Raw genomic sequence first — 72,089 nt, 5'->3', positions numbered from 1 at the left:
CACTGCTAGTAGGCATGACATTATGTTTGGTGTGTGTATGTGTTCTTGGTTTCAAGCTACCCCTATGGAATCCCATCTAAAAACTGTTAAATGAATCCTTAGCTATCTAGTTGGAACTATAGAGTTAGGCTTATGGTACCTTAAGCATACCACTTTTGAAATTGTTAGTTATACTGATGCTGACTTTGCCGGTAGTAAGGTTGATAGAAAAAGTACCAGCGACACTTGCACTATTTAGGACAATCTTTTGTTTCTTGGTTCTCCAAGAAACAAAACTCAGTTACCTTATCCATAGCCGAAGCAGAATATATTGCGGCTGTGAAACAACAACTTATGGATTTTGGATTGCATTATGATACAATACTGATTAAATGTGATAATACTAGTGCAATCAACATCTCTAAAAATCCTATCTCACAGTCACGAACTAAACACATTGAGATTAGGCATCACTTCCTTCGTGATCATGTGCAGAAATGAGATGTTGCACTTGAGTTTGTATGCATCAATGAACAGTGGATGGACATATTCACTAAACCACTTCCCAAAGATAGGTTCATATAGATTAGACATGAGTTAGGTCTAATGCACTGTAGAGAGGCTTCTTAGATATTTCATAGCTTGCATAAATTTAAGGGGAGCTCTCTAGTGATATTTACAAGTCTTAGCAACTAATATTATTTTTGATATGTCTTATTGTCTTAGACTTTGTGAATATTGATTATTGCTTGTGTATATAATTCTAAGTATCTGCAACATGATAATAATGGGCTTTATGTTTTATTGTATGATTATACTGAAACTTTTTAAGTAGTTATGGATAATCTGTTAGGATTTATAAACTCAAACAGGTCATTATTTATACAGGATCTGTTTTGAAAATTCCTGTTTTCAAACGGCACTCTATCAAAAATTTTCTAAAACTTTCCAAAACTTATAATGTATAAATATTATACTCACCCATTGCCTTGAGTTCTTAACTTTTATGGCCCCTTTTGCTGTTGCCAAAAGGGGGAGATGTAGAGAGGCAAAAATATTTTGGGTTAAAAATTGATTGAGTTTTCTTTAATGCATATTGATAGGGTGAGCCTTCTTAGGCTTATACCCATATTTTTCCTGGGTGTATTTGTCATCATCAAAAATGGGAGAATGTCGACCTTATAGGTCACGTCTGTTTTGATATTGACAAATACTCATTATATCTAATGGGTGTTTGAGGTTATGTGCAGGAACTAAAATTGACAGATCTTAATGCACATAGAAGAAAGTGAAGAGTGAAGACGCAATTTTTTATGTTGTAATATATTTCATTTATGTAAAGGGTCTGTAATAGTAATCAGAGCTTTTGATTTGTAATAATCTCACACACATCACATGCATGGTCTAATAAGTAAGTTCAAATCGAAACATAACTGAAACAGGACTTAGAAAAGACCCCAGGACACTCACACACTCACTTGTATGTGTCATACTTTTGAATAGGGTGTTTGTTGGATGATTCAGGACAGAAATGCATAAAATGTGCACCTTCGGTTGACCAACAATTCATGTTTATTTTGCCCCCGGTCAATCAAACCTGGACCCGTTCAACGGTTGACCACGGCCCAATCGACCGAACTCCTACAGTTCAATTGGCCCTAGTCGACCAAACTTCTAAAGAATTCAATAGTTTGACTTCCTAGTCAACTGAGTGATTTTTGTATACCACTAACCTGGTTGATCGAGTTCCCATGAGTGGGAACCCAATGGTTTGGTCGACCTACTAGTCTAGTTCAAATTGACCCTGGTTAACCGAACCTCACAAATATTGAAAAATCGCCCTTGGACATACATGTTCGGTCGACCAAACGGGCAGTTCATTTTTGGCCCGGTCGACCAAACCACAAGAACTTGGGTCAACTAAACTTGTCCTGGTCGACTGGTGCTCTTGGGTTGGACTTATTTTTTGACCGTGGTTAACTCGGTAATACAAGTTCAAAATAATTAAATAATTTTAAAACTTTCATAATTATTCCAACCATATCCCTAACGGTTATAATTCAGGGGAAGTCTATATATACCCCTTCACTTGGAATGATTAGTAAGCCAACTTGATTAAAAATTCTCTCTCAAGCTCAAAATTCCTACTACTCATTTTTACACTCCATTCGCTCACTCTTACCCTCTCTTATTGCAAAAACTCTTCGTAAGTTTAGTTTGAGTGATTGTTTGAAAGGCTTGCTCTCCTTATTTTGCTTGTGTGATACAATTTTCTTGAGAGCCAAACCTAAGTGTTCTTAGGAGACTTTGTTGATAAGTCTCTTCTAAGAAGACTTGCATTAAACTTCTGAGTATTGCATATTCATTGCAATATCTTGAGAAGTTTGTATTTGTTTTTGGATTGCAAAAACTATTTCAAAACATTTTCATATATCTTAAGTGATTTATCTTGACATAGCTTTGAAAAGATATTTGTTTATGTGATATAAATGTTTGTTGCAATATTCATTGACTTACATATCATTTGCTGAATACAAAGATTAAATATCTGTTGCAAACCAAGCATATACATTATTTGATATTTGCACGATTGAGATATTCTACTGATTGGAATATTTAAGACTTGATTGACATCTTTGTTTGAGCATGTTGATTGAATTTCTTGTGATACAAAGACTACACTTGTTTGCACTCTCACACACTAATTACATCGATAGCAAATATTTATTTGAGAGCATATATTAAACCACATTGAGCTTACATATTAAATCATTTTGTGGTGTATGTGATTGAGCATAACTGGGTACATTTCTGCTTTACATGAAAGCACAATCACTGTACCAATATTCTTTGATTCTAAAATCTGATTGTTTCCAAGCGTGGCTTGAGGGGGCGGTAATCTAGTCCGGTAAGGATTGGTTGTAAAGGTTGAGGTCAGCCCTGTGCTAATTGACCTGGTTTGTTTATGTGCCACTCCACCCGTTTAAGTGAGCAATTATAGTGGTAATGCTTTTGCTTGTTAACCAAGGTGGGAACGTAGGCAATTGGCCAAACCTCGATAACATTTCTGTGTGCCACTCTTACTTTACTACATTCTAGTGCATGTTAGCTTAATTAAATTGTTTTATTTAATTTTGGGTATATATTTACATTACTTGTACTAGATTGACGACAGGGTTGTGAATATACTGTTGCTAAGATATTTCCCTATGGACTAAATTTTAAAAATACCAATTCACCCCCCCTCTTGGGATCACTGTAAAGCTAACATCTACATCTCTATGCCACATTCAGATTGATTGGTGAGGCCGAGCGGTGGTGGACAACTATGAAATTATTGGAGGAGTATTGACCAGTACCTGTAGTCATGACTTGGAGCCGATTCAAGGAGATGTTCTTCGATCGATATTTCCCCACCACCGCTAAAGAAGCTAAAGTGGAGGAGTTCCTGGATTTGACCTAATGGCACCTTATGGTTCAGCAGTACGCGGCAAAATTTGTTGAACTGTCCCGCTTTGCCTCGTACATAGTCCCAGATGAGATGAAGAAGACAATAAAATTTAAGAGAGGATTGAGGCAAGAAATTTATGCAAGATTTCTTAGAACTGGTAGATAAGGCCACCATTGTAGAGACGAGTAAGCAGAGGGGTGCCGAGGTGCAGAGTCAGAGGAAGAGGCCCACACCTCTTGGATTTCAGGTGGGTACTAGTCGGGGCCCATGGAGAAAAGGTAGATATAGCGGGGGATAGAGACAGGAGATAGGAAGTCGTGAGTTTCAAGGTGAGCATACTTACCCTATTTACCCTAGATGTGGCAGAAGGAACATGGGAGAGTGTCGAGCGGGAAGGAATGTTTGCTATCAGTATGGTAGACCCGGTCACTTGGCATGAGATTGTCGTGCGTAGCCAAGCGGTGCTCTTGCTCTCAGACAATTTCGGGGGAACATCCAGGCACCCCATGGTAGCTAGCAGAGGAATACCGTGCAGGCGCAGGTCTATGCACAAACATTAGGAGATGCTAAGGTGGCTGGCGATGTGGTGACAGGTACTATTACTATGCTTTCAATTAAAGCTATTATTTTATTTGATTCAGGGGCCACACACTCTTTTGTATCTATTGGGTATATCAAGTTATGTGGGGTAGAAACTCAGTTGCTAGACACTGAGTTATTAGTAGTCACACAGATAGGATCAGTAGTGAGGTGTCGAATGGTACTTAAAGGGTATCTAGTGGATATTCAGGGGAGAGTGCTACCAACTAACCTCGTAGTGTTAGATATGCATGGGTTTGATATGATTTTGGGAATGGACTGGCGAGCCACTAATAACCCCAGCATCTATTGTCATTAGAAAGAGGTGGTATTCATAACTCCTAGAGGGGAGGAGTTCGAATTTGTTGGGTCGCGTGTGCGCTCCTCACCACAACTAGTGTCAGTAAATCAAGTGAGGAGGATACTCCTAGACGGATGTCAGGGGTACATAGCTCGTGTGAAAAAAATGCCAAAGAAAAAATTGAAACTTACTGATATTCCAGTAGTGAAAAAATTTTCAGATGTCTTTCTAGAGGAGCTACCTGGATTACCTCCTGACTGTGAGATTGAATTTGTCATTGATTTATTTCTAGGGGCGACACCGATTTCTAAAGCTCCCTACAGAATGGTTTAAGTAGAGTTGAGATAATTAAAAGAACTGTTGCAGGAATTATTAGATAAAGGATTTATCATACCTATTATATCGCCCTGGGGAGTGCTAGTTCTATTTGTAAAGAAGAAAGACGGGACAATAAGGATGTGTATCGACTACAGAGAGATAAATAAAATCACAGTTAAGAATAAGTATCCTCTTCCCCATATTGATGACTTGTTCGATCAGCTCTAGGGAACACAGGTTTACTCAAAGATTGATCTTCGCTCTAAGTACCATCAAGTGAGGGTCAAGAAAGAGGATGTTTCCAAGATAGCATTCCGAACTCGATATGGCCACTATGAGTTTTTGGTTATGCCATTCGGACTAACGAGCTCCTACTGCATTCATGGACCTAATGAACGGAGTTTTCCATCAGTACTTGGACCAGTTTGTAGTGGTTTTCATTGATGATATACTGGTCTATTCGAGGAGTCTCGAGGAGCATGAGACATATTTGAGACTAGTACTTCAGGTACTTAGAGAAGGAAATTGTTTGCCAAATTCAAGAAGTGTGAATTCTGGTTAGAGAAAGTTACATTCCTTGGGTATGTGGTATCTAGGGATGGTATCTTTGTAGATCCAACCAAGATAGAAGCGGTGGTAAATTGGGTGAAACCGAGGAATATTCAAGAGATTAGAAGTTTCTTGGGACTGGAGGGATATTATCAACAATTCGTAGAGGGATTTTCTAGACTATCACGGCCTCTGACACGACTAACAAGGAAGAATGCTAAGTTTGAATGGAATGATGATTGTGAGCAGAGCTTCCATGAATTGAAGTAGCAGCTTGTTACTGCACCGGTTTTGACTATTCCATCAGGAGATGGTGGGTTCATAATCTACAGTGATGCATCTCAGAAGGAGCTTGGATGTGTGCTAATGCAACATGGGAAAGTTGTAGCCTATGCTTCTCGTCAACTTAAAGAGTATGAGAAGAACTACCCTATGCATGATTTATAGTTGGCTGCAGTGGAGTACGCATTAAAGATTTGGAGACATTATCTGTATGGTGGAAGGTGTGAAATATTTACAGATCATAAGAGTTTGAAGTATTTCTTCACGCAGAAGGAGTTGAATATAAGGCAGAGGAGATGGTTGGAATTGATAAAGGATTAAGATTGCACCATCAATTACCACCTAAGAAAGGCTAATGTGGTAGCTGATGCCTTGAGCCGGAAGTTAATACCTCGGTATCAACAATGGTAGTGGCATATAAGATCAGAATGGATTTAGAAAGACTTGGTGTAAAGCTAGCAAAGGGTAATCACCAAGCATTAATTGCTCATCTGGTACTTTAGCCGACTCTGCTGGAGAGAATTAAGATTGCGCAAAAGCAAGACGCAGAGTTAGTAAAGATCAGAGATAGACTATAGAGTGGACATGGAGCTAATTTTAATATTTCAGATGACGAAGCTCTGAGGTTTCGTTGTAGGTTGTGTGTACCCAATGACGCCGTAATTAAAAAGACCATTTTGGAAGAGATGCACCGTTCCCTGTATACAGTACATCCAGGAAGTACGAAAATATACGGGGATTTATGGATATCCTTTTGGTGGAGCAATATGAAGAGAGAAATTGTTGAATATGTAGAGCAATGTTTGACATGCCAGTAGGTGAAGGCTGAGCATCAGAGACCGGTAGGACCATTGCAACCGATTCACATTCCCGAATGGAAGTGGGAGCATAATTCTATGGACTTCATTTCGAGGTTATTGCCGGCACTTCATGGACAGGACACCATCTAGGTAGTTGTTGATAGGTTGACGAAGACTGCCCATTTTCTTCCCATCAGAGTTAACTACTCCATGGGTAGATTAGCAAAGTTGTATATATAGGAAATAGTCAGACTGCATAGAGTGCCTGTGTCCATCGTTTCTAACTAGGATCCACATTTCACGTCTTAGTTCTAGAAAAGCTTACAGAGAGCCTTGGGATCCTAGTTGACTTTTAGTACGAACTTTCATCCTCAGACCGATGGATAGACAGAGAGGACTATACAGATATTGGAGGATATGCTGCGTGCCTATGTGCTAAATTTTGGAGGCAGTTGGATTCAGTACCTGCCACTAATGGAGTTTGCTTACAACAACAACTACCAGGCCAGTATTGGGATGGCCCTGTATGAGGCATTGTATGGTCAGAGATGTCGATCTCCGTTATATTGGGATGAAATTGGTGAAAAGCAGATATTGGGGCCAGAGATGGTACAACGGGCTTTTGAGAAAATCAAGCCTGTTCAGGAAAAGATTAAAACAGCTTAGAGCCGATAGAAAAGCTATGCAGATACCCATCAACGAACGCTGAAATTTGATGTAGGTGATAATGTGTTCTTAAAAATTGCACCAATGAAAGGAGTAATAAGATTTGGGAAGAAGGGTAAATTTAGCCCTAGGTACATTGGGCCATTTGAGATATTGAAAAGAATTTGCCCAATTGCCTACAATAGTAACCCAAAAAAAATTTAATTATTAATCAATTAATTAATTAAATATTATTAAATAAATAAATAAATAAATAATATAATGGATATATTGGTATACATATATATATATATATATATATATAAATATATATAATATTAATATAATATAATTGTTAATGGAATGCATTAAATGCATTTATAACATTTCGAAATGAACCAAAATTTCATTCCTTCTCCATGCTTCTGGTTGCCCCTCCCAGAAATAAGCCACTCTCTCTCTTTCTCTCATCATCTCTCCTCACGCTCTCCACTCTCTCTTTCTCTCCTCATTTTCTTGGCAAATATTCGACCGATTGAAAAATGAAAATTACCACTGGGTTCCATTCTTCGCCATCGTTAATTTAACTGGAGTGAATTTTTCGTAAGAGCGTTGTAGGCATCACTCCTGGGGTATGGTAAACTCACGTTTTCTCCTCAATTTCTCTCAAATTTTCAGCTTAATTGACGATCAGTCGCCATTTCTAGGGCCTAGCGTCAATCCTCGTCAATTTGACTGGAGCGAAATTTTGAATTGGACTTTTTAGGTACCACTCCGAGGCTAAGGTGAGGAGTACAAATTATGTGGGTTGTTTTAAAAATTTAACCAATTAAATTGTAGTATTTAGTTATTAAATTGTAGTATTTAATTATATCATATTTTTTGGAGTGTTTTGGGAATAAGTTAAATTGTAAGGAATGGATTATATTGGATTTTTGGAGATATTCATGGGATTAAATTAAATTGTAGGAATTTAATTAAATAGAATTTTTGGGGAACATTTTGGAATTAAGTTAAATTGCAGGGATTTGATTCAATTAGAATTCTGGGAATATTTTGGAATTCGATTAAATTGTTGGGATTTGGCCATATTGGTATTTTTTTAATATGTTAAAGATTAAATTTAAATATGGGAAGTGGCTCATACTCTGTTTGTAGAATTAACTGATCAACAGAGTGTGTGAGCCTAAGGATATTAAAATAATTATTATTCTAGGATTTAACTGATTATACTGAAATATGTGGTTATAGGGTTTGTGCTTTGAACGCCGTAGGCGTCGGTTTAGGAATCTTACAGGCACAGTCTCCGTGATTAAGGTAAGGGGAATAGATTAAGCCAGTAATTTTGTAATTCAACCGGTTAAAATGGAAATTGTGTGTGTGTGTGTGTGTGTGTGTATGATTATCATGTGGGTTTTGAAAAGCCAACTGTTTGAACTGTGATTTTGAACCTAGCGCTATGGTATTGGTTATAATTTTCGAAAATGGAATGATTAAAGTAATGAATTTTCTGGATAAATTGTGGAGATAATTTAACGTGTATATTTAGTAAAACAGATGATGAACTTGGGTTGACTTATTATTTCAAATGATATAATTATGCGTATTATTCAATCATGTGGCATGAGTAAAGTGAATATACTGTGTTGAATTATGATATATTTATGAGATGTTGAAAATACTAAAATGCGTTGAGAATATATATTGTGTGTGATTGTTTAAAATAGAGCTAAATGTGAATGTTAAATTGCAAGTTATGGTTTGAGAACTCCGGTGGACCATAGTAGGCACAGTATTGTTGTGCGTGATTTCTGAAGAGTTAGTGCACCCACATGTCTTAGAGAGATTGTGGAGACGAGATGGTTAATTGTGCTGAGAAGGGTAGAGTCCCCCTAGAGTCTAGACTAGTATGGGAACAACCAATCTGACTTACATACTGAAGAGGTTGTTATTGATTTAACTCCAATGGGTCGACGAGGGTTAAGTCCAGCTTACGGGCTACACAACCCGTCATGCTACACAACCCGTCATCTGGTAGTGAGTTCTAAAAGAATAATTGTAAATTTAGCCAATGTATAACATGAGAACAATGTATGTGAATACAAATTATGTGATTTGAAATGTAGGAACAGATTATGCGATACAAGATATTATGCGATGCAACATATTATGTGATGCGAAATATTATGTGATGAGAAATACTGAGAAATGTGAAAACTGAGATTATTAAAAGATAAGTATTACAGAGATAACAGGGGGTAGAGTAATGTAACAAAGTAATAAGTGTATTACATATTGTAATATTATATGTATTTGGGGCGAGGCAAACTCTCCGCCTGAAGACTTGCTGAGAAAGGCAAGTGTCCTGATAGGTTTCAGATGTAGCCATACGGGGTTGCATAACGTATTAGGGCAGAGGGAAGCTACTTGTATGGGCGGGTAATCTTCCTTATACTCGGAAACCTTCACTGATAAATAATTGTGTGAATGTGTGTAAATACAAGACAAACTATCTAGCTGGGGGTTTACTGAGTAAGGTAAGTGCCCTAATGAGCATCAGTTGTAGCCATACCTGGTTGTATAAGGTATCAGAGCAGAGGGGCGCTACTTGTATGGGAAGATAATCACCCCAATCCTTGGAAAACTCTCGTTAATAAAATACGCTGCATGTGTATGAGTAGGGCTAGAGAATGATTTCATAATTGTGGATTAATTTGTAAATGATAATTATATATTGTACACAAACCTCATGATAGCCACACACTGGTATTAATCTATTTCGTTTTATTGAGATGTGTCTCACCTGTTATACAATTCATCTTTTTCAAGACCTCCGCGTGATCGAGCTTAGCAAGCTTGGGGCTGGGTTTGTTGGCATAGCATTTTTGTGAGAGGGTATAGATCTTGGAAGTATTTTTGGGTTTATGTTTTTAGTTTCTAAGATGTATATATGGATACTAGTTGTTGGGAAAATTTTGGGATGTTTATATAGAACTCTGGTATATTAATTGAGGATGTTTATTTATTTTTCCGCTGCGTGATTGAGGTTATGGTATCAGACACAGGTGATTAGATAACATCACACCTTGGGCCACACTTGGTGGGTTCGGGGCGTGACAGAGTGGTACCAGAGCTTTAGGTTGTTAGGTTCTGTAAACTCTAGGATGGATTAATATTAGAGTATATGATCGAGTTAGGATGAGGATATGAATGGGTAGATTAAAATATTGTTAGGAATTCTTAGTTGTTTTTCATGGCTTAGAGACAGAAATCCCTTGACGGACTTGTGTGATTTTCTCATTCAATCGCGAGTTTTAGAAAACTACGGTAAATCCATCGACGGTGATGTTTATGAGCACTGACTCCGATTTTTTATGTTTATTGATTTTTCAGTTTAATATTTGTATCCCGACTAGTGCAAACATTGCCCGTGACGCGGGAGCAGGTAATAAATTTATATTATAAGATAAGTAATAGTTATTTCTAGTTTTAGATTAATGTAGTTATTTGTAGTTATAAATTATATTGGAATATGTGGTATGGGGTGGTTCGTTAATAATAGAATCTAAATTGAATTATCGGTTCACAAATTTTGAGGACGAAATTCTTTTAAGGAGGGAAGAATGTACTAACTCGGAAAAAAATTAATTATTAATCAATCAATTAATTAAACATTATTAAATTAAAGTAAATAAATAAATGATATAATGGATATATGGGTATACATACATATATGTAATATTAATATAATATAATTGTTAAGGATAAACACTACTACGTATCAGTCAGAGGGAAATAGTTAGCTACGGAATTGCGGAGGTGTTTGTTATCGTTGAGACAAGGTATACTCCGGTTCCCGACCGTGCTCCGGACGTTTGGTGCACCCTTGCTATCCCGTGCCCTCGATCGCCCCTTTCCTGCTTTGGCCCGATTGGGTTAGTACTTCTATCGAAGTTTGAAGGAGTGTAGTTAAAGGCATGAGATCCAATGTCTGATTCAACATTACTTTGTAGGAGTAGGGTAACATAGATTTATTTGCTTTCATTTAAATTACTTTCGAGTAGATTGTTATAATACATCCATTGCAAAATACCATCCTTAACTTCTCTTTTATACAAGGCTCTAGCAAACTAATTTGGAAGTAGCTTAATAACTACGCTTTAAGTCTCCGTAGATCGACACCCGACTTACTCATTTTCTACTAAACTTTAGATTAGTTAGGTTATATAAATTTTATTTTTGATAGTTAAGGACTCAAACTTTGGTGAGCCTACCAATCTATCAAAAGAAATGGTTTATAATCGCATAAATTGACGAAAAATGATCTATATAACCGATCCCACCCATTGAGACTTACGATTTGGCTTTATTATTGCTGTTGTATCTCTATGATCTCTCAGTTCTGATTGGTCTTTCGCAGTCATTTTAACTTCTCTCTCTCTCTCTCTCTCTCTCTCTCTCTATCCATAGTAGTCTTTTAAAAAAAATTAAAAAATCAAACTAAATTAATTTAAATCAAGAAAATTTTGATTAATTGATATCTCAATTTAGTTTGGTTTATTTTATTTTATTTTTTATCATTAGTTTAGTTTTGATTTTTAACGCTAATAAATAAATATATTATTTATATTATGAAATTATATATCTAAAAGTTATAAAATAATGTGTACAAACATTTGTGAGTAATTTTAAATAGAATGTGATTGTACTGACTAAATCAAAATCAAAGCCAACATAATCGATTCATATTAAATAACCAAATAGAACCATTGGTTAACCAAATTGTTAATTAATTGATGAACAGTTCAGTTTTTAGTATTTTGGTTCGGTTACCAAACCACATACAACTTAAGTGTCAATCCAAATGGTAACTAAGGTTATGTTTGGTATGCGAAATGTATATTTTCAGGAAATAAATTAGTTTTAGTAAGTTAGTTACAATTAGTTACACAAAAAATTATATTGTTATTTTAAAACAAATAAAAATATGAAACATTTTATAAATCCATAATAATAAATAAATAAGAAATAATTATTTCTAAATTTTATTATGCGAATGTTTATTTATTTCTTATTATATATTAAATGAAATAATTAAGAATATACAAGAAATAAATATTTCATTAATTTTCAAAATTTAAACTATATTTCATCTTATCTCACCTACTTCACAAGCCTCTTAGGCTTGTTTTTAGAGGGAATATGTATATATAACAATTTTTAAATTTATAATAGATATATTAAATTTAGTTATTAAAATTTTATATTAGTATACATAATTTTTAATGTGTAATCTTAAAATAAAAAATGTACATAAATTATGAATATCAAATTTTAATGTCAAAATTTCAAAAAGTTAAAATTTTTTACTGCCTTTTCAGTCTTTTCTTCAGCTTGGTCTTTAAAATTTCAACTTTTTAATCCATAGAAAAGTTGAAAATTTTACATTTGACCTTTTTCTTTAAAAAAGAAAAAATCTTAAACTTTATAATCCAGATATCATGGTATTTATATGTACACACCAAAATGTATTCATATTTTTTAATAAAAAATTAAAACAAATATTTATCAATAGATACATGTATTGTACGTACACATATCTTTTGAAATAATGTCATCCATAAATGGTGGAAAAATTGATACATGTATCTGTACTCGTCAATTAAAATTGACCATTTTTAGGTGATCATTTTGCATTATCATCAGATTTTATAAAAATAAATTTAAAAATTTTAAAATAAGTGTGAAAATTGATTATGTTCTTGAATTAAAATAATTGAAAATTTAATTGAAGGCATGTTCATTTTTTTTTTCTTTAATTATATGACTAGGTATAAGAACACGATGATATTATGTGTGCATTTGAACACAGAAAGATAAATTAAGGAATGAACATATTAGCGATAAGTTAATGTAACTCTTATAGAAGACAAGATAAGAGAGAGACAACTCACATGGTTTAGACACTTGCAACGTAGGCCACATAGTACACCAGTGAGGAAGAGCGAGTTAGTTATTGTGGGAGATAGTAATTTGGAATGAGATGGTGAATAAAGATTTAATAACCCTAAATTTGTCAAAAGAAATGATTCATGATAGCATAAATTGGGGAAAATGATTTATATAATTGATCCCACCTAGTGGGGCTTAAAGCTTGATTTTGTTGTTGTCGTAGAATATAAGGAGGAGATGCGAACGGTTTAAAAATAAAAATAAATAAATTAATAAATTTACTAGCTACCATTAATTATTTGATAATTTTATTTTAATTTTGAATTTTTAGAAAATAACTCTTTCTTTCCTTAATTAATGGCGTATCTTTTGCGTGCTAAAACATCAATTCTCCTTTCTTTTTTTTGGCAATTTTAAATTAAAAATTTTAGTAAAACCTATATGACTAAATAGACGTCCTATTTTTAAATTATATCAAATTTTTTATATGAAAAAACCCACATAATTTAAATAATCATTTGTCTGTATTTTGATTTGAAAATATATATATTTTTTAAGGGGAGGAATCACATTTTGATATTAGGGACCATAGGTCTATAATTATTGCTGTTGGTCAATAAAATATGGACCATTGATGACTAGAACATTGTAAAATGTAACACATAATTTGTGTTTTTCTTATTTCAAACAATTGAAAAAAGACCCAACTAATTATTTTTAGAGTATTAATCAAAATATTAACTTGGATGAACTCCTCGAACTCTTTAGGGCAGCACTAGACCGAATAGTATGTAATAGGTTTCAAAATTCTCTACTTATAAGCCAAAAAGCAATTTTTATCTGGGAATCAAACCGACATCTCCACGTTAAACCAAAACCCTAATACCATCAGCATTCAAAAACAAATTGTATGGAAATATTATCTCACACACACATTTTCGAAGGCATATAGAACATTTTTAGCCTCCAAAATATCAATATTAGCTCTTGACAGTTTTAAATTTTAAAAAATGATTAAATTTGTGTGAATGAAAATAAATTTTCTTTTGACATAAATAGAGCACATATTTCTATTAAATGTTTATCTTTATTTTGATTAATTTAATTATTATTATTATTATTATTATTATTATTATAAAATCAGTATTTTTTATTTTATATATATATTTATATATATATATATATATATATATTAATTGAGTCTATTCTTTGTAATCAAGTTTGGCATTACTATAGGTTAAGAGTAAAATTCATAGGAAAAAATAGATTATTTGATTCAAGAAAACAAGCTATCTATTAAAATTAATACAAACTTTATTAATCTTTTTGTACTAATAAAACTGTACAATGTCATCCTTTTATATGGGAAGGAGGCAGACTACAAGGGAGATATACAAATATACATGGGTATTTTGGGGAGATATGCTAACATCCCCCCTCAAACTCAAGGTGGTATCGAAGATGTCATCTGGAGTTTGCAGACTAAAGTACGATGATGACCAGGTGGATAAGCTTTCGTGAAGATATCACCCAACTGATCAGTCGAAGGAACAGACAAGAGGCGAAGTGTCCCATCCTGAAGATGATGACGCACAAAATGACAGTCGATCTCGATATGCTTGGTGCGTTCATGGAAGACATTGTTGTGAGTGATCTGGATAGCACCTGATTGTCACAATAAAGCGGAGTGCTCGAGGGCTGAGAAACTCCCATATCTTAGAGAAGCCAACGAAACCAAAGAAGCTCAGAAATAGTATCAACGAGGGCCCGATACTTAGCCTCAGTGCTAGAGCGAGCAACAATAGTCTGTTTTTTGCTTCGCCAAGAGATAAAAGAGTCACCAAGTAAAAAAAGAAAACTAGTGGTAGACCGACGATCAGTAGGGTCCCTTACCCAATCAACATCTGAATAAACTTGTAACGTCAAGGATGAGTGAGAGGAAAAAAAGGCCATAAAATAAGGTGCCCTTCACATATCGTAAGATGCGAAGAACAGCTGCATAGTGAACGGAACGAGGAGCCGACATAAATTGGCTAACAAGGTGCACCTCATACTGGTCTAGTAACAGTGAGATAAATCAAACTCGCAACAAGCTGTTGGTAATGAGTGGCATTGAGAAGGAGCTCCCCATCAGTAGGACGAAGTTTGATATTGGGCTCCAGCAGACTATTAGTTATCTTACAATTGGTGAGACCAGCACGTGTGAGAAGATCAGAGGCATATTTGGCTTGGGTAAAGGAGTAGCCATCAGAGGTAGGGGACACTTCTAAGCCAAGGAAGTAGCGAAGAGAACTGAGGTCTTTCATCTCAAACTGTTGACATAGAAATCGCTTAAGTTCATGAATACCATAAGTATCATCACCAGTAATGATCATATCGTCAACATAAAGTAGTAGAAGAGTGATGCCAATAGCAGTGTGATGATGCTTACGTTCGACACGACCATTCTTCTAGGAGGTGGAGGGACAGGATTGATGGGATAAGGTGCCGACCTCTCGAAGTTCTTCAATGAAAGGGATAAAAGTATATTCCAGGGCATTATCGGACTGAAAGATTTTAATGGTGCGAGCAAACTGAGTTTTAATCATCTGCATAAAGTCACAAAAAGTAGTAAGTAGCCCAGTGCGATCATGCAAAAGATAAATCCATGTATACCAAGAGTAATCATCGAAAAAAATGACAAAGTAACAAGACTCGCCCTTAGTAAGGATAGGAGCAGGTCCCCAAATATCAGAATGAACCAAATCAAAAGGTGCAGAAGACAAAGAATTACTTTCATTAAAAGGTAAAACTTTCTGTTTCCCAAGTTGACAAGGCATACAATCAAAATGTTCAATTGTAACATTTCCTAAGCAACCAATAGAAGCTAAAGACTGAACACGAGACAACGAGGCATGACTGAGACAAGAATGCCAAACATTGGAAGACACTGCAGTAGAAAGAGACGGAGGAGAACATGAACGAGGCAAATGCAGAGATGTGAGCTCGAAAAGGCGACCAAATTTACGCTCGGTCCCAACAAGCTGGCCGGTCTTCGGATCCTGCACATCACAACCTTTGTGAGAAAAGGTTAAGATCAAACCACATTCAACAAGTTGACCATCAGAAAGGAGATTAAAAGACAAGTTAGACACAACATATGTGTCAGGCACGGAAAAAGTAGGAGTAGAAATATGACCAAGATGACTAACAAACATATGTGAACCATCAACAGTATAAATTAAGGGAACATGATTTAAAGACTGCTTATATGTCACTAAAGAGGAATCAGAGGTCATATGATTGCAATAGGAAGAATCAATAAAACAAGGTGTCAAGGTACCTGTGGAGACTGATAAGGCAGTAGAAGTGCGGGATAAAACCTGGGTGATAATTGCCTCAAGGTCAGCTGCAGAAAGAGACGACAAAGGGGGTGCCAAAGATGGAGCAGAAATTGAGGAGCTTGTGGAGACAATAGCAACAGGCTTGGAAGAGTAAAAGGCCTTTGCCTCGAGAGCATCCCTAGCATCCTTGGCCTTTTTCTTAGGACAATTAGAAATACAGTGACCGTCTTCCTTACAATAGTGGCACTGACCATGGAAACGACACAGTTTAGAAGGTGCAACAGCTGCAGCAGGATTAGTCGGAGTAGAGGAACTAGACAAAGTAGTAGCTAAAACCATATCTGTAGAATGAACCCGATGAGTTTGTTAGCATGTCTCCTTAGAAATGAGCTTTGCAAGAGCAACCTCAAGTGTAGGAAGAGGAGAGCGATGTAACAAAAAAGCTCGAGTATTCTCAAATTCATCTTGGATATGCATCATAAAGTATATAACTAATGACGATCCCGATATGCAGCAAAAATTTTAATCAACTGCTCATCAGAAAAGGCAAAGTCAGCTTGAGAAAGCTGATCCCAAAGGCCACTAACTTGAGCATGAAAGTTGGCAATAGATTGTCCAGGTTCTTGACGCATCTGAGAAAGCCTAGTTTCCAATTGAAACTCGAGAGCAACATCACTACCATAGTTGTATCGTTTGTCCAAAAGATCCCAAGCAAGTTTGGCATTACAAAATTTAGGAAGTAGGCTCTGAATAGTAGGAACAGGTGTATTAATAAACCAGGAAAGGATCTTACAGTGTGTATTTTCCCCTTCATCAAGAGCCTTATCAAACTCTTATGTGGATTGCATGTCAGTTTTCGTGGGTTTTTGTTTTGTTCCAGTGACAAAACGCTATAATCTCTGACCAATCAAAAAAACTGACATTTGTTGGGCCCAAGCATTGTAGTTGGAGTCATTCAAAATAATCTCTATAGGGCGGGCAACATCAGTGAAAGACACCATAAAAAAAAAAAGGAATAATACTGACTGATGTATAGCAATTGAACGGAATCAGAGAGATGAAAACTGGTGCTTCACCGAGGGAAAGAACACGACCAAAGAAGACTATCTATATCCTGCACATGGTGGCCCAAAAAATATGCATGGACAATAGTCAAAGAATTGAAGCACAAAAAATAAAATAATCAAGTCTCAAAAGTTAAGAACTCATTCCCGCACGCTTCTATCAATACAATCTGAAATCAAATCCTATCGTTGGATGAGGACTCTCTGTTTGCTTCCTGAGAAAAACAAAGTCCTAAATATAATCAGATCCAAAACAGACAAAGCAACGATGGCAGTGCAGTACAAGTCGTTTCTAAGCTCTCTCGCCGTGGATTCTACGAGCGAGCTGGATGTCCTTGGGCATGATAGTGACTCGCTTGGCATGAATCGCGTAGAGATTGGTGTCCTTGAATACTCCGACAAGGTACGCCTCTGCGGCCTCCTGGAGAGCCGCGATAGCGCTGCTTCCAGAGAATAAAGTCTCCTTCGTTTTCTTATACCCCCCAACCTTCGTGTTGGCACAGCAACTCAAGCAAGTCATCTGCTTTGGGCGATTCTAGAAGATTGAGTGACAACAGAGAGTCTGAAGTAGATCTCCGGTGATGATGGTGGCCGTGGATGACAGCAAGCAGGAAATTATGCCGGACAAAGACTGTGACTCTCTTATGCATTGGAGGTGATGACGACAACTAGAGGGAGACGAGACCAGAGGGATTTCGACCGGCAACGGTTGGGTGAGATGACGACGATGTCTTCCGGAATGGCTACCAACGATGACAATGATGTCCTCCGGAACGGTAGCCGAGCAGAGGGGGATACGATGACAACGACGTTGTCCAGAATGGTGACCGAGCAGAGGAAGGACATTCAGAAACAGTGGGCGGAAGCAAGGAGGCTTAGGAGAAAAAAATTAGGTTTAACTTGGCTCTGATACCATGTTAAAATTAATACAAACTTTATTTATTTTTTTGTACTAATAAAACTATACAAGGTCATCCTTTTATATGGGAAGGAGGCAGACTACAAGGGAGATATACAAAAATATACAAGAATATTTTGGGGAGATATGCTAACACTATCTATAGCATGAATATTAATAATTTATAAAGCTTCTAAAGTAAGAACCTATTTCAATCTTCTCACTTGCCTTGTTAAAATCTTCTTTTATGAATTTGATTTCCTTTCAATAATACAAATAGAGAACCATGATGCATAACATATTTCATGATTTAGTTTTTTTTTTAAATATTCCATTAATTCCCAAAATTTAAACTATATTTCATCTTATCTCACCTACTTCACAAGCCTCTTAGGCTTGTTTTTAGAGGGGATATGTATATATAACAATTTTTAAATTTATAATAGATATATTAATTTAGTTATTAAAACTTTATATTAATATACATAATTTTTAATGTGTAATCTTAAAATAAAAAAGGTACATAAATTATGAATATCAAATTTTAATCCCTTTTTCAGTCTTTTCTTCAGCTTGGTCTTTAAAATTTCAACTTTTTACTCCATTAAAAAATTGAAAATTTTACATTTGACCTTTTTCTTTTAAAAAAAAAAAACTTAAACTTTATAATCTAGATATCATGGTATCTATATGTACACACCAAAATGTATTCATATTTTTTTTAATAAAAAATTAAAATAAATAAATAATTATGAATAGATACATGTATTTGTACGTACGACGTATCTTTTGAAATAATGCCATTCATAAATGGTGGAATAATTGATACATGTATTTGTACTCGTCAATTAAAATTGACCATTTTTAGGTGATCATTTTGCATTATCATCAAATTTTATATAAAAAAAAAATTTTAATTAAAAAAATAAAATTTAAAAATAAGTATGAAAATTGATTATATTCTTGAATTAAAATAATTGAAAATTTAATTGAAGGCATGTTCATTTTTTTTTCTTTAATTATATGACTAGGTATAAGAACACGCTGATACTACGTGTGCATTTGAACACTGAAAATAAATTAAGGAATGAACATATTCGCGATAAGTTAGATGTAACTCCAATAGAAGACAAGATAAGGGAGAGACAACTCACATGGTTTAGACACTTGCAACATAAGTCACATAGTGCGCCAGTGAGAAAGAACAAGTTAATTACTGTGGGGAATAGTATAAGAGGTAGGGGTAGACCTAAAATAATTTGGAATGAGATTGTGAATAAAGATTTAATAGCCCTAAATATCTCACACACACATTTTCGAAGGCATATATAGAACATTTTTAGCCTCCAAAATATCAATATTAGCTCTTGGTAGTTTTAAATTTTAAAAAAGGATTAAATTAGTGTAAATGAACCAAATGCCCTACTTTGAATTAAAATAAATTTTCTTTTAACATAAATAGTGCGCATACTTCTATTAAATGTTTATCTTTATTTTGATTAATTTAATTATTAGTATTATTATTATAAAATCAGTAATTTTTATTATTATTATATATATATATATATATATATATATTAATTGAGTGGTTATAAGTAAAATTCTTAGGAAAAAATAGATTATTTGATTCAAGAAAACAACATGAATATTAATAATTTATAAAGCTTCTAAAGTAAGAACCTATTTCAATCTTCTCACTTGCCTTGTTAAAATCTTCTTTTACGAATTTGATTACCTTTCAATAATACAAATAGAGAACCATGATGCATAAGATATTTCATGATTTAGTTTTTTAAAAATGCAAACTTTTATAATTTTATCAGTAATTTTTTTTTATGGCTCGAAATTTCTACCTGGGCAAGTCCTTTGAACACACGCAAGTAGCACCAAACTTAATACTATTTTATTAATAAATTATTATAAATTTATAACCTTAAACATAATAAAAATAAATTGTTAACTTATTTTTTAGGAATTAATTGCTAATTTCAACTTGACTAATTAATCTTTGAACAAATTTCTAAAAATATTTTTTATCACATTGTCGACTAATAACGTGTGCTTTAAACAAATGGATTTGTGAATTAAAATAAAGGATTAAATGGATAAATTTTGGATATTTTTTTAGCAAAGCATGCAATTAATCTATTTGTTAGCCCAAACAATTAATCCAATAAATACTTATATTAAATTGTTTGAACTATTATAATAAATAAATTATTTATTTATTTATTAGTAAAAAGGTTTAGATTCTTTTTTTCTAATTTCAAAATCACTAGAAATTAGTATCACAATTTAAAAACCAAACAAAGCTTCTTGTTTTACCTATATATATATATATATATATATATATATATATATATATATATATATATATATATGTGTGTGTGTGTGTGTGTGCGTGTGTATGTATGTATATAATTCATACATTGACTCTAACAAAGAGAACAATAAGATAAGAAACACAAGAGGTGTATTTTTAAAAATAGAAAATAAAGATATTTTTGATTGATAAACAAGACCTAAGATATTCAAGATGACCCATATCCATGTTTTTGGTAAAAAAAAAAAGTTTGCATTAGATGAGGTATGTGTTTTTGGTTTGGTCATCTACTCTTTTTAAAGAAAAAAGATAACCCCGACATAAAATCACGGGTTTCAATCTCACGCATATAGATTCATATGTGGTAGAAATAAACTACCATAGTTTTAACATCAAAATCCCGAGATATCCTCTAAAAATACAAATGATAGTTTTTAAAGTTTATAAATTAGACCATTTTATATGTCAAAATTTTTCCTTACCCTAAATCTCTTACAATAGAGTCTAATAAGAAAAATAATATAGATTACAAAAATGATGCGACAATTTTGCAATTTTAAAAAATTAAAAGTAAAAAATAAATATTTTAAAATTAAATGTGCCCTAATTAAGCTACAAAAAAAGAAATCCCATATTTTAATATTACTTTTTAGCAGTTTAGCTTAATTATTCACTCTAGAAAAATGAAAGTCTCGGCCTAAAATGTTAGGCATACGCTATCATGTTTGGAGCACAAAGGCTCTTATGTGCTTGCAAATTTGAAATAGGCTGCCCTTAAATTTCGGTTTGCAATTAAAAAACCATCCTCCTCTCTAAAATTGATGATCATTAAAACACATTTAACAAAGGAAATTTAAATTTATTAATTACTTAATAATTTAATTCTTCACAAACAATTTATCGAATGCTTTTGTCGGGTTAGAAATAAAAAAAAGAACGATAGAAATAGCAATTAAAATTATCTTTGGTTTGAAACTATCATTCCGATACACCTTTGTTTCTTAATCGATCTTTGTTTAGAGACTTTATAATATTATATGCAAGCACACATTATTCTAGAAAATTGTTTTTTTGTTTGGTGCAGTTTTATTGTGGCCTAATTATCATTCCGATGTTTCTTCTTTTCTTAAACTTAGCTTTGTTTTGTGACAATATAATGTTATAGTATCACATGCATACATACATAATGCTAGAAAATAGTTCGGCACAGTTCGATTATGGTCTATCAAGACTAATCTTGATCTAAACTTTGTGACTTTACTATGTCCATAATCAAAAACGAAATTTTAGAAATTTATCAAATTGATTTTGGATGGTTTGGTCTTCATCTAATTGATTCTAAACTAATTATTGTAAGTAAATTGTCAAAATAATCACTCTTTGAGATGATTCAATGAAGTTCTCTTTTTTGGAATAGAATGTTGAATATTTCTTACTCAGTTATTGTTTCTCTTTTGTGAAGAAAAAAATGGCTTATTAGGGTGAATGGTTCCTCAACTATTAAATGTTAAAGTAATCACATTTTTCTTAAGAAAGAGAGAGAGAGAGAGAGAGAGAGAGAGAGAGAGAGAGAGAGAGAGAGAGAGAGAGAGAGAGAGAGAGAGAGAGAGAGCTGAACCCGGGAATTAAATAAGAAAGAAAGGAAATTTCCAACAGGGAACAGCAGGCTTCGTCGACGAAGCCAATGTTCTTGTCGACGAAGGCCCTTCTGTGCTTCGCCGCCGAAATTCAGAGTCTCGTCGACGAAAAGATCTAGAATGTCCAGAAAATATCAGACTTAGGGTTCATAGACGAGGTCTTTCCTTCGTCGATGAACGGTCTTGTGTGGCTCGTCGACGAAGGCATCATTTCATCGACGAATTTGACCGGGTCAAGGGGCTATAAATAGGATTTTTGTTTGCTTCCTTATTAAGAAATCTAAATCTCTCTCTCTCTCTCTCTCTCTAGAACCCACGCCCACTCTCTCTCTTTCTCTCTCTCTTCAATCGTTCGCCGTTCGTCACCCATTTCGACGATCGGAAGATACCACGAGGATCAGGGGACAAATCTCTACTAGTCTAGCAGAGAAGATTCTAGAACTTAATGAAAAAGTTCGGGTTCGATTTTCGAGCGTCTTGGATTATTTCTAGGAATCAAGTAAGGGGATTATATTATGTCGGTTATGTTTAAGAGTTTTAACCAAATGGAATGTTAAAATATTTTTTAAATATTTAGTTATGGCTTTTCGAGAGTTTCTGGGCCTAGAGTTTGGTTAACCAACTTTATTTTCGAAACCAACCGTTTAAATTTAAGTATGATATTTTTAAAGTATATTACATCCTTATGAACATTTTTTCTAGTTGGAAAATCATTATTTTGAACCGTAAGCTTATTTTAAAATTAACTAAAGTGGTAGAGTTGATTTTCTCCATTTTTTCCCACATTTAGCTATATATCTATATTTAATAAAATAACAACTAGGAGATATTCATACCCCAGTTTTAGCAGAAAAAATTACTTTATCAAGTAGATGTTTTATTTATGAATTAACTTATGAAAATTGTGTGGCATGAGTATACTTTTTAATTGACATGAAATGAGCAGGTTTTGTGAAATACTGAAATGTAACGGTTATATGCCGAGATATGAGATATGAGAAATAATATGATATGATATGTCGGTTTTTATTGAGACATTATCCAGCAGATATGTAGTAGAGATATGTACGATTTTATAAAATGAATTATGAATACAATTTTATACGATGTAAATTGCCATATATGATAGTAGAGCCTTGTTATTATGTTCTCATGTTAAAGCTCAGTACCGTAGCTAAATGTATGTAGAGGTGCAATCCACACACCAAGAGTGTGGATGGGAAAGGCGATTGGTGACCTCGGTAAAGTACTCCTCAAAGGTTTTTTGGGGCTCCATCCGATGTAGTAATTCTGGATGACTCAACTTTTGTGCGACCTTCGGGTAAAGATCGAGTAGGCACCATCGTACTACTTTATGTTTGACTTAGCATTAGTCGGTCGACTATTTGTTAGGTCCAACATTCGGGCCGCACATGTAACACCCCAACCTAGGTCTGCTAGGGAGCACTGCGTCTCTCCTCCTCCACCTGGACCAGACAACAGGGGGCGGGCCTTATCGGATCAATGACTGGCCCCACATACCAACAGGTGTCCTTTTCAGTGTGTTTTGTCCTCACTCACACACTTCTTGAGAAAACTTCCCAAGAGGTCACCCATCCCAATATTGCTCCAAGTTAAGCACGCTTAACTATGGAGTTTTTGTGGGAAAGCTCCCGAAAAGAAATATGCACCTTGTTGATATGGGTAGTAACATCTAATCTTTTAAGTCTTTCATCCATGGGGTATTACATTCTCCCCCACTTATAGAACGCAACGTCCTTGTTGCGAACCCACATTTCCAAACCCAGGTGATGTGAATCTCATCACACTTCCGGCTGGGTGTTGGCTTTGATACCATTTGTAACGCCCTAACCTGGGTCTGTCAGGGAGCACTGCGTCTCTCCTCCTCCACCTAGACCAAACAACAGGGGGGCGGGCGTTATCGAACCAATAACTGGCCCCACAAACTAACACGTGTCCTTTTCAGTGTGTTTTGTCCTCACTCACACACTTCCTGACAAAACTTCCCAAGTGGTCACCTATCCCAAGATTGCTCCAAGCCAAGCACGCTTAACTATGGAGTTCTTATGGGAAAGCTCCCGAAAAGAAAGGTGCACCTTATTGATATGGGTAGTAACATCTAATCTTTTAAGTCTTTCATCCATGGGGTATCACATTATCAGAACCAACACCCAACCGGAAGTGTGATGAGATTCACATCGCCTAGGTTTGGAAATGTGGGTTCGCAACGAGGATGTTGCGTTCTATAAGTGGGGGAGAATATGATACCCCATGGATGAAAGGCTTAAAAGACTAGATGTTACTACCCATATCAATAAGGTGCACCTTTCTTTTCGGGAGCCTTCCTATAAGAACTCCATAGTTAAGCGTGCTTGTCTTGGAGCAATCTTGGGATGGGTGACCACCTGAGAAGTTCTCTCAGGAAGTGTGTGAGTGAGGACAAAACACACTGAAAAGGACACGTGTTGGTTTGTGGGGCCAGTCATTAGTTTGATAAGGCCTGCCCCTATTATCTGGTCTAGGTGAAGGAGGAGAGACAGTGCTTCCTGGCAGACCCAGGTTAGGGCATTACAACACAACCCGTCATGGGGGCATGTCATACGTGCATGTGATGGCGTTACGAAGCTAGTCCTACAGACAAGACAGTATCTTCTAGGCATATATAGGCACATTTACTATTGAAAGGGCTATATTGAGCCAACAGTATGTTATTATAAAAGCATGTATTTTCAGATATACATTTTAGTACAGTTTTAAATTCCAGTTAAATGATTAAAGAAGAAGCAAATTTGGATCCTTTTTATAAACAATGTTGCCACATAGTTTTGTCGACTGCCACATAGTTTCGTCGACGAGAGGATGCATTCGTCAACGAAACTTAAATTTTGAAATACACTCACTCAGGATCTCTTCGTCGACAAGGAACTGAACTTCGCCAATGATCTATAGAAGAACACTTGTCGACGAAGACAAGAAATTCGTTGACGAGGTCTGCTATTCTCCTTTCAAAATTTCCTTTTTCTCCCTTATTCTTTATTTATTTATTTCATCTATTATCTTCCTAATTATTTAATCATTATAATTTTTCCGGGTCTTTACAAAACACACCTAAATTTGCACAAAGCATACTTACAAACCATCGATTTCTTACCTGGACTATTATGAAATCTGTGTAACTCTGAGTTCCACTGAACAAATGTGGGAACCTCCAGTGCATTTCCTCCTCTAGCTCCCACGAGACTTCCGCAACTGCATGGTTTCTCCAAAGCACTTTTGCTAGTGGACTTTTCTTAGTGTGTAATTCTTGTTCTTTATGATCTAAGATATGAACTAACACTTCTTCATATGATAGAGTATCCCCAAGCTTCAGTGCCTCATAACTTATTATGTGTGATGAATTTGGGACGTATTTCTTTAACATAGACATATGAAATACGTCATGGATTCTGGATAATGCTGGGGGTAACGTTAACCTGTAGGCAACTGAACCAATTCTTTCCATTATCTTAAACGGCCCAATGTACCTGGGGTTTAGCTTACCCTTCTTCCTAATTCTCATCACTCCTTTATTGGTGTAATTTTCAAAAACACATTATCTCCTACACCAAAATTCTAGCGCTCGTTGGCAGGTGTCTGCGTAACTTTTCTGTCGACTCTAAGCTGTCTTAATTCTTTCTTGGATAAGCTTGATATTCTCAGAAGTCTGCTATACAATCTTCGGCCCCAAAATTTTTCTTTCACGCACTTCATTCCAATATAGTGGAGTTCGGCACCTCCAACCATATAGTACTTCATACAGTGCCATTTCAATACTGGACTGATAGCTATTATTAGAAGGAAACTCCACTAGTGGCGGATACTAAATCCAGATGCCTCTGAAATCGAATACACAAGCCCACAACATATCTTCCAGTATCTGTATGGTCCTCTCTATCTATCCATCAGCCTAAGGATGAAACTTTGTACTGAACGTCAACCAAGACTCCGCGACTCCTTGTAAACTCTTCTATAATTAAGATGTGAACCGTGGGTCCTAGGCAGAAACGATGGACACTGGCATGCCATGCAGTCTGACTATCTCTTGTATATGCAGCTCTGTCAATCTACCTATGGAATAGTTAACTTTGAAGGAAAGAAAATGGGCAATCTTCGTCAACCGGTCAACGACTACCTATATGGCATTTTGCCCATGCTGTGCTGGTGACAAACTTGTAACGAAGTCCATGGAGATATGCTCCCACTTCCATTCTGGAAAATGAAGTGGTTGCAACGATCCCGCCGATTTGTGATACGCATTCTTTACCTACTAACAAGTCAAACATTGCTCTACATATCGGGTAATTTCTCTTTTCATATTACTCCACTAGAAGGATACCCACAAATCCCTATACATTTTCGTGCTTCCTGGATGTACCTTATACAAGGAACAATGAACCTCTTCCAAAATAGTCTTTTTAATTCCAGTGTCATTAGGTACACACAACTTCCTACGAAATCTCAAGGCTCCATTGTCTGAAATATTAAAATCGGCTCCCTATCCACTCTGCACTTTATCCCTGATCCTTACCAATTTTACATCTTGCATCTATGCAATCTTAATTCTCTCCAGCAAAGTCGGCTGAAGAACTAGATCGACAATAAATACCTAGTGATTTCCCTCTACCAGCTCCACACTAAGCATTTCTAAATCCATTCTGATCTGATGTTGCACAACCACTGCTAATAATGAGACACTTCTTAACTTTTGGCTCAAAGCATCAGTTACAGCATTAGCCTTTCTTGGGTGGTAACTGATGGTGCAATCATAATCCTTTATCAATTCCAGTCATCCTCTCCGCCTCATATTTAACTCCTTCTATGTGAAGAAATATTTCAAACTCTTATGATCTGTAATATTTCACACTTCCCACCATACAGATAATGCCTCCAGATTTTCAATGTATACACCATTGTAACCAACTCCAAATCATGCTTTGGGTAGTTCTTTTCATATTCTTTAAGTTGCTGAGAAGCGTATGCAATGACTTTCTCCTGTCCCATCAAGACACACCCGAGCCCCTTCTGAGACGCGTCACTGTATATCACAAGTCCACCATCTCCTGATGGAATGGACAAAATCGGTGCAGTGATGAGTTGCTGCTTCAATTCCTGAAAGCTTTACTCATAATCATCGATCCACTCGAACTTCACATTTTTTCTCGTTAACCGTGTCAGAGGACTCGATAATTTGGAAAAAAAACCCTGCACAAACCGTCGATAGTAACCTGCCAGACCTAAGAAACTCTTGATCTCCTAAATATTCTTCGGTCTCGCTCAATCAACTACTGCCTTCATATTGTTTAAATCTACAGAGATACCATTTCCAGATATCACATGTCTAAGGAATGTAACTTCCTTAAGCCAGAATTCGCATTTCTTGAATTTAGAGTACAACTTTCTTTCTCTCAACACCTGTAGCACCATCCTCAAATGATCTTCGTGCTCCTCAGAACTCTTCGAATAGAACAAAATATCATCAATGAAAACCACTTCAAGCTGGACTAGATACTGATGGAAGATCACATTCATCAAATCCATAAATGTCGTAGGAGCATTCGTCAGTCTGAATTGCATGACCAAAAACTCATAATGGCTATACCGAGTTTGGAATACTATCTTTGAAACATCCTCTACCTTGACTGTCACTTGATGGTACCCGGATCGAAGACCAATCTTTGAGTAAACTCATGTTCCTTGGAGTTGATTGAACAAATTATTAATACGGGGGAGAGGATACTTGTTCTTAACTGTCACTTTATTTATTTTTCTTTAGTCGATACACATCCTTATCATCCCGTCTTTCTTCTTTACAAACAAAACTGGTGCTCCCTAGGACGATACACTAGGTCTTATAAACCCTTTATCTAGTAATTCTTGCAACTATTCTTTTAACTTTCTTAACTCTGTTGGAGTCAATCTATAGGGAGCTTTAGATATCGGCACCGTCCTTAGAAGTAGATCAATAACAAATTCAATCTCATGGTCGGGAGGCAATCCAGGTAAATCTTCTGGGAAGACATCTAAGAACTCTCTTACTACTAGAATATCTGTAAGTTTCAATTCTCCTTTCAGCACCTCCTTAATACAAGCTATGTACCCCTAACATCCCTTCAGGAGTAGCCTCCTCGCTTGAATAGTTGATACTAGCTGTGGTGAAGAATGCACGTATGACCCCACAAATATATACAACTACTCCCCAGGAGATCTGAATACTACTTCTTTCATATGATAGTCGATGCTGGCATAGTTAGTGGCTATCCAGTCCATTCCCAAAATCATGTCAAACCCATACATATCTAATACCACTAGATTGGCTGGTAGCATTTTTCCTTGAATATCCACTAGACAGTCTTTAAGTACCCTTCTACACATCACTATTGATCCTGTCGGTGTGGCTACTGATAGTTCGGTGTCTAACATTTGAGTTTCTATCCCACATAACTTGATGTATCCCAAAGATATAAAAGAGTGGGTGGCACCTGAATCAAACAAAACAACAGCTTTATTTGAAGATATAGAAATGATACCTGTCACCACATCACCGGCCGCCTCTGCATCTCCCGATGTCAAGGCATAAACCCTCGCCTGCGCGGTATTCCTGCTGGCCACCTTAGGGTGCTTGATTGTTTCCCCAATAATGATTACGAGCAGGTGCATTAGCTACTGGCGCCTGAAAGTCTCTTATAATATGGGCTAGGCCGACCACACCGATAGTAGGCATTCGACCCAATTCGGCAATCCCCCCAATGCCTCCAACCGTACCTAATACAAATAGGGGGTGCTAGATCACCCTAAGGGGCTCAGCGTCCCACTACCTGCCGCTGGCTCCCATCATATCTCCTCCGCTGACCCTGACTAGTGCTTGCTCAAAAATCAGAGGGCATAGGTCTCTTCCTCTGACACTGTACTCTAGCACCTCTCTGTAGGCTGGTCTCTATCACAGTGGCTTTATCCACTATCTTTGAAAAAGTCTAGACCTAGAATGCCACCACTTGCTTATGGATACTCTGTCTTAGGTTCTCTTTAAATCTCCTTGCCTTCTTTTCCTCATCTGGCACCATATATGGAGCAAATTGAGATAGCTCTACAAATCTGACTGTGTACTGCTGGACTGTCAGGTGCCCTTGAGTCAAATTCAGAAATTTCGCTGCTTTAGCATTTCTGGTAGTAGCGGGGAAATACTACTTGAAGAATATCTCCTTGAAGCAGCTCTAGGTCAAAGTTATAGGCACCGACCTTTGCTCCTCCAGCAATTTCACTAACCTCCACCAGTGCAAGGGAGAACTGACAATGTCTCCTTAATCTCCTAAACCGAGTCCTTTGCCACGAGTAGGTTGGCTCCTCCTGAGAATGATGGGGGATTCATTTGATTAAACTGCTCGATCGTACAACCTCGGTGAGCTAGTGGGCAGCCCTACTCTCTGAATTTCTTGCTATCTTTGCCATTACTTGCTAAGCGACACTGCGCAATACCACATTAGAATCACCGCCACCCATACTGGAAGGTCGTGCATCATTATCGCCACCAGCATTTGTATTGTCATTCCCAAGGCCAATCCTAAAAATAGAACAACATAGTCTAAGAATCCTAACTTCATAACACAACTAATACATTAATCTAACTATAAATCTTAAAATATCCTTTCACCACCAATCAACTTAATATCCTTATCTCTAATTTAAGGTTTTGTCTTACTACTCAGAAACAAAGACCGACGATAGTTTACCATTGCTTTCCTGAAATCATCATTCCAAGAAAATCACATAAACCGTCACGGAAGTCCTGCCTCTAGGTTGTGAGACAAAACCCTAATTCCTCATCTTAACCTCCAACAATGACTTACTAAAAATCTGATCTACCCATTTCTTGTCCTTATCAAGATCCATTCCTATACTCTGGTATTGCTTTTCACTGTGCACTAAAGTCTACAAAACCTAACAACCTAAGTTCTGATACCAAACTGTAACGACCCAAAAATTCTGTTATATATTTTTTTCACATAATATACTTTAATACTACAAAATATCAACAAAGTCAACCCGGACCCAAAGTGAGGTACCGCGGATATACCTGTCTATAAATACATACTATCTATGCAGTTAGAAAACGTAAAGTACCTGAATCTCTTATATAATAACTGAGTTCTAATCATCCATCAAAACATAACTATACATATATCCCCAAAAGTCATCATAAGTCCTAGGGATTATAAAAAACATATCTCCTAACTCAAATACTTACCCTGAATCTAAGACTGTACCAATATCTCCTTCTCTACCTTGGAGCTCGCTCCACTCATCTGTGTGGATCTCCTGAAATGTTTGAATTCTTAGGGTAAGACACCTCTCAATAAGTGGGAATAGGTTATTATCAATTTGTGGCAATATGAGTTTTAGTGTTCCAGATATACAACCATAATTTACTTTTCCTTTCACTATGAAATCATGTAAAACTGTAAACACATATATACAAATATATTTCAAAATTACATACTTTCCTTTCTCATTATACTCTGTATAAAACAATAACTCTATATAAGTAAATACGCATATATGCATAGAAGAACTGTCTTGGATAGATAAACAATAACATCATGTATTAACCCCGTATGATCTAGGTTGTGCGGCCCCGTAGGCTGGACCTAGCCAAGATTGGCCTAACCAAGCTAAGTCAACTATATATGTATTTGTATCTGTATCTGTATCTGTATTGTAACTATGAGTATGATTAGCCTACCCAGCTGGTCCGAACTTTAGAGGGTAACTCTACACTTCTATGGCACAATCGACTATATACCACCAACACTCTATCTGAGAAGTATGGTTGCACTAGTATCTATGAAGGTACGGTACCATGCTTAGCTATGGTTCATCAGGGTTCTTAAACCATATAATGCGATTTATAAAACAATATAATATGATGATTTCATTCACAAATCATTGTAAACTATCATACTATAAATCTATATAAAATCAATGAAATATTATAATTTTGTATAAAATATTATCATACTGTAGTTCTATATAGAACACTATCATTATGTAATTCTGTATCAGATGTTGTACTGTTGTTCTATATAGAACGTTGTAGTCCTTTATAGGACGCTATAACTTTGTATAAAAATTGTACTATAATTCTATATAGAAAGTTGTAGTCCTTATAAGACACTATAACTTTGTATAAAAACTATACTGTAGTTCTATATAGAACGTTGTCATTCTGTATAAATCCGTACTGTATAAAATCATATATATACCTAAAACTAGGGTTCGGAGTGTTATACGAAATATATCTTTGATATATCTCACATGTATCTGATATCATAATACTTGGCTCTATATCAATTACGCACCGGAAATAACAACATATCCTTAACAAAATATACCAAAGTTTCTATACCTATATAAATATATTACAACCCAAAAACATAATCAAAGTTTATACCCTCTCTCTCTACAAAAATGCTACAACAGCCCAAACTTTCTAAGCTCGATCCCGTGGAGGTCCTAAAAAAGATGAAATTCAACTATCGGATGAGACACATCTCAGTAAGGATGGAATACATTAAAGCAATGTGTGGCCAACATAAGATTTATGTATAATATACATACATATTCATTATTTTCAAATGAAACCATAATTATAAAACCATTTTTTGTTCCTACTCAAACACATGCAAGGTATTTTACCAACGAGAGTTCCCAAAGATTTGGGTGATTACCCGCCCATATAAGTAGTGACCATCTACTCTGATACTTTAAGCAACCTACGGTTACTACTGAAGCATATCAAGACACTTACCTTACTTAATAAGCTCTCAGGTGATTAGTTTATCTCGTACTCACACATTCATACAAAAGTTTACCAACGGAAGTTCTCGAGAATAGGGAAGATTACCCGTCCATACAAGTAACTTCCCCCTGCCTTAACACATTATGTAGCCTACAGCTACATCTGATACCTATGAGGGCACTCGCCTTTCTCAGCAAGCCCTCAGACGAAGAGTATACCCCACCCCAAATACATATAATAATACCATATATAATACATTTCTTTCTTTACTCTATATCTATTATTTCCGTATCATTCATTACATTCATATTCATATTCCATATTTGTTATAATCTGTTTCCATATCATTCTTGTCCATATCATTTCCATTTTCCAGTTTCCATATACATTGTTCTTATATCTGTCATTTTCCGTATTAACCATGGTTAAAATAACAATTTAGCATTTAGAACTCTCTATACGATCAAAGATCGTAGTCATGCTTCCGCCCCATGACGGGTTATGCAGCTCGAAGGATGGACTTAACTCTAGTTGGCCTACCAGAGCTAAATCAACCATATTCTACTATTTGTAGGTCCGATTGGCTGCTCCCACAATGGTCTAGACTCCAGGGGGACACTACCCTTCCTAGCATAATCAACCATCCCATCTCCACACTTTATCTAAGATGTGTGGGTGCACTAGCTCCGCCAAATATATCTGCAATAGTACTGTACCCATTTTCCAGTTTCCAATTTACTAGAGTTCTCAAACCATACAATATCATTTAACATTCCCAAATACATGCATAATAAACTATATCCCATTTTGATTATCAATACATTTCTAGTATTTCCTACATCGGATACATATATCATAATTCAGTACAGAAATTTCCTTTTACTCATGCCACACAATTTAATAACATATAATCATACGTTTACTGAAAATAAGCCAACTATAATCATCGTTAATACACTAAAAATATACATTTAATTTCTTACACAATTAACTAGAAAATATGTCATTTTATCTTTCCTTTTTTGCAAATATAACTAATAACACAATTCTAGGCTTAGAAATTTACCATTTAAATTGTTGGCTTTCCAGAACTCATATGAAACTTATATACATATATACATAAATTTTCCATTTTTACCGGTTAATTTCATAAAAACCCGAATTTAATATAGTCCCCTTACTTGCTTTCTTGAACTACACCAATAGGAACCCCAAAATGATGTCTGTGACGCTCACTCGAACCCTGGATAAAAAACCTAATTTAATCAAATAAACCCCAAATAACCTACTATTTCAGCATATTCTCAACCTATAAACCTCAAATAAACATTTAAATCTCAAAAACTAAGAATCTTAACCCTTACCTCAACTTTGAAGCGTTTCCTAAAAAATCCAGTTTAGAAATCTACTTACCTAGATGTGTAGAGAATCTCTCATAGAACACCGTAGCGGTCTCCGTTTATCGATTCAGACTAAATCTGAGTCGGATTTGAAGAGAGAAAGCAAAGAAAACGTTCTAGAGAGAGAAAAAACGGAGAAAAGAAGATTTCTTCGCGAAGAAGCAACTTTGGATCTATTTATACTTGATGTTGCCACATGGCTTTGTCGAAGAGAAGACAGGATTCGTTGACGAGTCACGAAAGGGACTTCGTCGATGAGAGGATGTGTTCATCGACGAAACTTAAAATCTGAAATTCACTCATTCGAGATCTCTTTGTCGACGAGGAACTGAACTTCGTCGACGATCTCTAGAAGAACACTTGTCGACGAAGACGAGATTTTCATCGACGAGGTCTATTGTTCTTCCTCTTTTAAATCTTCTCTTTTTCCCTTATTCTTTATTTATCTTTTCCATTTATCATCTTCCTAATTATTTAATCATTATAATTTTTCGAGTCTTTACAACTATTCTGCTGAAAATATTTCTGTGACTATCTTTATGGTTTTACTCAACCCAATAACCCAACTTTCTCAAAACATATATATATATATATATATATATATATATATATATATATATATATCATTTCTCAAAATTCCTATTTCCAATCTGTATACCCAGGCAACTCATATATCATTTCCGAAGTCACACTATAATTTAATCAGTTAACTTAATAAAAATGTCTGACATAATCTATTCACCTTACCTATTTCCTAGAGCCTGCAGGGATCCCAAAACTATGTCTACGGCGCTCGCACAAACCCTCTATCCATACATCCTAACTCAATCAGCTCAACCCCAGAATATTTACCATTCTAATACTCCTAAGCCCATACTCTTTCAATAACTAATTAAACATAAAAAATGACTTCCTTACCCCAATTTTGGAATGGTGTCTGGAATCCTCAACCAACTAATTTGTCCCGATTAAAATGCAGAGAAACGTCGCCAGGTTCCCGAAATGATTTTCCCTCTTCAATTCGGGCTAAAACTGGGCCAAAAATTGAAGAGAGAGAGAGGATTTGATTTTTTTTTTTCCAAACTAAATGACTTGATCCCCTTTTATAGGTTTCTCACCCATAGCAAAACCGTCGACGATTTGGTTTTTAAGCAAACATTTTTTTAAATGTTTTACCTTTACTGAGCCACAGTAACTCAAAATCGTCGATGATTTTCTGAGCTCACCCAAAACCGCCGACGATTTGGCCTGTGCCAAACCAATTTTCTCTTTTCCTTTATTATTTCATTACTTACTATTTTCCAAGTCTCTACATGTATAGACTCCCCAAAGATTATGACTGTTAGGGACATGGCCGATATTTTTATAAATTTTTAATGAAAAATATAAATGAGTTTGGAACATAAAACATTTGGCGACCCAAGAGGGTCCGTCGACTTACTAAAGGTCAGTCGATTGACCATGCATAAAACCATGCGAACTTGAGGGGTTTGGTTGACCGAGCAAAAGGCCGGTCGCTTGAGGCCTCTATGAATTTCAAGAATATACGAGGCTCAGTTGACTGAAACAAGGGTCGTTCGACTGAGCCATGAGCGATTTCCAAACCTTCATAGGTTTGGTCGACCGGAGCTATTCTTAGGTCATTTGGTTGGTCGACTGAGTACACTGAAAATAGGAAAGCTAATGGATAGTTGATTGAGGCCGATATGTTACACTTTAGGTTCGGTCGCCTGAGGCTTCATATTCAGCCTAGTCGATAGGGTCGGTCAATTGAGGCGTTTATAACGCTGTCAGGTCAGTCAACCGAGGCCTTTGAAGAAATAAGATATGCCTTAATTTTCGACCTTATAAGTTTATCCTTATTTGTATAAGTAAGAAATTTTAGCTTAGGAGATTTTTCATGACATATTTTTGGGACCTAAGGTCAGTCTAAAGTCTTTATTGAGTTGACATTCCCATCATGCATGAATGCATTATTACAGACCCAAAAATTAAATGCATTTACAATAGAAATGAATATGTCTTCATCCTTTGCTCGTCATGAAGCCATGTCAGAAGTAATCTTTTGGCTCCTCATGGCTTCTGATAGTACCTCCACTTTTCGTGCCATTTAAGGGAAATACTTGTTCAAGTACTATGTGTACAAGTGAGATACCTTGTATTTGTCATATTCAAAACAGGATATGACTTATAAAGTTAACATTCCATTTATCCTTTCTCAAATATCCTATGAATGGTGAAAAAAGCTAACAAATGAAATCAAGAATCCAAATCACTGCACAATTTCATAATGATTTAGGAAATAATTGAAATTTTCATTGATCTTTTAGCCATGTGTACGTGCATGTGCATGTTATTCATTCTTCACAAAAAAAAAAAAAATGTAGAAACCATATATAGTTTTAATGTCAGTGTTATTTTACAATTTGCAGGGCAAAAACTTACTATTAATAAAATGAAGAACTTAGGAAAATAGAGGAGTGAATTTTCTTTTATTAGTTATTTTGTGAGACTATTACAAAAATGGGGAACCTCAAGAAAAAAAACAAAGGTAGCAGTGTAGTGCAATACTGTAACGATCTCTAATGAAGGGAGGTATTGGGAGGACCCATTTTCATTGATGTATAGTAAGCCTTTTCTGCATTAGACAACCTATTTTGGAACATTGCCCATTCCTTTTTACACCTGTCTCTCACCTGCCACAAGAAAGAAACAACTCAAACAACTGTGTCAAAAATGATTTACTCAAACCAAACAAGAGAAGTGGATGGACATACTCCCTCCCGTGCTGCCTTCCCCTTTTCAGCTTGCCCCTGTTTATTTCATTTTATTTTTTCAAACAAAAATATCAGTATTCTATCATGAATCTGTGGAAGTTTGTTATTAGCTCGGGTTTACCTGGTTCCCAAGAGATGGAACACCCTGATGGACAATCCACTGAGCATCCACAACACCTATTTTCTCATGAGCAGGCTGTTCAAAAGAAATAAAAGGAAAAAGTCTCACAAGACAATTATCATTTGTAATTTATTAACAAGCAAATCAATAATTCGGGTTGAAAAATGGAAATGGTTGTGCTAACCTCCACGCATTTCCTAAGAGCAAAATCTAAACCCCATCCATGAACCAAGTCGTTCTGCAGTGATATTGGGAAAAATTATTTAGACTGCAGTAGTAGTGATTTTGAATGGGCAGGTGCAATGGCAAGGATGAACAAGATCATTTCCGTACCTGAATCATATACCAAACACAACGCCAAGCATCTCGTGAAAACACGGCAGCCATGATTTCGACAAATCTGCACATTTAGGTGTTGATTACTATAGTTCGTTTCAACCCAATCTAACAGTTACTATTAAACTATACCTCCCAGCTATTCACAGGGAGGCCTTTTCCCAAATGGTTGGCGTGCAGGAATCTGCACCACCGTAATCTGTTTCTGTTGTGTATTCTTATTCCCTTTTTCTGTTTCTCTCAACCAACTGTAACAAATATTTCTTGTTTTCAATTATTCCTTCTATTGTATATATATACCTGTAAATCAATGAGAATGATGCGAGAGGCATTTCCAGATTTCTCTTTGTTTTTTCCTTCAGTTGTTTCTCTATTTTCCTATTCTTCTAACATGGTATCAGAGTCTCGCTGATCCTCCTTCAATGGCAGCCAGCTTATCATCTGCTGTGGAATGCGCAGATGATAGCTTACCTTCGCGGCCAGGATCTGTATTCCTTCATTGACGGAACCAACTCCCCTCCACCTGAATTTCTTCCAAATCCTTCTCAATCTGACCCAAACGAACCCAGATTTTCACTCTTGGAGGCGTCTCGATCAACTTGTCGTATGCATTCTTTTCTCCTCTCTCTCAGATTCCATCTTAGGTCGTGTTCTATCTTCCACAACCTCCCGTCAGCTACAGACTGACGTTTCATCCATGTTCTCCTCCCAAGCCCATGCCAAAGAATTCCAAATCCGTTTCCAACTCACTAATTTGTCCTGAGGAGATCAGTCCATCTCCGATTACGTTGGAAAAGTCCGTCTCTTTGCCGACTCCATTGCTGCAACAAGGAACCCTCTCTCTGATAAAGATCTTGTTACATACCTCTTGAATGGGCTTGGCACAACCTACGAACACTTCATCACCTCCATCACCACCAGACCTACTTTCCACGAGCTATATCAGCTTCTCCTCATCCATGAATCTTGACTCACCCTTGCAAATCGATCCATCGTCACTCCTCCCGAACCGTCTGCCCTTTTCTTTTCGTCGGCAAGAGACCAGCGAGGTCGTGGTTTCCATCGAGGAGGACGTCAAGGTCAGTCGTTTCTCCGTCGGTGGCCGTGGTGGAAGACCTCCATCTCCGTCCAACGCGAATCGTCTCCCTCAGTGGTCGAATTCGTCTCAGCACTACAGCGTGAATCGACCTGTTTGTCAGGTCTGCAACAAGGCTGGTCACATAGCCCTTCAGTGCCGACAACGCTTCAATCATGCATTCCAATTTGAAGCGCCCAGCAACTACTGTGCTCACACTGCTTTTACTGAATCGGTTTGGTACTCCGATTCTGCGGCCACTCATCATATTACTAATGAACTTGATGGAGGACTTTTTTATGGCACATGTGATTAATCTTCTGTCCCTTAAAGTCGATTCACATGAACTCTCTAACTATTTTTTTCGAATTACACACCGGATATCACGTGTTCATTTTATGATCCACGTGACTAATCCTGCGTCCCTTAAAGTTGACCTCACAACTCTAAAGGGAGGATAAATTTAGGAGTTTAGGGACGAAAACGAATTCGAGAGGGTTTGAACACCTAACTTGAACTCTCTAACTTGAACTTTTCTTTGGAAGCATATGCAGGTATTGAGATTGTCACACCCCAATTTTAATCAGCTATCTCGAGAAAACCCTGCACAATAAAAGTTGGTTTCGTGTTCCAAAAATTGGAGGATCTTTTTGAGAAATCCGACCAAGTCTCGATATGTTTTCAATGAATCTCAGTACCGAGTCCCAGTATTTTTACCAAGTCCCAGTTTGTGTTCAATTGAGTCGGTATTTTTGCCGAGTCCCGGTTTGTGTTCAATTGAGTTCCGATATTTTTACCGAGTCTTAGTTCATTTTCAACAAGTCCCAGCATTTTGGGAAAATGGAGTCCGGGTCCTCCATTTCAGGAAATTAAGTTCAATTTTCGACCGAGTCTCTTTTTTCTAAAAGATAAGGGTCGATGATAAAAATACAAAAAATATACAAAAAAGGAAGAAAAAATACAAAAAGTCTAATAATGATAATAATAATAATACTAAAAGTGATAATAATAATAATAATAATAATAATAATAATAATAATAATAATAATAACATTATTAGTTTACTAGTATTATTATAACTATTAGTATTATCATTATTACTAGTATTATTATTATTATTATTATTATTATTATTATTATTATTAAAACAAAACAAAAAAAAACAAAAGGAAAATAAATACAAAAAAATGCCTATAAAAGGTCACTATTCACACATTGTAACGGGGCAAGGGTAGAGATTTATTTTATTGTTTACCTCCTTCCTCCTCATTCCCCTCTCTGCTCTCTCTCGCAAAGCATCCAGCCATAGCCACTATTCACGGCTGCAGAGACCACCACGGCCTCTCCATTTTGTCAGCTCCACGAACAACGCCATACTCGAGCCTTGTCGTCTCCTTCTTGCGGACCTGGCTTACCATCACCACCGCTACTTCTCACCATCATCAACAATCGAGCTCTCCTCCCTCGGACTCTCTCTGCACTGTTGATTCTCCCGCTTCCTCTCACCCTCTCTCATCTCTCCATTATCGCCACTCCCTCTCTGCTTTCTCCCCCAAAGCCAACAACCTTCGAGCCCAAACCACCCTTCATCTCTGGCCTCAACCTCTACTAGATCTCAGATCGTGCCTATAATGACCCGAATAATAATAATGTAATTTAAATAAAGAGGAGGGGAAATTATCAGGGCCTCGTCGACGAACACAGGGGATTTGTCGATGAGGGTATAAGAGGACCTCGTCGACGAGAAGATACCGAGAGAGGGTTTTAGGGAAATCTGAAATTTGTCGATGAAGGTGCAGGTTCGTCGACGAACTTTCTACAGGACTCGTCGACAAGGTGATGTGTCTCGTTGACGAATCTAGTCCTATAAATATCAAAAACCCTTTAAACGTCAAAATTAAGGAAAATGTCACTCTTTCTCTCCCTTCGGCTCCCTCCTCTTCTTCCTTCGATTTCAGGTTGGATTTTCGCCGGATCGACGACCTGAAGCCACCACGATGCTCCTAGAGAAATTCTCTGTATATCTGCCGGAGCGGATCGTTGGTGGAACCCCGTTGAAAATCATCCCTGAGTTGAGGTAAAGTTTTTTAAGCCAAATTTGGTCCTACTGTAGTTATAGGAAATGATATTCACATGAAAATATTGAAGTTTAGTACTAAGAGTTTTCATTTTCAGGGTATTGATTAGGAAATCCTATGGGTGTGAGACCAAAATTTATAGGGGCTTTTCTCAGTAGTCAGGTAAGAGAATAAACTAAAGCAGTTATTTTTTCATACAAATTAATATTATGTATGAGTAAACTTATTTTCAGGAAAACATGTATTATATCTGTATATTACAAAGGAAATGCACGTTTAGGAAAATATTGCTATTATGTTGAAATGTATATATATGTATGAGATGCCAAAAATTATGATTTTTGGAATACAATGTATGACTTTATACAATAAATGTGTGGCATGAATATTACTTTACGTGAAATGTATTACGATATGACTTTGTTACGAATGAAGCATGTTTTCAGGAATATGAAATGTTACGGTACAAATGATGTTGAAAATACATGATAATTGATCTATTTTCAGAATGATATTTATGAAATGACTTCGGCGCGAAGCCGTATATATGGAATGGTTTCGGCGTGAGGTCGTATTTATGAAATGATGAAAAATGCTATAATATCATGTATTATATGTTATCAGGACTCGGATGTTAGTTTAGTTCAGTTTAAGAACACGGTATCATAGCTTATAAATCAGATATCTATGATCAGATTGGTGCTAACCACCCCACAAGGGGGTGGGTGATGAATTGTCGATATGGCTTTCAGTAGAGTGTGGACGTCCACCTGGCAGTCCGGACCAGGGTGTAGCAGGTCTGTCATACTTACAGACATTTTTGACTCGGTAGTGGTTGGCCAGCCATTGTCGGGTCCCGCCTTCGGGCTGCACAACCCATCATGGGGGGTAATACATGACATCAACTAGCTATTCATCCTGGGTGTGTTTTCAGTATTATTAGCTATAACAGACATTTCATGATCAGTATGAATTATTAGAAAATATGAAAGTATATGATTATTCCACCATGTTATGATGTATGTTTTTAGATATATAAAATGTACTGAGTATGTATAACTGCAATAAATATTCATGTTGCCCCACAGCTATATTTAGTTTATTTTCCCTTACTAAGAAGTGTTTCACCCCCGAATATTAAATGATTTTTAGGAAACCCAGAGAGACCAGCAGGTCAAGGCTGCCATTGAGTTTATCGAGTTACCCCGTTAGGAGGGTAAGTCTTATACTAGGATCAGAAGATTTTTGTTGTATGATCCTAGGGTTATTTTGATGTTTTGGAGATTGTATATAAATACAGTATTTTGGTGATGTAGTGAACTCTGGTATTATATATATTATGTATTCTATGGTTTTTGAGAATGTGATTTAAATTTACTACTGCTTAGGTTTCTGCTGTGATTGGCAGGTGTCCCCGTTACCTATGGGTTCGAGTTGACTTTTTTATTTATTATGTTTCATTTTATATTAAGATTTTTGAGGTCTTTACAGTGCCTCCACAGCCCCATAGAAGCTCTCCCTCACCTAGCCCCCTTTCGGCGTCACGGCCACCAACCCCTCGCGAGCGCTCCTATTCTCAAACCCTCCAACACCGGCCGAAGCTGCTTCCCCTTGTTTGTTCACAACACAGCAACACCTCCAACACAACGATTTGTGTCCTTGTTGTTCACAGCACCACAATGCACACGACACACCTACGCCACCCTCTGGCACGACCACCCAGCACCGCCATAACCACCATCACCTCCCAACACCCCAGCTCCAGTCCACCATATCTAGATTCTTTATCCTCTCTCCCTTTTCTCATCACTGAACCAACACCACCAGATCCCAAATCACCAACCAAAGCACTGGCATCCTCTCCCAACCGCCCAACACACCAACCACTAAAACCACCCAAACATCTCCATAACCACTAGCGAGTCAGACCACCCGAGACAACTTTCGGCACCCTCGCACAGCCTCCCTCAGCGGTGGAATCAACCACCTGCAGCACCACCATCATCTCCAGATAGCAGTCGAAACCAACACAAAGCCAGCAGTCCTCCACGACCGCTCAATTTTCGTTAACCACAGTCACCCGCGGCCATCCTCCACGGCCAAGTTTCCTTCGCATTGTCACCGTCAACCACTACCATCCCAGGAAGCTCAGTTCGGCTATCGGTTTCTGGGGTTCCATTCTCACGTGCGCTTGAACATTGCTGGCCTTGAATGTTTTCTGAAGTTCATTAAGCTCTCCATCTCTGACGAAGATCATTATCTTCATCACCATCCTCCTTGTCATTCACGATCCAACTCCGGCATCTCCCTTGGCTCTCGCAGCATTCTTGGTATACTCTCCACCAAGGTCGGCTCTTCACAATATGAGGCCCTAGGCGAATGATTTAATCAGGGACCTTTAATATATATATATTTTTTTTCATTTTTCATATCCGGATTCATATTTTCTCGTTGACATAATTAAATTTCAAAATTAACACTAACTATAAGTTGACAAATTATGTAAACAAATAAAAATAAATTTAATAAATTTACAGAAATAATTGATTGAAATAATATAACCTGATTATTATTATTATTGCAAATCAATTGGCAAGCGAGACTTTAGAGATATCGAATTCTTGCCGAATACAACGCTCTAACCTCAAAACTTCCAAAATCTAAGAAAAAATAGAAAAAAAAAAAATTCATAGTGAACATAATAGAAAAATAATGCACAAACATTGAAATAAAATTAGGGTTGATGAAAATTACAGAGAATCGGAGGCTCGAAGATAATGAACACAAGAACCGGAGCAAAATTCATAGAGAGACTAAGAAATGAGAGTGAGAGATGGAAATATTTTTTTAGAGATGCTAAGAGAAAGAGATGAGAGTAATAGATAGTAAGAAATATAATAAAGTTGTTAGTTGGGAAGTTAATGAAACTTGAAAAAAAAAAAGAATTAAATTGCATTTATTTTACATTTTAAAGTACAATTTTATTTATTTGTTAGTTGGGAAGTCAACGTATGGGAAGAGAGCATAATAAATAATGTTAACATTATTTAATTAAAAAAAATTTAGGGCCCCAAAAATATATTATTATATTAAAAAAAAATTTGGGTAGGCGTGCACGTCAGCTGTCTAAAGGGAGAGCCGGCCCTACTCTCCGCGTCTCTCTCTCCTACATTCCATGGGTTTGCAAGGAAGTTCATTTTCTTGCAAGATGGTGGATTGTGTTTGCATGTGAGGTGTTTGTGAAAATGTTTTAATGAAGAAATTGTGTTGAGGGATTGTGTTTGCATGTGAGGTGTTTGTGAAAATGTTTTAATGAGAAAAATGTGTTGGTGGATTGTGCTTGCATGTGAGGTGTTTGTGAAAACGTTTTAATAAAGTAATTGTGTTGGTGGATTGTGTTTGCATGTGAGGTGTTCGTGAAAACGTTGTAATGAAGGAATTGTGTTGGTGGATTGTGTTTGCATGTGAGGTGTTTTTGAAAATGTTTTAAGGAAGAACTTGTATTGAGGGATTGTGTTTGCATGTAAGGTGTTTGTGAAAATGTTTTAATGATAAAAATGTGTTGGTGGATTGTGCTTGCATGTGAGGTGTTTGTGAAAACATTTTAATGAAGTAATTGTGTTGGAGGATTGTGTTTGCATGTGAGGTGCTTGTGAAAACATTTTAATGAAGGAATTGTGTTGGTGGATTGTGTTTGCATGTGAGGTGTTTGTGAAAATGTCTTAATGAAGGAAGTGTGTTTTGATTGTGAATACTAAAGCCCAGGATACCATTGGCTTTCTGCATTATCAATAGAAGGTTTGGCTTCTTAAGAGCTTATTTAGGCTAAATTAATGCCATGATTATGCCACTACAACCAAATATCATCACCATGCCTTGGCTCATCACACACCATACACACTTCTCACACACCATGCATACTTCTCACACACCATTCACCCACTATTACACACACAACACACACTGTTCACCCACCATTTGACACACTTCACACACTAACTTACTTGGTTACTTATATATTAATTTATACTAACTCTTACTGACATTTATTTATTCATTTGAATACTAACCCATGCACACTAACATTTATTTATTCATTTGCATACTAACCCATCCTCATACTAACCCATTTATTTATTTACTTGCATACTAACTTTTTAATTACTTGCATACTAACATTTATTTATTTGTACTCTAACTCATGCTAACTTGCATACTAACATTTACATTTCCTGCACCTCAACTTTCATTTACTTTCCCGCGCCCTTTTAATTTATTGTATACTAACATTTATTTATTTGTGCTCTTACATTTACTTTCCCGTACCCTTTTAATTTCTTGTATACTAAAATTTATTTACTTGTACTCTAACTTGCATACTAACACATGTTGCATACTAACATTTATTTACTTGTATATTGCTTCCTATACACACATTTATGCACACACATTCGGCACATGTTACCTATACCCACCTATGCACACACCGGTCTTTGCACACATTCATGCATGCCCATTCACACTCTTGCACGCATTCATGTACACACCAAAATTTACACACATTCATGCATACATTTCCACTTTCAACCATATACCACGCATGCATGCTCATTCTCATCCATGCACACGTACACTCAGACATTCCGATATCACCCATGACATCATCATTTAGGTTATTGTCCATCCATGCAGGCATGCATGTACATGTTCATTCACATAACACGCACGCATGCTCGTTCTCACCCATGCACACATACACTCACGAATTTTGATATCACCTATGACATCATCATTTAGGTTATTGCCCATCCATGCAGGCATGCATGTGTATGTTCATTCACACACCATGCATGCATGTTCATTCTCATCCATGCAAAGGTACACTCAGGTATTCCGATATCACCCATGACATCATCATTTAGGTTATTATCCATCCATGCAGGCATGCATGTGCATGTTCATTCACACACCATGCATGCATGCTCATTCTTGTCCATGCACATGTACACTCGTGCATTTCGTTACCACCCCTGACATCACCATTTGTGTCGTTGTTTGTTCATGCATGCATGCATGCATGCACACGCATGCCCATTCTCACTCATGCTCACACGTACTTCATGCATCACTTGCACATTCTAACATACACCTAAACACACACACAACCCACGCAGAAGGCAACACATGTTGACTAATGGTCTCGACCAAGACCTTAAACTGGTTTTCCCCCCGGACCACTTAGTGCTCAACCAGCTTGTAACGACCCGAACAATAATGATATTTAAATAATAAAGAGGAAGGAAAATGGAAACAGTAACAGAAGGAGGCAGCTGACGAACATTGCATTTTGGAGGTGGTAATTCCAAGAAATTTCCCAAGCCTCGTCGACGAACACAGGAGTTTCGTCGACGAGGGTTCTTTAGGATCTCGTCGATGAGAAGATACCGAGAGAGGATTTTTGTGATGTCTGAAATTCATCGGCGAGGGTGCAAGTTCGTTGAAGAACTTTCTACAGGACTCGTCGACGAGGTGACATGGCTTGTCGACGAATCTTGTAGTATAAATTGTTCTAAACTTAGTTTTCTTGAGCTAAAAACTCACCGAACCCTCCCTTCTCTATCCTTTACGGCCCTTCCCCCTTCTCTCTTCGATTTCGGCCCGATTAGTCGTCAGATCGACGATCTGAGACCACCACGATGCTCCCAGCGGAGTTCTCTTCAAGTCTGTTGGGGCGGATCGTCAGTGGGATCGAGTCGAATTTCTTCCCAGAATCATGGTAAAACTTTTTAGTCAATTTTTGGCCTTCTGACAGCTGTAGGAAATGATGTAGGCAAAGAAATATTGATATTCTGTTCTAACGTATGTTGTTTTCAAGGTGTTGTGTAGGAAGCCTTGCGGGGGTAGGACCAGTATATGATAAGGGCTTTTTAATAGTCTGGTAAGGGAAATATGCTATGTTAGACAAATTTAGTATGATTTTCAGTATAATATATATATATATATATATATATATTTATACTAGATTATTATTCACAGCAGGAATTAATACAGTTTATCCATTATGTATAATATGTTTTAAATTACTGTGTGGCTTGAGAATATGAATATAGTACAGAGACATGTTTTACAGTATTTTTCAGAGCTATGTTTTACAGAATATATAGACAGAGAAAATATTTTATAGTAATTACAGAATACCATGATTATATAGTTGATACAGATACAATTTACAATACCATGACATACAGTTTTATAGTTTATTTCAGAAAATACAGTTAATACAGATATAGTTTATTACAACGTCATGGTTTATACAGTTATTACAGAATCATGGTAAAACAGTAGTTGTATATAGAGATGTATTATATAGTATCAGACCCTGTTGGACCATTACAGTTTACAGAGTACGATACCGTAGCTACATACAGTATATAGAGTGCAACCACCTATTCAGATAATACATTGTATAAAGGTCGATCGTATAGAGCCCACGAGTGGACAGGCTCCCCATCAGATATGGGTTGAGGAGGGCTGATCAGACCTATGGAGTATAGTGGTTTATGTTGACCTTATTGGTCACGCCCGGTTTTGATTATGACAAATACTCATTGTATCTAATGAGTGGTTGAGTTTTGTGCAGGAATCAAGAATGATAAGATCAATATGTGCACAAAGCAAGAAAGGCTTGAAGACAATTTCATAACTCTTAATTGTAATAATTTTCAGTAAAATTGTCTGTAATAGTAATTAGGGTTCTTCGGTTTGTAATAAGCACACACATCACAAACATGATTTAATTTGCAAGCTCAAACCGAACCATAGAAAGACCTTAGGGTGAACCTTCGGTCGACCGACACCGGACTTTTTCGGTGATCTCAAATTGGACCCCAAGTGACCTTAGGATACTCACCTTTGCACTTGTATGTAATAGGCACTTGAATAGGGTTTATATGTTGCAAGAAGGGACTGAAATGCACACTTGGTGCACTTTCGGTCGACCGGCCAACTCAGTTCAAATTGGCCCGGTCGACCGAGACCTTGTAGGTCATTTGACCTCGGTCGACCGAACAACCTGGGAGTCAACAGTTTGACCTCCCAGTCGGCCGACCAGATTTGAACTCCAACGACCTGGTCGACCGAAGGGTCTTGGGAGAATTCCCAGCGGTTTGGTCGACCGAGCCTTGTAGTTCAAAAAGGCTACAAGGCTCCGGTCGACCGAACCTCGGTGTTTTTTGAAAAACGCCTTTGCCCGGTCGACCGACCACTCAGTTCATAATGCCCCCGGTCGACCGAGCTACTTGAGTCCTGGTCGACCGAACCACTTCTGGTCGACCGGACCTCTCGGGTTGGTCCCATTTTTACCGTGGTTAATATATTTCTAAACAGGGTTAAAATGCCTTAAACGCCATTAGACTTTTCTAATAATACCCTATAGGTCCCCAACGGTCATATTTTCTCCCTTGCCTATATATATGAGTTCATTTGCAAAGATTAAAAAAAGATTAGCCACTTTGATTAGGAAAAATTCTTTGAAAAACCAAAACCCTATAATACTCATTTTATTACTCAAACCACTCATACTTGCCTTCTAGCATTGCCTACATATTTTGTAAGTTGATTGAGTGTTTTGTTTAATAGGTTTGCTCTCCTTATGCTACTTGTTTGATGTGATTTTCTTGAGAGCCAAACCTTAAGATTCTTAGGAGGCTTTTGCTAATAAGCATTTCCTAAGAAAACCTTGTTAGATCTTCTAAGCTTGCATCTTCATTGCAAGATCTTAAGAAGAGGGTATTTTCATTTTGGTTGCAAAAACATTTTCAAATATCTACCGTGTTTTATCTTGAAAATATTTGATGAGATATTTGCTAGTGTGATAAAATCTTTGTTGCAATATTCCTTAACCCATATATCTCTTGCTGAGTACAAAGATTGAATATCTCCTTTTTTGCAAACCAAATTTATACATTGCTAGAGCTTCATATACATATATGTATTGAGAAAACTTGTTGATTGAAATATATGAAGTTTGGATAATATCTTTGTTTGAGCACTTAGATTGAATATCCTGTGATACAAAGATCATTAAGGTTTGCACTCTCACGCACTCATTAGAACGATAGTAAATCTACTTGAGAGTTGACATCTTAGACCACATTGAGCTTACATATTATTTCATATTTGTGGTGTATATTATTGCGCGAATTTGGGTACTTATCTGCTTTACTTGAAAGCACAATCACTGTACCATTTCATTGTAATACACTTTGGTTGTATTTCCAGGCACGGGGCTAAAGAGGGAGACTAGCCCTAGAATAGTCTCGGATTGGCTTAGACCCAGTTAGGAAAGCTAGGTGCGTCGTCCTGTTAAGGCGTGTAGGTTGAGGTCAGCCCCGCCAATTGACCTGGTTAAGGTTGAGGTCAGCCCTGTGTTAATTTGACCTGGTTGTAAACGGTGCCGCTCCACCCTTAAGTGAGCTATTAGTGGAATCCTCTAGCTTGCGAGCTTGAGGCGGGGACGTAGGCACTGTTGGCCGAACCTCGATAACATATCGTGTGTTTATTTACATTTCTGCACTTTACATTTACTGCACGCATATGTTATTATGTGAATGATGCTCTTAACTTAAATTTCCACATATCTTTTATATCTGCGCATTTGGAATTATATAGACCAACCCTAGGTTGTTTTATACGAATATTTTATTTAACCTAGGTGATAAATTTGAAAATTCCAATTCACCCCCCCCCCCCTCTTGGGAATACACCAATTCTAACAATTTATCCTAGTCGGCCAGCCAGGATAGATCCCGCCTACGGGCCGCACAACCCTGTCATAAGGGGTTAAATCATGACACACAGTTATCCACAGGGAAGTTTACAATTATTACTATGTTTGTACAGATTTACAGAGACAAAAGATATATATATATATATATTAGAAGTATTTTGAGTAGAAACCTAAAGTATAGAAATGTTAAGCAACGACAGAAAGGTGATGGTTTAAATTACTGGTATTGTATTTTACAGATTCAATGATACATGATTATATAGTAAAATATTTTCATAGTATTGTAACTCATGTGTCACATACTAGTAATAGAATATTTCATCTTACTGAGCGTTGGCTCATCCCATTACTTTAACATTTTTCAGGTGATCCAGGTAGGCGAGCAGATCAGGCTCGCAGATAGAGCGCCCTCAGTATTGCCCTAACAGTACAGTGAGTATTTTGGGAGTATTTTGTATAGCCCTAGCCAGTTGAGGGTATTTGAGGAACAGTCATATATGTATATGTTGGGAAACATGTTAGCACTCTGGTATTATATATAATTATATATGGTTATGTTTATTTGATTTCTACTTCTCGTTGCTTAGGTTGATGGTTGGGTTTAATCCAGTTTGGTATCAGAGCATTGTAAATTTTACAGTATATATATATATAAAACCCAAGTTAAATCGCAGGTCGTTACACAGCTCCTCCCCCAAACGGTTCATGCCGATTTTCTCCATTTCACTTGTTTATTATTATTTAGATATCTAGAAAATTCACAGAAAATCCATAAAATTTCTAAATCTCTAAAAAAATGTTTTTTGACTTACCTTTATGGTTTTTGTTTTAATTTTATTTGTACTATTTTGAAGTTCGAGAAAAATATTGAAAAAATCACAAAAATCACAAAAAAATGTTTTCACACTTAGAAAAAATCACAAAAATATTTTTTAAACCCAGAAAATCATTTCCATCTCGAACAAATTCCAAAAACCTTCCAGAATATTACTTTTCACTTAGAAAATTCTATAAAAATTTCAAAACCTCGAGAGTGTATTTTTGTAAACTATTTTCTTGATTTTCCTTCCCGATGATTGCAATGGGAGGCATTGAGCTCTTCGAAGTATGATATAACCCGGTTCTCAGGGAATATCTATATGGTATCTGTTTTGTGCATTTTCTTTACAGTTTTGATAGGGAGTAATTTTCAAAGGCTTATTAAATTTATTTTGGGATGATTTTTTATTAATCTGGTACAGTTCGTAAGAACGGGCGCGTAGGGAGTGTTAATACCTTCCCCTTACGTAACCATACTCCCGAGCCTGACTTTGGTGACGCAGACCGATTCTACCCCTAAGGGGGTAGCAATCAAGTATTCTAACCGCACTCCAAAAGGTTAGTGGCGACTCCATCACACGTTTTTTTTTTCCACGAAAATATCTTTTTCAAAATTCACACCATTTTTCCCAGTTTGCAACCGCACCTGTTCCAGTGGTTTGGCGGGTCCGGGACGTCGCGACAGAGACCATACGGGTGAGTGATGGCAATGGACTTCCTATTGAAAACTATGGTGACACCTCCCTCTCCTGTAGCTCCTCTACATTTCTTCTCAAAAATATTATGCATGTTCCATCCATCACTAAAAATTTAGAGTCTATTATTCAATTTTGTATTGATAATTCCTGTTATTTTAAGTTTCACTCCACTCATTTTGTGTGAAAGACAAAGCATCTGGGAAAACCCTCCTCACTGGTCCAACTGGTGATGGTTTCTACCATTTTCCACCCACTACATCCATTCCATCATCCCCATCAACCCATATTGGTGAACGCACCTCCATGGATCAATGGCATCGAAGACTTGGTCACCCTTCCTTAACCCTAGTCTCCCAAGTACTGTGGTCTAAACACCTCTCATTATCTCCCACTGATTATGTGTTTCAATGTTCCAAATTTCCTCTAACAAAATGTCATCAATTTCCTTTTTCCTCAAAACAGACCCATTATAACAGGCCCTTACAATTCTTATGTCCTGACTTGTGGGGTCTAGCCCACTATGTCTCAAGAAATGGCTATAAATATTATCTTTTATTTGTGGACTCTTTTACATGCTTCACTTGAATTTTTGCCATCAATTCAAAGTCTAATGTCTTCCAGACTTTCACCACCTTTTTAGCATTCATTGAAAGATCTTTTAAACACCAAGCTCATCACCTTACAAATAGATGGTGGAGGTGAGTTTCAACCTCTCACTACATTTTGCAAACAGTTTGGCATTACCCACAGATTCTCATGCCCTCATACTCACCAACAAAATGACCTCATAAAAAGAAAGCATCACCACATTGTAGAAACATGTCTTGCCCTCCTGGCCTACTCATCTCTCCCATTCTCATATTGGCTTGAAGCCTTTGAAACTGCGGTTTTCTTGATCAATCTCTTACCCACTCCAGTCCTAAAGAAAAAATCTCCCTACTCCTTGGTCTATCATCAAGAACCCGATTAAAAATTTCTTAAAGTCTTTGGGTGTGAATGTTGGCCCAATCTTTGACCATATTCCTCTCACAAGTTGAACTTTCGCTCCATATCATGTCTTTTCTTAGACTATAGTCCAGCACACAAAGGCTACAAGTGTTTTGATCTAAATACAAACCGCATGTACATTTCTCGTGATGTCAGATTCAATGAATATTCATTCCCTCTCTTCAAACCAAAACCCAAACCATTTCCTCATCCATCTCCCTCCCAGCCAGCCCCCTACCCATCTTTCCCTCCTCTATCCTCGGTCCACATCCAAGCACTTGTGTATCTCCATCTCCTATTATTCCCACCCCGACTCCATCTCCCTCCATCTCCAGCCCAATCCCCTCACCATCACTACCTCCTACCTCTGCTCCTCCCACCGACCTCCCTCCATATCTTCAATTTCTTAATCCTAAACCTTGCCTTATCCCACCTCGTTCACCTATTATCACTCGATCTCACACCAACTCATCTTGTCTACAAAGTTTTACTGATGGAACCATGTCGTACCCTACTCAAAATTGTCTCTCTGTCTCTGTAGGCGTACCAAATGATCCTTCAAGTTTTTCCCAGAGTAGCAAACACACAGAATGGAAGACGGCCATGACTACAAAATATGACGCTCTCATCTGAAATCATACGTGGACCTTAGTACCGCCCGTACCTCACATGAATGTTCTGGGTTGCTGTTGGGTTTTTCGCACCAAAACTCTCGCTGATGGTTCTTTTAAGAGACGGAAAGCACATCTTGTTGCCAAAAGGTGTCATCAACAACTAGGCATTGACTTCCATAACGCATTCAGCCCCATAGTAAAACCCTCCACCATTCGGCTTATTTTATTTATTGTTGTCTCCTGTGGCTGGTGTTTGCATCAAATTGACATTGAAAATGCATTCTTACATGGCGTGCTGACTAATATTGTTTATATGCAGCAACCTCAGGGTTTTGTGGATCACTCTTGCCCTTCTCACGTTTGCAAGCTTGAAAGAGCTATCTATGGGCTTAAGCAAGCTCCCCGTGCGTGGTTTGCTTAGTTAAGTTCCTAGCTACTTGATTATGACTTTACTGCTTCTCAATCTGACTCATCTCTATTTATTCTCACTTGCAATGACCTTCATATGTACTTGCTCATATATGTGGATTATATAGTTGTTACAGCCTCTAAACAGTATGCTATCTTTGATCTCATTCATAATTTGAGTCTTATCTTTCTGGTAAAGGATCTTGGTCTTCTATCATTCTTTTTGGGTATTGAAGTTGATTACACCGTTGATGGTCTTGTATTATCCCAAAGAAAATATATCAAGCATCTACTCAGCCGCAACAATATGTTTTATGCAAACCTAATTTCATCACCCATGGCTGCTTCCCTAAATTTTTCCAAATCAAATACTTCAAATTTTGCGGATGTTACTCTATATCGCAGTATTATGGGAGGCTTGCAATATCTCTCGATTACAAGACTAGACATTTCCTTCTCCGTCAACAAAGTCTGTCAATTCATGTATTCCCCAAAAGCATCTCATTGGAGCACAGTGAAGCACATACTTCGATATTTGAAAGCCACCATAAATGATGGGCTCTTCTTTGCCTCCAAATCAAGGCTCACTCTCCAAGCTTACTCGGATGCCGATTAGGGAGGTTGTCCATATGATAGTCGTTCCATAGAGGGCTTTTGCATCTATCTTGGCAAACATCTTATATCTTGGAGTTCCAAAAAGCAACAAACTGTTGCTAGATCTTCAACGGAAGCTAAGTACAAGTCAATAGCTTCCTTGGCAGCGGAACTAATTTGGTTACAAACAGTGTTAGGTGAACTTGGCATGATGTTTTCTCAAGCTCCTATTTTATGGTGTGACAATATGGGGGCAACGTATCTCTCAACTAATCCGGTCTTCCACTCAAGAACAAAACACATGGATATTGATTTTCATTTTATTCGAGACAGGGTGGGTGCCGGCTCGCTTAAAGTTTTCTTCATTAGCTCCAAAGATCAAATTGCAGATATCTTCACAAAACCATTGGTTGCTGACAAATTTCATCGGTTCAAGTCGAGTCTCAACATTGTAGACAAACCGTTAGACTCGAAGGAGCGTATTAAACTATACCTCCCAGCTGTTCACAGGAAGGCCTTTTCCCAAACAGTTGGCATGCCGGAACCTGCACCACCGTAATTTGTTTCTGTTGTATATTCTTATTCCCTTCTTCTGTTTCTCTAAACCAACTGTAACAAATATTTTCTGTTTTCAATTATTCCTTCCATTGTATGTATATATATACACCTGTAAATCAATGAGAATGATGCCTGAGGCATTTCCAGATTTCTCTTTGTTTTTTCCTTCAGCTGTTTCCCTCTTTTCCTATTCTTCTAACAGTTACCACATGGGCAATCTTAAAAAATATATATATATAAATATTTATTCATAATTGCACATACTCTACACATGGTGGTATAGGTGGAGAAGTGCACCAACCATCTTTCTCCTCTGCTTCTCTGCCAGGAAACAGGGTAACATTAAAAATATAAAAAATAAGAATCTGCAGGCGCATAAATACAAATTGTGAGTGGAAAATGAAGGCTATATGGAGAATGTGTGTCATTCTTACTTGTGTACTTCACCATCATCTCTCTTCTTCGTCATCTGCCATGTTAAATATCCATCCGGTTCTAAACCAGGCTGAGAAATCTCTAACTTGTGCTTCCTAACCAGTTTTAAATATCTGAGATGAAACATGGAGAAACTAAAATATATTAAAATTCTAGCTCAATTTTATATATAATTATCATCACAGCAGAATCATGAATTTTCAACACTCACTCCTCTGCATCGAAATGCTCCACCCCTAGGTCTTCATCCCACATAAATATGTAGTCGTAGGGTGCCACAATGTCAGGATGCAAAAAGCGCTTGGCAAACCACCTTGGACCAAATTTCAGGGTATTTTACAGGAAAATGTTAAAACAAAGAAGGAACAGAGCCAGGATGTTGCTGAAGAGCATAGTGATAATTACTCACCATTTAGTTTGCTTTGGAGCACTAACATGAATAGCCCGCTTTGACCATTCAAATTCATCCCATTCACTTGTTCGACCATCATAATGGAACAGTAGAATGGTAAAGTTCTCTGAGAACTGTAAAATTGTATTCAGTAGCACGCAAAGAGGGATAGATTTAGCTGTCTGTGTATACGTACATATATTTGGTAAGCAAGTGTGTGTGTGTGTGTGTGTAAAGAGAGAGAGAGAGAGTTCTTGCCTGACCTTTTTAAGAGCAGTGTCTATATTGTTTCTTTGATCATAACCAACAGTAAAGGTGACAAGATACTGGGGTTTGATGGTCAAATCCTGCAGATGCGACGACAGTCACTCATAGATTCCAATTGGAGAACAAATATCTAATTTATAAATCGCCAAACACCCAAATTTTTTCTACCATGTTTTGAGTACTTGGCAGCCATCCAAATGAAGAAGGCCCAAAATTACCAAGTTTTGTTTTAATTATGTTCCTCATAAAAATTAGAGAAGTAATTGTGAAACTCCACCTATTTTACTTATCCAAAAAGAGATGCATGATTTTGTATTTTTTATTTTTACTTCCATACATATATTTCCAAATCAGGGTAAACCATTTCCCATGCATCCAAGTGATTTACAGGTACATGTGTCTTTCATATCAAAGCTCTGGTGGAAGACGCACACCTCTTTGGGTCGACCCCACAATCTGCGGAGGAATAAATCTGATTCAGATTCAATGATACCTGGGGCTAGTCTTTCAGCACCTCGAGGATTTGTTGGAACCCAAATCTACCAAAGAAAGTGAAAAAAAATAAAGAGTTAATAATCAATGTTGGCACGAAAAATGGGGACCATGTTGCTTGTTCGGAGAAATACGGAGCACAATTAACACCTGATCCAAGGCCTTGGCTTTAAAAAAGGCACTTGAAAGTACAGATACTCAGGCACAGGTGCATGCATTCAATAAAAGCAACAAATTGTTTCAACCCTTTCAAATATTAGGCTATACACTCCTCTTAGTGCTATCAAAATCCGGTTTCTGAACCCATCTTTTTGACTAGATCACATTGCCTAAATGTAATGGTCTAACCCAACTCTATTAAGGTATTGTCTGCTTTGACCCACTGATGTCACGAGTTTGTCTTATAAAAGGCGTCTTACATAGTTAAAGTCTAAACCATCCTTCTAAGTTTAAGATCTCCCTAATGTACATCTAATGTGGGACTGTAAGAGGCTCCCCCGTCCGATCTTTGACGCACTCGTCTAAGATATTGTCTATTTTGGCCCACTACTCTCACGTGTTTGCCTTATAAAAGGTTCTTCACATAAAGTCCAAATCATTCTTATAAGCCCAAGATCTCCTTAATATACATCCAATGTGAGACCGTGACACTAAGCTTAACTACAGATGAAGAAAACTTTCCTATTCATCAGCTTTACGTGAACTAAAAAAAAACAAGGAAGCACGCTTGTATGGTGTTGGGGTACAGATTAACAAAATGAAGCGTACCTTTGCATCATTTAATTTCAGAACCGGAGTTAGAGTGCCTCTATTTCCCTTCAGATTAGACCAGGCATCCAACTGTGTTTGGCTTGATAGGCTTGAGTACTTGTCCTCTCTGTACGTGAGATCAAGGGAAGGAAAAAGGGTGGATGGGAGATTCATCTGTCAAATTGAAACTCAATAACTAACATTTTTGTCACTATTAAGTAAGAGAAAAAAACAACAACCACCCCATGTAAGCAAACCTCAAAAACAATTAAATATATATATATATAGAAGTCAAGTACGATTACCTTAATAATTGAGAGTGTTGGAAATGATACTCCTGCAAAGAAGCCAAACACAAGTCCAATGAACATTGTTACAAGAAGCCGCTTTGTCTCGTTTGGTTTTCTTGTATTTCCACTGCAGCCAAAAGTTCAGTTCCAGAAAATGTGATTCTGTTTTTACTCATCATTAAACAAAATAAATTTAAAAGCCACAATAGGGAGGACGACAAAGTCTTCTAAAATTCTGAACCTGCGTACTGGGGTTCCCATTTTACTCACTGCCTTCAAAATCCACAAGAGAAAATATAGAAGCTGCAACCAGGCAAGCAGCAGCTGCTCCACATACTCATCAAATTTGGAGTTTCCAATGCTTCAAAAATGGAGCAGACACCATGGCAAGAGGACCAACTGTAAATGATTAGAATTTAGAACTTGTTTAATAACAGTCAATAAGATTCGTTGGAATACACCATTCCAGATTATGATTACTGCCAAGAAATTAAGGATGTCAATTTCATCCAGCCGCGAACCTGAAATGAATGTTTTATTGTCTGAAAAACAAAAAACAAAAATGGAGGGAGTGTCAAGTTCAGGTGCATGTGATAAAAACCCCAGTTTAGTGCGAGGCAGAGACGAGTGCATGTTGCCTTGATCTGACCCTGACACAAGTATAGCTATTAAAATAATTTATAAAGATTTCTATACCTTGTTTACACACACACACCCTTATGAACATCCTTCATTTCCCCACTTTATATACATAAATACATATAGAGTCTGGTCCCTCAGAAAAAAATTCCTCCAGAACGCACAGCAAAACAACCCAGCTATGAAACAACAAAGCAGCTTCTGTTATACCACAAAGAAGATGATCCGAAGAGATGACACGAAATCTGAATTGAATTTTCCACCAAAATCACAACCCAGATCGGTACAAGCTTTCTCCCTTCTGCGCCGGAGATGGAATTTTTTTGCATGAAAGCGCGACCGAGTCTGGAAATTCCATGAAATCAAAGTCATGTAACTGAAGAACCGAACAGAGACACAAAAGAAAGAATAATACTTTCGGTGGAATTTCCGTGGAAAAATGGTTTCCGAAATTCTCGGGAATTTAGAGAAATGGAATTCATATTACCGGAAGGGAAAATGGCCGCGAATTAAGCTTCCCCACGTTTGTGGGAAATTCTTGTATGCTCTCCTCGGATTGGAAGAATTGGGAAGCGTAGGCCCCTTGACCGATAGATTATCAGATAATTTGTGATTGGTTGGATATCTGTTTCTTCATACACGTGTACGGAATATGTTGCGTGTGTATGGAATTGACGGCGTGAGTGGTCGGATTGAAGGGATTCCCTTGCGAGCGCTTGACTTTGGTACTTGGTAGAAAATATTTATGTGATGCAAGCGCTTCACTTTGATACTTGGTAGAAAATATTTATGTGAGGAGATTTGAATGAACATGTTGGAAGGAATAATAAAAGTTATGAGAGAATACATAAAAGATATAGATATAGAGACAACAATGAGTGTGGGGAGATGATCTTAAATTTCGTTATGTGTATCTTTTAAGAAGATTAATGAAAAAGTTTAGGGAAAAGAATATGAGCTTGTATATGATATTTATTGACCTAAAAAAAGCATATGATAGGGTAGAAAAAAAAGGGTGTATGTAGTAAGTATACTAATGTCATTAAGGATATGTACAATGAAATAATGACTAGTGTAAGGACAATAAATGGAGAAATTAGATAATTTACAATCACCATAGGTATACATCAAGGATTTGCTTTGAATCCTTATCTTTTTGCAATAATGATGGACCAACTGACTAAGAGTATTCAAAATAAGGTTCCATGGTGTATGTTGTTTGCAGATGATATTGTATTGATTGATGAATCTAGGGACTGAATAGAGACTGAATTAGAATTATGGAGAGGAGCTTCGAAATCTATAAGCTTTAAGATAAGTAGAAATAAGACAGAATATATGAAATGTAATTTCAGTAATAGTAGGAAGAATATTGGAGACAAAGTTAAACTTGATGATGAAGAAATAAATAACTTTTGTAGATTTTGATATCTTAGATCTATTATGCAAGTTGAAGAAAAAATTGAAAATGATGTAATGCATAAAATTAAAGCAAGTTGAGTAAAATGGAGAAGTGTTTCAAGTGTTGACCTCATAAGTCACATCCGGTTTTGATAATGACAAATACTCAAGTATTTGATGGCTATTTAGTTTATGTGCAAGTATATAATTAGCAAATCAAATTGATGACACATGAAGTAGAGCTTGACGACCCTGAAGACTATATTATGTTGTATTTCAGTTCATTTCTTATTTAGGTTTGTAATAGTAAATAGGAAATGGTCTGTAATAATCAATGCATTACATGCAAGATTAGATAGATAAGCTCAAAAAGACTTAGACTGATCTTAAGTCCCCCATGCAATGCATAAAAGAGTGCCCTATTAAAATTAAATTAATCATCATATGAATAGGGACAGCATTTTAAAGAGAAAATGACTGAAAATGTCCAAATTGGCATGTTCGGTCGACCGAACTCAATTACACTAAGATCTTCAGTCAATCGACCAGAAGTATAGGCAATGCCTTGATTGACTAAACCCCCACGTGGGAATTCCCAACTGCCTGATCAACCAAACTTTTTAGTTCCAAATGATCCGGTCGATCGAACCGCCCGGATTTGGAAAATCACCTTTTAACCCCTCAAGTAAGGCCAACCATCTTTCTAGTTCAAAATACTCCCAATCGATCGAACCTAGACACTCAGTCAACCGAACTTTAAGTACGGTCAATCGATGCTCTCGGGTTGGCGAATTTTACAGAGGTTAAAAACGTTGTTATTTTTATTAACCTCACTTAGACTTTTTCTAAATGACTAATATGTCCTAAACGGTTATAATTCTGGAGAATTCTATATATACCTCCTCATTTGCAAAAATTAGGGACTGATTAGCAGTCTTAATTAGCAAAAATTCTCTAAAACTCAAAAATTCATACTCCTATTTTTAAGCATCCTACACTCATTCTTACTCACTTGTATTGCTAAAATCACTTTGTAAGTATACTTGAGTGTGCTTCTCATTAGGCTTAAGCTCTCTTTTGTTCTTATTGATTGAGATTATTTTATTAGAGAGAAAAACTTCAAGTGTTTCTAGGAGACTTTGTTAATAAGTCTTCCTTAGGAATACTTCATTGAGCTTTTGGGTTTCGTATTGTCATTGCAATACTCAAGGAGTTCACATTGTGTTTTGGTTGCTAAAATATTTTACAAATCATTTTAAAAATATCTCTTGTGTTTATTTTTGAGAAATAAATTTTGAGATATTTGCTTGAGTGCTAAATATCTTTGTTGCTATATCTTTTGATTGAGATTATCATCTTGATATGAAGATCAAATAAATTTTTACAAACCATTTTTGAATATCTCTTTTGGTTTACTTTAAAAAAAAATTATTTGTTGAGATATTTGAAGTATGCTTGTGATCTTTGTTGCTGCATTGTGATTGAGACTATTATTTTGACACAAAGATCCTATCACTTACACTCTCACGTACTGATTGTAATTTTTGCATAAATCTTTAAGAGTAGACTCTGAGACTACATTAAGCTTATCTTATCATATCATTCGGTTGTGTATTGATTACATTGGTACATAATCTGCTTAGTTGAGAAGCATATTGGTTGTACGCAATTTTTATTGTGAAATCTGTTGTATTCCAGGCGTGGCCTGAGGGGGCGATAATCCAGCCCGATAAAGATTGTATGTAAAGGTTGAGGTCAGTTCTGTGCTAATTGACCTAGTTGTTTAGGTGCTGCTCCACTCGTTAAGTGAGCTTATAGTGGTAATCCTTATGCTTGTTAGTTAAGGAGGGGACGTAGACAGTTTGTCGAACCTCGATAATATTTCTGGGTGTCATCTCTATTTACTGCTTTATTGTGCATGCTTAACTAAATTAATTGTGCAGTTTAATTTTCATTGTATATTTATATTGATTTACTTTATCTGCACTAGATTGACCCTAGGCTTGCTTAATACTATTGTTAGTGGATTGACCTAGGGGATAAAATTTGAAAATACCAATTCACCTCCCCTTTTGGGATTACGGTAAAGCTAACATCAAGTGTATTTTGTGATCATAGAATAACCTTAAAATTAAAAGGAAAGTTTTATAGGACAGCTGAAAGACTATATGGATCACAATATTGGGCAACAAAGAAAAAGAATATCCAAAAAGTAAAAGTTGTCGAGATGAGAATGCTTATATGGATAAGTGGTATTGTGATGACCCAAAAATATATATATGATTAAAGTATAATAATAATAAAATAATAAAAATGGTGATTAAGTTAATATCAATACAGAAGTGTTTTTTTGTAGGATCCTTGATTCCATGTTTGATGCCTAAGAAAGACCTTGTCTAAGCGAGTGCTCAGAGACTATTGCGGCTCAGTCGCTCCTTGGAGGTCGGCCTGGTCATAATAGAATTTCATAGGATAAACAGGATAGATACTGTTTGTACACGTAAATAAGTATATATACATAAAATAGTGTTTTGACAGACATAATTTGTAAAAATACATAATAAGATAATAATAATATAGGTATCATATGTGGGGCCCATAAGACTATGTGGGGTCCACATGAGTTCCGGAGCCACAAGACACTGTTTATATACGTAAATAAGTACATAAAATAATGTTTTGACTGATATAATTTGTAAAAATATATGATAATAATAATATAGGTATCCTATGTGGGGCCCACATGAGTCCCGAAGCCGTATGGAGGTTTACACGAATCTCAAAGTTATGTAGGATGCATAAAATCGTATAAGAGTTATTTGAATTACGTAGATCCATTCGGGTCTCGAAGTTGTGTAGGGCGCACAAGACCATTGGGGCCCACATGAGTTTTCAAAATTCAAATTTAATTCTTATTCAAAAATAAATAAATACTAAAAATAGTTTAAAAGTAAAAACAATGATAATAATAATGATAATAATGATTAAGAAAAATAATAAAATAATAAAATAATTAATTAACTAATTGACTAATTAATTAGGTAAGTAATTAATTAAAAATTTATTTAATGGGAATGGTGGCAAGCACTTCCACATGGCCTCCATCCCCATCCCATACTCAACCCATACCTTGCCCATCCCTTGCCCATTCTTTAATTTTAAAAAAATTATAATTTCACCCATCTCCCCACACTTTTATAAATTTCATTTCTTCCCCAAAATTTCCTATAAATAGGGAGCTCTCAACCTTCATTCTTCACAACAATTTTCCAAGGAAGAGAAGGGTTAGTGAATGAAAGAATTTGTGATGGAGAGAGAATTTTTTAATAAATTCTCAATCACCCACTCTTTCCGATCTCATTTCTTAGAGATAGTTACAATGTTCGTAAAGAAGAAGGTAAGTAAATTTTGATTATGTTAGTTTTTTTTATATTTAAAATTCATACCCGAGTTTATTTTATAAGTAAATTTCAATTATGTTAATTAGTTCCACAAAATTTTCATGAGTTTATTTTTACGCGTATTTAATTATACCAGTTCTATCTTTAATATACTTGCATCTATTTTTGGATTAAGAAATGTTTTAATCCCCTCGGATAAATTTTCAGCATTTATTTCTATTCAAAAATAAAATTATATATATTTTTAACACAAAAATTGTGTGGCATGAGTTTATTTCTATGGTACATTTTTTTATGAAAATATGAGTAAAGATGAGATTTTCACGATATTATTTTAAATTGTATAAATTATAATAAGATGATTTTAAAACCCCTTATGGCAACGAAAGTTCAAAGTTACAGATGCTCGGTACCGCAGCTTAAAGTTTATACGGATCAGAGTGCACTCACACTGTTTACAAAATGGTTATTTATGTTAGTGGATTTCTCCTGAGTGCACACCTGGTTCCGGACTGGGACTTAATAAGGAAAATCTCACTTAAAGTTTACGTACGTTGATTTAGTTTGGTCGGTCAGCCAACTAAATCCAGTCTTCGGATCGCACAACCTAATCATGGGGGTAAACATGACTTACGGCAAACAGGCCTAAGGATAGTTTTTACAATATATGTTTATACATATTTAATTACGTGTACAAAGTTATTGATGATTTGAAGGAAAAGTATAAGTTTACATGAAAATGATCATTTTTGTGCTTAAATGACGATCTAAAGAAAACGTATAAGGAAAAGTATATGTATATTTATCATTAAATATTTATACAGTTTTAAAGTTAAAATTTTAATTTAACAGTTATAGTATATGATTATAAAATTTTACTGTTATAGTTGATGGTAAAAGTTTTATGTAGAAATTTTTAAATTTATATTTATTTTAGAGACAGTTTTGAAGTTATAATGTTAAATATTGTTTTATGAAATTTTTAAAAAAAACTCATTTTTGCCACACACTAATAATAATCTTATTTACTTATTGAGCGTCGTCTCACTCCAATCATATTTTTATTTCTAGATAATTCTGAAGAGCATGTTGGAAATCAGGCTTAGTAAGCATGCGGGTGGAGATAGAAAAATAAAGATTATTTAGAAATATTAGTATGATGCCAGATATTTATACTTATGTAATTTTTCTTCTTTTGAAATAAATGATTGTAATATGGATAATTAGTGCTCTGGTTTAATAAAGATTGAGTTTATTTTGCTTCCGCTGTAAATCACTAGTAAAAAGTTAATATCCCAGACCCTTCGGGGTCGGGGTGTTATAGGTATAACACTGAAAGATAAATTAATAAATGAACATATTCGCAGGAAGTTAAGAGTAGCTCTTATATAGAAGATAAAATAAAGGATGGACGACTTAGATGGTATGAACACTTGCAACGTAGGTCACATAGTACGTCAGTGAGGAAGAGTGAGTTAGTTACTATGGGGGGCAATAGAAGGAGTAAGGGTAAACCTAAAATAATTTGGAATAAGATAATGAGTACGAATTTAATAGCCTTGAATCTGTAAAAAGAAATGGTTTATTATCGCATAAATTGACGAAAAAGGATCCATATAGTCGATCCCACCTCATGGGACTTAAGGTTGGGCTTTGCTGTTCTTGTTGTTGTTGTATCTCTATGGTGTCACTGTTTTGATCGGTCTTTGTCTCTATTTTCAAGTGTCTAGGTTAGTTACAATTAGTCGCACAAAAAATTATATTGTTACTTTAAAACAAATAAAAATATGAAACATTTTATAAATCCATAATTCACAAGCCTCTTAGCTTGTGTTTAGAGGGGATAGGTATAATAATATAACATTTTTTACATTTATATTAGATATATTAAATTTAGTTATTAAAATTTTATATTAATATACATAATTATTAATGTGTAATCTTAAAATAAAAAGGTACATAAATTATGAATATCAAATTTTAATGTCAAAATTTCAAAAAGTTAAAATTTTTTACTGCCTTTTCAGTCTTTTTCCTTACTTTACATATTAATTTTTTACTTCAGCTTGGTCTTTAAAATTTCAACTTTTTACCCCATAGAAAAGTTGAAATTTTACATTTGACCTTTTTCTTTAAAAAAAAAAATTAAAACTTTACAAGATATCATGATATCTATATGTACACACCAAAATGTATTCATATTTTTTAAACAAATTAAAAGGAATTAATAAATAAATATTTATCGATAGATACATGTATCTATACGGCATATCTTTTGGAATAATCGATATATGTATTTGTACTCATCAATTAAAATTTACCATTTTTAGGTGATTGTTTTGCATTATCAATAGATTTTATGAAAATAAGTTTTAAATTAAAAAATTAAAATTTAAAAATAAATATGAAAATTCATTATATTCTTGAATTAAGATAAATAAAAATTTAGTTGAAGGCATATTCAATTTTTTTATTTAACTATATGAATACGTATTAGAACACGATGATACTACGTGTTCATTTAGCTGCAACCCTAAATTTAAAGTTTTTAGGATATAAGGAGGTGATGTGAACAATTTTTTTAAAATAATAAAAATAAATAAATTTACTAGCAACCACTAATTATTTGATAATTTTATTTTAATTTTGAATTTGTAGAAAATAAGTCTTTCTTTCCTTAATTAATAGCGTATCTTGTATATGCTAAAACATCAATTCTACTCTTTTTGACAATTTTAAATTAAAAATTTTAGTTAAATCTATATGAACCTATTTATAATTTATAAAACTTCAAAAGTAAGAACCTATTTCAATCTTCTCACTTTCCTTATTGAAATTTATTTTCGGAAATTTGATTACCTTTCATAATACAAATAGAGAACAATGATGCATAAGATATTTCACTATTTAATTTTTTAAGTATTTTTAAAATAAATATTTTTATAATTTTATCAGTAATTTTTTTAATGGCTCGAAACTCTTATTTGGGCAAGTCCTTCGGACCCACCCAGGCGACACCAAACTTAATACAACTTTATTAATAAATTATTATAAAATCATAACCTTAAACATAATAAAAACAAATTGCTAACTTATTTTTTCAAGAAATAATTGCTAATTTCAATTTGACTAATTAATCTTTGAACAAATTTCTAAAAATATTTTGTATCACATTGTCGGCTAATAATGTGTGCTTTAAACGAATGTAATTGTGAATGAAAATAAAAAATTAAATGGATAAATTTAGGATAATTTTTTAGCAAAGCATGCAATTAATTAATCTATTTGTTAGCACCAACAATTAATATGAATGTGTTAATTTTTTTTTTAAAAGTCCAATCAATACGTATATTAAAATGTTTGAGCTATTATAATAAATAAATTATTTATTAATTTATTTGTAAAAAGGGTTAGATTCTTTTTATCTAAATTCGAAACCACTAGAAATTAGTATCACAATTTAATATATTGATTTGGTTATCTACTCTTTAAAAAGCAAAAAGATAATCCCGACATAAAATGTTAGGGCTATAAATATAATCGTAGCTTTCAGTTTCAAGCACATAGATTCATATGTGCTTGAAGTAAACTATCATGGTTTTGACATCAAATTCTCGAGATATCCTTTAGAAACACAAATGATAATTTTTAAAGTTTATAAATTAGACCATTTTATATGTCAATATTTTCCCTTGCCTTAAATCTCTTACAATAGTGTCTAATAAGAAAAATAATATAGATTACAAAAATGACGCGATATTTTTGCAATTTTAAAAAGTTAAAAGTAGAAAATAAATATTTTAAAATTAAACGTACCCTAATCTACCCCTCCAAAAAAAAAAAAAAATCTCATATTTTAGTATTATTTTTTAGCAATTTGGCTTAATTATTCATTCTAGAAAAATGAAAGTCTCAACCTAAAATGTTAGGCATGTGGCAGCATGCTTGGAACACAAAGGCTCTCATGTGCTTGAAAATTTGAAATAGGCGGCCCTTACATTTCGGTAAAATTGATGATCATTAAAATACATTTAACAAAGGAAAGTAGTTATTATGAATATAAAGTATTTAGCTAAGCTACCAAAAAAAAAAAAAAATCTATTACTTTAGTATTATAGTATTACTTTTTAGCAATTTGGCTTAATTATTCACTCTAGAAAAATGAAAGTCTCAAGCTAAAATGTTAGGCATATGCTAGCATGTGGTTCTTCTATTCTACAATATAAAGAATTTCATTATTGTCATGATTAATTGACGTCTTACCCAAACAACCAAGGTAAGATTACTAAGACGAAGGATTTCTTCGTTGATAGTATGAAAATTTGAAGATTATTGCTTCGTTCTTCGTTTCCTTTCTCACTAATTTTCCTATGAAAAAAATGGATCCTTTATTACTAGCAAAAATGTCAAATCACACAACTGTAGTTAGAATATATTATTGTAATGGATGTTCTCTCAATATTGTCCATATTGAAAAACTCTTAGTTTTTGTAATGACTTTCGCAAAGTAAAAACCAACTATCCAAAAGACAGTTTTTCATCGCATGCGCGCAACGAACGAACCTAACGTAAAATCGACTTTCCAAACGTATATTTTGGTCTATTATACATTACAAAGAAGTTCATTCTCGTTATGATTAATTGACGCCTTACTTAGGCAATCAAAGCCAACTTACTAGGGTGACAGAATTCTTCATTGATTGCACAAAGATTCGAAGGTTATTACATCATTCTACTTTATCTTTCTCACTAATTTCCCTATGAAAAATATAGATCTATTATTCCAAGTTATGAAAATGCGTCAAATCACACAACCATAGTTATAAGATATTATTGTAATGGATGCTCTCTCCTAGCCTATATTTGGGAATTTATTTTTAACTTATTCTACTGGTTTTCGCAAAGTCGGATGTAAAATTTATGCAAACCATGAGCACTTTTAGAAAGTCAATTTATAAAAATCAAATGGACTACTCATAATTTTCCATAGCTAAAGATTCACTTCATGCAAAATTTATGTTAAACACTTAAACTAAGTTTTCAAAAGTTGGTTTAATTTTCTATGAATGATTGTGAGAACTGTTGCATACAAATTTTACCTCATCCCCTCAATTTTAGAAATATATATAACAGTATATAATGATAGTTAAAAGGGTATTATCGTTTTCATATAAAGGTCCACACCAATTAACCAAATTTCAAAAGTTGGTTTGTATTTCGCATTAAATTTTATATATGCAAGACTTCCATATGGAGAAGAAACTGACAATGATTAAAAAAAAAAACACACACACACACACTTTTAGGACTTTTTTAAGAGTGATCACTCATAACCGCATAAGGATGAGTGAACCTTGCTGCAAGAGTTTGGTTTTTAAGTTTATAGATTATTCATATCATGTGGTTGAGAATCTATCTATTTGCCTAATTATATAAGTAGTAAATATTTGTTGCAATTAAAAAAAAAAAGAATGAAAAGTCAAATTCTTCAAAGCATGGCCATAATAACTATTATTGGATGAAGTTGAAGTAAGCTAATTTCAGTTTACATTTTTAATGTTATGTTTTGGTATTGTTTTCTATGTTAGCATTTTTCTAGTTATACTAAATGTCATCCAACCTCTTTTCAAAGATAGATTTTAAGAGTGGATACCACCAGATAAGAATAAGACCTGGAGATGAATGGAAGACTGCATTCGTAATGCCCTATTATATATATATATATATATATTTCTGATATCATAATATTATAAACAAAGTCAACCCGGACCCAAGGTGGGGTACTGGAGATACATCTATCCATATTCACATTCTAACTGTGCAGTAGAAAACATAATACACCTATACTTTATATACAATACCAGAGTACTAAGAACTCCAAAAATATATATACAAACCCCCAAATCTAATCCATCAAATATCCCAAGGATTACACAAATATGCTCCCAGTCCCAAAATACAAGCATTCCCTGACTATAATAATCTACTCCTCTATCTTGGAGCTCACTCCGCCTGGCGACCTGAATTTCCTAAAATGTTTAAGATCTTTAGGGTGAGACACCTCTCAGTAAATGAGAATAAGTTATAATCAATGTGTGATAATGAGTTTAACATATCACATCATTTTCATAAAAATATCAATTTAACCAAGGAATCATGGAAATCTATTCTCATAACCATATACATATGTATACATTTGTAACCATATATTTTTCTCAAAAATATAATCATGCTCAAATATAATCATCCTCAAGCTGTGTGGTTGCTTGAGGATGATTGAGTTAGTGCAACCTACACGCTCCCCAAGCTGTATGGTTGCACTAACTCAATCAGTAGCAACGGTACCGTGCTCTCATATCATTAACCAATTGGGTTCTCATTTCCATCACTTGTTATAAATATAGGTTTATTTCCAAAAATTTCCATTTCTCATAAATATGTTTAAGCCCATGAGTATCCATGTGTATATATCACATCTCGTCTATAACTCAAGGCCCATTTCCCACAAACATGTCCAAGCTCATGAGTATCCATGTGTATGTAACACATCCCGTCTGTGACTCATGGTTATTCATCATATCTAATAAAAACATGTTTGTATAAAATCTCATTTCATCATATCTATGTAAAGCATATCTATAGATATCTCATATCAACATAGCTGTTTGCATCATATCTGTTTATATCTTAACATAAACCCCATTCATCATAAAAATAAAAAAAATTCACAGATTCATTTTTCAGTAATCACAATCATTTCTCATGCCACATAGATTTTCAATAATATTTAACTATATAATAATTATCCAGTAAAACATTGGATATTTCCAAAACTACCATTATATATATATATATATATATATATATATATATATATATCTGATAAGTCAAAAAATTCACATGTAATATCTTCATATCATACTTCAATTTAATTAATTAAATTTTCCAAAATTTCTGACATAATTTATTCCTCTTACCTGTTCCTAAGGACGTGCCTGTTAGTTTCCTAGACCAACGCCCGCAGCATTCGCACAAACCTTTGTATTCACATGCCTAGTTTAATCAGCTCAATCCCAAAAAGCATATCATCCTATCATTCCTAAATCCATACACTCCCAAAAACTAATTAAACTTTAAAAAAATAACTCACTTACCCTAATTTTGGAGTGGTGCCCAGAAACCCTAAAACACAATTTCGCTCCAATTAATCTACTAAGGGTCAATCTTAGGATCCCGTGGTGGCGTCTGATCGTCGAATCAGACAGGAATCGAAGAGAAATCGAAGAGAGAAGGGAGAGGTTGTCATAGGGTTGAGAGAGAGAGAGAGAGAGAGAGAGAGAGAGAGAGAGAGAGAGAGAGATTATTTTTTTCTTTTAAATGAAATAAGCTTGTAGGATTTTCTTTTATTTAGCACTGCTAGACAAAACCATCTACGGTTTGGATTTTTTACCCCTATGTTTTCACTGTTTTACCGTTACTGGGCTGCGGTTACACAAAACCGTCGACAATTTTCTGTCCTCCCACAAAACCTTCAACGGTTTGGTTTTTACTCCTTCCTTATTTATTTTCTATTCTTATTATTTTCGGGTCTCTACAGCATTCAAAAGTAAAGATGGCTTATATGAATGGTTGATGGTCATTTTGTAACGATCCCAAAAATATATATACATGATTAGTGTAATAATCCTAAAAATAATTAATTAATTAATTAATTAATTAATTAATTATTAATTAAGTAGAATAATATAATATAATATAATAATACTATATATATATATATATATGTATATATAAAAGTTTCTGAAGGATTAGGACCTCTTCTGATCCTTTAGGAAATCAAATTCCCCCCCTCACGTTCTCTCTCCGCTCTCTCTCCCTTTGTGATCTCTCATCCCTTCTCTCAGTTTCCCTCTCAATTTTTTGTTCTTCTCTTTGCAAAATTAAAGAACGAAAATCATCCCCGGGCCCCAAATCCGCTCTTCAAAGATTTGATCGGGGAAATTTCATCTTCTGCACGCCGTAGGCACTACTCCAGAGTTAGGGTAAGTGGACTAACAGGGTTTATGTTAAATATATTTCTGATTTAAATTGTTTTTGTGAATTCAATTATTTTCATATGTTTGGGCTAAATTATGCCGCAAAAATTTGATCATATTGGGTTTTTGGGAATATATTGGAATTAAATTAAATAAGTGAAATTGATCATACCCGCTTTTTTATTTAAATTTACTACATATATATATTTATAAGAATTTTCTAGGTAATTTATGAATTTATTATTATTATACAAATCGTATGGCATGAGTTTTATTTTATTGCATAATTAAGTAAGTTTGGGATTTTTGCGGCATGATGTTTATTACGTGTTTGATTAGGAATAATGATGAGATTTATTACAAATTTTATGTGTGATGTTTATTACGTGTTTGATTGAGAATAATGATGAGATTTATCACAAGTTTTACGTTGAGAAAATGATAAGATCATTATACTGTTGTATTGCATAAATTGCAATTATATGTTTTAAGAACCTTGATGGGCCGGATGTGGTGAATGCTCAGTACTGTAGCTACAAAGGAATATTAGTGCAGTCACACTGCAGTGGAAGTGTTGGCGGTGGATAGTCGATTTGGCCTGAGTAGGGGTGTATACGCTTGTTTCCGGACCAGGATGTGATAGGCAAATCGATCTTACAAACATAAACTTTGGATTTAGCTTTGGTCGACCAACTAAGCTAAGTCCAGTCTTCGGACCGTACAACTCGGTCATGGGGGTTAAACATGACATGCATAGGCCAAAAAGGAGTTCTTTTATACATATTTGTGTATTTATGTGATTATGATCATATGATAAGCTTAAATTCTGATTTGAATGAAAGTATGTTTAATTTTCTATAATTGATTTACAATTATTCAAATGTAGTTTTCACGGCTAAAATTATTAAATGTATTTTTATATTGTGAAGCTCATATCAGTCATACACTAATAATTATCTAGTCCTTACTTATTGAGAGGTGTCTTACTCCAATTTTTATCAAACATTTCAGATATCTTGAGGAACTTAGTCGAAATCAGAGTAGCGTAGCAGAAACGTGGATGGGATTAGAAAAAGTGGTTTGAATTAAATATTAAATTTATTATTTTTGTGTATTTTAGAATTTCTAAGGATATATTAAATTTGATATTGGAGATAATGTTATAATAAGGTTATTTAGTACTCTGATATAATGAATTTGAGGTCTTCCGATGTATAAAACCATTTATAGGTTCATATTGTTACAGTTAGTATCGGAGCTATAGGAACCCTATCAGGTTCGTGTTACTACACATTTGATCTCACTAATGCACCTAATACCTTTATGAGAGTGATGACTCAAATTTTGAGACCTTTCATTAGACATTTTCTTGTTATCTATTTTGACGATATTTTAATTTATAGCCAAATAAGGAAAGAACTTCTAATTCAATTAAGAAGAGTGTTTGAAGTGCTAAGAGAGCAAAAACTTTATGCAAATCTGAAAAAGTTTACTTTCATGACCTTTCAAATAATCTTTTTAGGATTTGTTGTGTCTAAAAGTGGATTTTCTATTGATCCTGTAAAGGTCAAGGCTATTCAAAATTGGCCTACTCCCAGAAATATCCATGAAGCAAGAAGTTTCCATGTTAGCCACATTTTACAAAAGTTTCATTAAGAACTTTAGTACCATCATGACACCCATCACAAATTATCTTAAAAAATGTGAATTCATATGACCTAAAGCTATAACTAAATGTAACGACCTCAAAAATAATATGCATGGAAGTGTTAAAAAAAATAATTAATTAAAATAAAAATAAAAATAAAAAAATTAAATTAAATGATTAAATAATTAAATAATAATAATATTAATATGTTGATATATATAAGGATGTGTGTGTGTATGTATATATATATATATATATAAAAGCATTGTGACGACCTGCTTAATTTTCATATATATATTTTTCATTTGTATATTACAAAATCACAAATCTCAACTCAACAGATCATAATCCACCTGAACCCGTGGGTACCAGGGATACATTAGAACACATAATGAAAGCCTAAGCAGCAGGAAACATACAATTACAATATTATAAATGCAAAGATATCCATCACATTACCATAAATACTAGAGTCACTATATCCACTATATTTTAGTATATACATCCAAAAAACAAGATCTAGGGACATTTCCCACAAAATCCAACTGTCCTTACTAAAACTTACCCTTCAAAGAGGGTAGACAAACAACATTAGATCAGCGGGGCTTTTCCTGCTCTCCTATCTAAGGCTCCTAAAAAGTTTATAAAATTTTGAGGTGAGACACCTCTCAGTAAGGCAAATAAACTAATATCAGTGTGTGGTAACATGAATATTCCGTGTTATACATATACCATATAGAACATATTTGGTAACTGTTTGTCAAATCTAGGAAAACATATATATCATCAAAACATGACAGAACATACTGCATTTTCATAAACATATTTCATCTCATATAATAATAATACAAAAACATTCCTGATAGGTTAGCTGACTGTTGTCATGTATTACCCCCACATGACTGGGTTGTATGGCCCGAAGGAAGGACTTAACAATGGTTGGCCGACCACTGCCAAGTCAAAAGTACAGTCTGTAAGTCTGATGGGTCTACTAGACCTGGTCCGTACACCAGGGGCGCTCACACACTTCTTAAAAACCATATCGACCATCCAATCTCACACCACTCCGTACAGTGGCGTTAACACAGATATCTTGATCATGATGACCATGGACACATAACAATGGTACCGTATAAGTGTTAGCCTAGACCAA

General features: G+C 35.5%; 1 protein-coding gene across 1 annotated transcript; it reads right to left on the bottom strand.

The window, feature by feature from the left end:
• Window positions 1-35,801: 35,801 nt before the first annotated feature.
• LOC131167523 (uncharacterized) lies at window positions 35,802-56,275 on the bottom strand. The gene is made up of 15 exons (XM_058126328.1): window positions 56,271-56,275; window positions 56,053-56,172; window positions 55,827-55,938; window positions 55,540-55,695; window positions 54,714-54,818; window positions 54,276-54,359; window positions 54,031-54,146; window positions 53,833-53,934; window positions 53,621-53,734; window positions 53,451-53,507; window positions 36,565-36,631; window positions 36,416-36,469; window positions 36,232-36,306; window positions 36,111-36,146; window positions 35,802-36,029 (listed from the first exon to the last, which is right to left on the bottom strand). The coding sequence occupies exons 1-15, from the start codon at window positions 56,273-56,275 to the stop codon at window positions 35,916-35,918; spliced, it is 1,317 nt and encodes a 438-aa protein (XP_057982311.1). The 3' UTR covers window positions 35,802-35,915.
• Window positions 56,276-72,089: the final 15,814 nt, after the last annotated feature.

This window comes from Malania oleifera, chromosome 11 (genome assembly GCF_029873635.1).
Source record: "Malania oleifera isolate guangnan ecotype guangnan chromosome 11, ASM2987363v1, whole genome shotgun sequence".
Classification (NCBI taxonomy): domain Eukaryota; kingdom Viridiplantae; phylum Streptophyta; class Magnoliopsida; order Santalales; family Ximeniaceae; genus Malania; species Malania oleifera.
This window is presented reverse-complemented; position numbering and strand designations above follow the sequence as displayed.

Coding starts and splice junctions, on each gene's coding strand:
- LOC131167523 (XM_058126328.1), bottom strand. Junction 36,307..36,415: donor CTCTTAGGAAATGCGTGGAG/GTTAGCACAACC, acceptor TCTTTTGAACAG/CCTGCTCATGAGAAAATAGG. Junction 36,147..36,231: donor TTCCATCTCTTGGGAACCAG/GTAAACCCGAGC, acceptor TGAAATAAACAG/GGGCAAGCTGAAAAGGGGAA.